Raw genomic sequence first — 65946 nt, forward strand, 5'->3', positions numbered from 1 at the left:
AAAATTTCCAGTACTGTTCATTTTAACGAAAAACTATATTTTTACATTAAAAAGTCAATCCTGATACTATTTACTTTACCCTTTATTTTATCCTTATCGTTAGTTTTTCTTTTTAATTATTTAAGAAAATAACAGTTTAAAAAGTACTTTCCTCCAAACCGAACAAAAATCAACTGATAATATTATTTCTTTTCGTGCATTCCAGTGCGAAGTGAAATGAAAATCGAACGGCCCAGAAATCAATTCGAACTCTTTTATTAACAAAATCAACCGTCCAATTCCGAGAGGTAACAATTTAAAGTAAACAATCGACGGCTGATGGGATATGTCTGGACACGTGGTAACGGGTTCTCTCACAGTCTCACCATCGGGTGAGGTTAATCAATGCACAGGATGATTGGAGTACCAGTGGGTCCTCATACGTGGCATGCGGCTGATCGTTGGCCTAGTAAACAGGGGCGGTCCTCGACGGCAATGGTCGGTTGATCATATTCAATCAAGGTCACATCATAAACGTGATTTTTGTGCCCTGTACATTCCATTTATTAGAAAAACGATACGTACGTAGCTGCACATAAATGTTGAAATAGTCATATCAGTAATTTTCTTTTACAATTATGCAGTTGTTTGATTTTCTGTTATGACAAGGAGTTCCGAAGTTCGATTTAAAAAATAATAATAATTTATGTTTGTGATGGTCACATTAATGTATGTTAAGTTGTTTTCCATTCTTTGATCGGAAAGATATTTGGTTATGGAAGTAGAGAATTTTATTGTTTTAAAGAACAAGTCAATATACAGAAGTAATGTGCCATTTAGCATTACGATCTACTATTCACTTGTAAGTAAGAGGTCTTAAGTTCAATTATCGTCAAAAGCGAATTTGAGCCAAATTATTGTTAGTTCATTATGAGGTTAAACTCATTCCTTTGCTTTTTAGTGTAGATAATATTGTCTTTTACATATATATATGTGTGTGTTCGTGCGCGCTCGCGCAAAAACAATGCAACAAAAGACAACATCCAAGTACATTCTTCAAGATGAAGATCAATAATGAGGTCCGGCGATTCCTTAAAGGACATGAGACGTATTTCGTGAAAAATTCTACATAACAATCTGGAATGAACAGACGTCGTAGAGTCATGAAAACACATTTTTCTACCATACATTGGACCTTAGCCTCTATGAAATAATGTACTAATTAGTGTTAAAACATGATAGGGTTGAGATTCGCATCTATAAAATGAAAGGTCATATGATGATGAATCGGTTGTTAAAATCAGCAGTTGTGACATAAACCTTAGTGGAATGTCATGTGCTTGGAGGTTGAGGAATCAATATTTGCTTCCCTGGCCGACCCACTCTGTATGCTTATCTGTCTTCTTATTCGTTTTGCAAATCCACTTCAAACTGTCCACTAATTAATCAGGACATGTCACGGACATGAGGGATCATGGGTGGACTAATAACTAATAATTTGTGAGGCAAAAAAAGTCTGGCTCTCATCATTTTGCACATTTTTATTTAATTAATACATGTAAAAACGTTATCACTTTTACTTAGTATTACGGTATAGTGATATTTCTTTTCACTTATAAGTGAGAGGTATTAGATTCGGTTCTCGTCAAAAGCGAATTTAAACCACATTATTGCTAGCATATTGTAAGGCTAAACCTATCTCATCTCCCTTATGTAAGATAATATTGTTTGTTCAGAAGAAGAAAAAAAACATCATCACCATTTTATAATTCGTTTTTTTTTCTAGCCATTTTATATTTCGTTAGGGTTTGCGATTTGTGGTAACATGGGATTTATGGTGGACATAGTTTGGTTCGGTACGGTTTTGAGTGAAACCAAAATCGAAACTGAAATTTTTTGCGGTTCGATTCAGTGCGGTTTTGAAGCTAAAACCGAAATGAAATCAAACCGTTTGATTCGGTTCAGTGCAGTTTCAAATGGTTTCTGTTTGGTTTTTAAGAAAAAAATGTACAATTTGCAATTTAACATATTAATAAGCATTTCCCAGTAGCAAATAGCAATAGGAAAAATACATTTGTTATGTAAACAATTAGCATGTTGCATGCAGTTGTGATGTTAAAATATATTTGTACAACAAAAGGGTGCCCCATACAAGGTATAACATAAAACAAGTTGAATAACTTTGAATTCATTAAACGTGAGCGAAACTTTCATACTAGAATATGTGATATCATGCTTCAAATGAGTGGACTTCTGATAGAACCCTAACTTTGCATCTTGACTTTGTTGGAAATGTGCCCTAAAACCAATCATGTGATGATACTTTACGGACATTTCACATGTTAAACTAATCTAGTTTAATATAAAGGGCAAAGATTATTGTTTGAGCCGTCTCATATAAATGTTATATGCTTAAACGATAAAGTCCAAGGAATATGTGATTGGAAGAATGTAATCTAATGAAGTTAGATTCATGAGACCATTCTTTCGTAGACACATCCTAAATGTTCCTGATCATAGGATTGCCAATTGGGCATTGACAGTCCGTCAAGATCGGTACGTGCTATGTCTTCTCTCAGGGAGAGTGACTAGTCTCGAGTCATTGGTGTGTGTGACATCAAGACAAGTACGTAGGTGCTCAGTAGAGAATGAGTTCACTGAACGTGATCAACGAAGAGTTCTCATACTCATGTCACATGAGAACTCATGTTTGGGATAATGCAAATTAGTCCTTTGACCTGAGGCATCACAGTTGTCTTGTGGTTAAGTCCTTGATCTTTGATTATGTCAAAGTCACCCCATCGGGGTGTCCACGGCATCGTTGGGGTTAAGCCACTTAGTCATGGAGGCAAGTGAATGCGCAACAAGGGATCTCTAACCTTCAAATCGTTTGAGGGAGAATACTCTATGATATGATTTAGAATCTCTGGCCAGAGTATGAATGAGATTTAGAAAAGTTGTTCTAAATCACATTCAATGAAATCATATAAGCACACGAATCACATTGGATAGTAGACATGAATAAATAAACTATCAAACCAAACAATGTGGTCAAGAGTATTAGATTAGAGAAAGACCGTATTGCATTTGTAATCCCAAACTGAATAGGTTTTCTCTACCTCTTCTGATTAGCTTGGGTAACCATGATATGCTGCAAGGTGTCACTCATGGTTTGTGGAAGCCCTAAACGTGTGTAATCACTAAAGGGAGAATTGAAAGTAAGTTTCAATTCACAATCGATTTGAAATGGTTTTAATCGCCCACTGCCTCGCTAAAAGGAACCTAATGGATCGCACACCATAAGAGGTGGAGATTGGAGATTAAACGGAGATGAGTAAGAATGATTAAATGGTTTAATCATTTATTTATGGCAAAGATTAATTAATATGTTAATTAATCAAACGAATAAGTTCGTTAAAGACCTCGGGATAGGTTTTGGACCTTAAGGCCCAATGGGCTTCGAACGTCAAGCCCATTGACTTAAGTTGTATGACAACTTAATGAATAATGATTCACTAAGACCCAAAAGCCCAAACAACACCCCATGGCCGGCCATTTAGAGGAAGGGTAGTGAACTTGCTTTAATTACAAGTTTGCCACTCAAATGAATAAAGGTATAAATATGACTTTATAGCCTTTTATTCATTAGGGTTTCTTTTAGAGAAAATTGGTGAGAACTTGTCTCTCCATTTTCTCTCTAGGAGGCCGGCCCCTTGGGGGGTGCATCTTGCAATCCCACTACTCCAAGGTCACTCATTTCTTCTCCAATCTCTCCTTGGTGAAGAGACTTAGAGGTTCCCTACTTTGGGAACTTGGAGAAACCTATTCTTCCATCCAAAAATATAGATTTAAGATGCAAGGAATGAAGGCCCTCTCTTTGGGTGATTAGCCTTTGCTTATGCAAAGAGGAATCAACAAAGGTATAAATCTCAACTCACTTTATTTTGAGTTGATTAATGGTTCACCAATCTACTAGGCTTTGAATTTCTTGGTTAATGTTTTGTTTTTAAGTGCATGCTAGCATGATTCCGCCTTTAATTGTTAATTGCATGCTTATAGATGTTGCTTAAATGAACATGTTTTCACAAAATTTTCCTTTAAGTGGTATCAGAGCCTAGGTCTAGTAGTTGGTGAATCCTTTTGGGTTTTGTAGTTCATAGTTTGTGATTTAAAAGTTGTAATTGTTACAAGCTTTATTCTTGCTTCTTTGAATGTAAATTTTGTTAGAAAATTTGCCATCTCAAATGTTGTAGATGTAGTTCATATGAGCATGAATATTGGAGCTAAAATTTGGTGCCATGACTTTGGGGATTTTCGGCCAAATCCAAAGGGTGGATTTTTGGGTTCTTGTTTGACTTGTTAAAAGTGTTTTAAGGTGACTTTTGGAACCCCTATGTACCCTAGTTTGGTTAGATGTTATTTCCCTAAAGTTTGAATGGTTTTGGAATGTTTTTGGGTGAAAAATGTTCATGGAAATTTTTGGTGTTTTTCATGAATGTTCTTCATTGTTCTTGACATTTTTGCCAAGAACAAAAAGTTTGGTGTTTTGATTCAAAGTTTTGATTAATTTCATAAAGTCTTTGTTTTGTGTTGATTGGTGTGAAATATCTATCATCAAAACATTTATATTTTTGAAAGGTGATAGAAATTGTGATGGGTGTGTAAGACTTACATACACACCTTACACACCTTACACACCTTACAAACCACTTGCATGTATTTATGTCACAAACCACTTGCAAGGCTTTATGAATTTGTTGAAAAAATTTTCAAAATTTTGTGGACTAACACTCCAAAACCGGCCACCCTATTATTAGGGTTCTTTTGGGTCTTTTATGCAATTACATAAAGTTTTGATACTTTTGTGTATTTGCACTTTGGCCCAAAAGTTTACGTTTTCACGTTTAGGTCCAAAAACGCTAAAGGACAAATTGTTTTGCTCCTTTAATGAAGTTTTTGCATTGATTAAATTTTGGGTTCTAGTGTAATTACATGAAGTAGTGGACTTTTGTGTCTTTACAAAGTGACCCCAAAAGTTTTGCAACATAGCCCAAAAGTTGAGGTTAATTGCTTAATGACCCAAATAAGTTGTGGTTATTGCATGATGGCCCAAATTAGGTTGAGAACAAAATTGTTTTGTCTCTTTAAATGAGAATTGGATTTTCATTTTGTTTAGCTCCATTTAAATCAATTTTATGGATACAAAAACCAAATGAAAATGTTGCATTCAATTTAATTAGTTAAAGTGTTAATTAATTAAAGGGTGATTATGAACCTATGCCTTATATAATTGAGCTATGTGATAGGCCGTTTCAAATTTGTTTGAACCATGGGAATGTGTAGATTAATTTTGGTTGTAATTTGATTTGATCAAATGTTGTAAAAGGGCTTAAGCTCTTCTTTACTTTAAAGTAATTTATTTTATGCAAATGTTGTAATGAGCATAAGCTCACCTTTACTTTGAAGTACTTCTTTCTTGCTTTATATGATATGCATGAAAATGAAGTAGTTGGGTCCAACGCCCCTAAGACAACACGCCTTAATATGATTAAACGCGTAACTAAAATCAATCACCATCCCTAGACCGAGATTCAACACAAGGCTCATGTTGAATCTAAACAAAGGTTCATAATCATCCTAAGGCCCTAAGGCAACTATATAGTCCATCAAATGAATGCAAAGGTTATGTTAGTAGTATCATATACTCTTGCTTTAAAAACCGTTTTATAAGCATAGTGGGAGTATTATATACAACTAAAAACAATCATATGGACCAATAGTTGTAATAGGACCAAAATAGTTTTAATAGAGATTAAAATGTATGTTTATATGTGATGAGACCTAAAACCCTCAACCAAACCCTTATTAAGTTGATAAGCGTGAGAGTGCTTTGAACACTCTTTCGTGGCCTTCCACCGTGGTAGGCTCCGATCGTTTGTGACTCGTACACCGGCTTCACCCTATAATGGGGGAGTACAAAGTGCGTGCTTACACTCAGGAGGAGTTCTATATACATACATGATGAAGTGAGGTAGGCAACGAGTTTAGCCAACATGATATAATTCTGAGGCTATGCTTGAACCCCTACACGAACTAGGCATGGTGGGAATGACTTAACTAAGTACAATGACGCCAACATGATATAATTCTGAGGCATCATTTTCTAGAGGCCAAATAAGATGGGTACTTGCAAGAGGTTGTTGCAAATGAGTAAGTGTACTCTCTCATTATTATTAACGCTAGCCAACATGATATAATTCTGAGGTGGGCTTGGTAATAGTGAGCCTCCCATAACCTACTAGGAGTTTCATCCAAAACTCTCGAATTCCAATGAGGGATATGGAATTTGCCAAAAATAGTGGGTGGTGCTATTTTGATTTAAAGGCCCGAATCAAATGGCTTAAAATCAATCAATTTATATTCGTTATGTATTTGTTTACCAATATATTTGCAAACGCTATCCAACACTTGACAAATAAAACCGAATGTTTTAGTTTCCGGACTTGGTACCACAATCCCAAAGAATGTCTTAAAAGGATTGCATATGTATCTAAGTAGTCTCATCCTCACAATCTTCCTAATGATAATGTATCATTGGAAGAACATGTTAGAAAAGTCTATCATGAAGAGGACAACACAAACAACCAATGCTTATTCCTTCGTTATATGAACAAAGGAACTTACGAAGATTAGCATAAAGAAAAGGACACTTTTAGTGTTATTAGTTCTTCACTTACAAATCGTTGTATGAAGAAATGAGAGTTGCTTTGAACAACTCTTGAAAGTTTGTAATTATGTTTAGAACATAATGGTTGGTTGACAAAAATAGTCCATCAACATGGACTTATGATGATTTTGAATCATTGAGTGTTGAAGTATTAAAACACTTCTAGAGACGGGAACTAGGCAAGGACTTCACCTTTGTGTCCCTATCCTAATCGTTCACTAAGTTTATTGTAAACTATGTAGTGTACAATAACCACATGCTCTCCAAAATGTTTGATGTGTATAACACAATTGAAATAAGTTTCAAGAGAGATAGTGGGAGTTTAGGGACCTTGACTATGGTAGTCAAAGGAGAAGTCAAATGAAGAAAACGAAATAACTCCAAGGGAACAAACTTTCTTTATGAAAGGATGGACATTAGAAGGGGTATTTGCAAGAAATGTCTTGCAAGTGTCAAGAACACACCTTTCGAAGGTGTTGTAAAATGTTCTTGAATAGTTCAAAACAGTTGATTCTTCTACTTGAATGTTTGATTCCGTATTAGTAACTATGTTTTACAATCGTTGTAAAAGTGTGGCTAATAAGAAGTAGAAGATTAATGAGAGAAGAGAAAGTACTTCACATTCGGAAAGTGAATAAAATATAGATTTCTGCGAAAGCAGATGGTACTTACTTCCTCATATGAACTACCAAAGAAATTGGAAAAACCAAAGACTGTCTTTACATTCCAATTTTAAGGAATTTAATTCCGTCACTATAGTAGAGATGGATGAATGTTTTGTTTGACAAAACATTGTTCTTTATTAATCAATGATTGGATTATAGTAATCTAATTGATTGTCTCTATAGTAGAGATGATATGGTAGTGTTAACTGTTTAGAATACAACGATGCTTAAAACCCAAAAGGTTGCAAGGTAGTGACTAATCCCAACTAAAGTTGTGATACCTCTAAAACATAAATTACGAGTTGGTCATAGATGGACGCTTTGGATCGTTAGATCCGGATCCAATACCTTCTTGTTAAAATTATATAGAGGCGAAATGTTCGAATCTTTATTCTTTTGGAAAGAAGAAAGAATCACAAAGTTGTTGAGGTTAATTCACTTAGATGTTAGTGGCACTTGTCCACAAACATAATACTACTCATGTTGGATAACATTCACCGAAGATCACTCTCGGTTGGACTATAGTTTATTTTCAATAAACACAAGTCCGAATACTTTGCAAAATGTTTCAAAGAATTCAAGAAATGTAAGTTGATGAGTAAGACATCTAAAGTATTTACCTCCTTAGATTTGATCCAAGGAAAGGTAACACTTTAGATGAGTTTCCTTGAAAGATATCAAGGAAAATAGCATCATAAGATAATGTATTTCTCCATTAGGAGAAGAACGAACTCGAATAAGATTTAGTTCGTTAGATGTTATCTATTACCCATATATAGGATATATACTTCTAAAACAATATGATTGTCAATGAGAAGATCTTCCAATATTTTCATGACTCCATAAGATGTAGTTGGAAAGAAAGACAAATCTTAAAACATGTTAAGATTTGGGGTTGTGTGCTAATAAGCAATATTTGTTTGATAACAATCTTGTAGGATATCCTTAAATTAACTTTTGGATATCGCTTCTATAAACCAACTAACAAATGTTGTTTTGTTGGGTAGTTCATTGTAATCATACAATGTGATTTGCCTAAAAGCAAATAAACGAGAGATAGAACTCAAAGAATGGGTTCTTTGAGAGACAAGAAAGTAATCAACAAATATAAACAACCTAGTTCCTATACCACAAGCTCCAAGGTAGTCGAGAAGGATTTATAAACCGTCTCAGTTGAATGGTTTGAACTTTATGACTATGTCATAGAGTTGCACCTCTTAATTCGAAAGAAATAAGAATGTAAATCCTTATGACTACATTGAGTGCATATACGATATATACTCATGGGAATGGTAAAGTACCATTTGACCCGAAATAATGAAACCTTCATAAGCTAATTGGTAGCTTAAGGTGACTACAATCAAATAAAATGGTTGACTTTGAAGGAACCATTTTTGACGTAGTCTTAGTTTCAATTAATTCGAAGATTGCTAGCTACAACTAAATGGTGATTCAATGTTTGGACATAATATGGGTTTCTGAAACCATTATTAAGATAGTCTTGATAATATATGTCTAAAACTATGAATCACAAGACATATAAGTTGTAGAGATCCATCCATCATGGATCTTAGCAAGCTAGTGGGAGCTGTAAGCGTCTTATAAGAGAAAGGTCAAATTGTTTGATTTCTCATAAAGATGTAAATGAATCTTTTGTTTACTAGTTTTACAAAAGATTAGTGGGAGTTATTCATATTCCTAAATTTGTATATATATATATATATATATATAAATATATATGTGATATATATGAATATATGTATGATATATTAATTTTGGAAATGAAAAGAATATTTCTTCGTTAAAGTTATGACTTTAAACATTATATGAAGATAGAATGTATATGGGAGACATAGTCTATATACATGGGATGGAAATCTATATTGATAGATTTTAGGATATAATTTGATTATATAAATCCCTAATAATAGACAAAAGATGCTAGGAAGTTTCTCATATGATGATAAACTTCAATTAGAAGGATGACTCTAGTGTGACTAGCAAGTTGCCCTTCTCAAAGGGAACGTACCCTTTGACTCCCAAAGAAATAATGCGTAAATAGAATCCTTTATGCATACGCATAAAGGTGATTTATGTATTTCATATTGTATGAAAAACATTGATATGAGTTGTACCTAGAACGGTACAAGACGATATCAGTGCAAGCCCAGGATCAGAACCATGGCAACTGTCAAGTGAGTCCTTAAGTATTTAAGAAATATTAAAGGATAAATTCCTCAAAGATCGAGGAAGAATTAGAGTAACGTAATGGAAGCGTAAATGTATTATATTATGAATCTAATCCATCATTGGAAGTTTCTTCATTATGAATGAAGAGATAAACGGATATCTCTTTATTATGACTAAAGAGATATTTGGATGGAAACATTAAAGTAATGACTTTAGTGTGTTCCATTATGAATGCAAAATATATTGCCATATAGAAGTTTACAACAATGTTGTTTGGATGGGAAAGTTCATTTATGAACTCTCTATTCGGTTCCAACCAGAAAGTGTATGACACTAATGGGGCGATAGCTCAAGCCAGGGAATCAAGGTCTCATCAAGGTCCGAACTCAAATGAGAGACTGAACCACATGATTGAGAATCATGTATAATGGTGACGTCGTTATTCTCAAGGTTGCTTCTATGGATAACATATAGATATCCATTGTCTAGGCCTACTATTCAGCCATTTATGAAATGACTACAGAAGAGGTATCATCACTGATGACCAAGCTGATTGGCTCTAGTGCAAGTGGGAGATTGTTGGAAATGTGCCCTAAAACCAATCATGTGATGATACTTTACGGACATTTCACATGTTAAACTAATCTAGTTTAATATAAAGGGCAAAGATTATTGTTTGAGCCGTCTCATATAAATGTTATATGCTTAAACGATAAAGTCCAAGGAATATGTGATTGGAAGAATGTAATCTAATGAAGTTAGATTCATGAGACCATTCTTTCGTAGACACATCCTAAATGTTCCTGATCATAGGATTGCCAATTGGGCATTGACAGTCCGTCAAGATCGGTACGTGCTATGTCTTCTCTCAGGGAGAGTGACTAGTCTCGAGTCATTGGTGTGTGTGACATCAAGACAAGTACGTAGGTGCTCAGTAGAGAATGAGTTCACTGAACGTGATCAACGAAGAGTTCTCATACTCATGTCACATGAGAACTCATGTTTGGGATAATGCAAATTAGTCCTTTGACCTGAGGCATCACAGTTGTCTTGTGGTTAAGTCCTTGATCTTTGATTATGTCAAAGTCACCCCATCGGGGTGTCCACGGCATCGTTGGGGTTAAGCCACTTAGTCATGGAGGCAAGTGAATGCGCAACAAGGGATCTCTAACCTTCAAATCGTTTGAGGGAGAATACTCTATGATATGATTTAGAATCTCTGGCCAGAGTATGAATGAGATTTAGAAAAGTTGTTCTAAATCACATTCAATGAAATCATATAAGCACACGAATCACATTGGATAGTAGACATGAATAAATAAACTATCAAACCAAACAATGTGGTCAAGAGTATTAGATTAGAGAAAGACCGTATTGCATTTGTAATCCCAAACTGAATAGGTTTTCTCTACCTCTTCTGATTAGCTTGGGTAACCATGATATGCTGCAAGGTGTCACTCATGGTTTGTGGAAGCCCTAAACGTGTGTAATCACTAAAGGGAGAATTGAAAGTAAGTTTCAATTCACAATCGATTTGAAATGGTTTTAATCGCCCACTGCCTCGCTAAAAGGAACCTAATGGATCGCACACCATAAGAGGTGGAGATTGGAGATTAAACGGAGATGAGTAAGAATGATTAAATGGTTTAATCATTTATTTATGGCAAAGATTAATTAATATGTTAATTAATCAAACGAATAAGTTCGTTAAAGACCTCGGGATAGGTTTTGGACCTTAAGGCCCAATGGGCTTCGAACGTCAAGCCCATTGACTTAAGTTGTATGACAACTTAATGAATAATGATTCACTAAGACCCAAAAGCCCAAACAACACCCCATGGCCGGCCATTTAGAGGAAGGGTAGTGAACTTGCTTTAATTACAAGTTTGCCACTCAAATGAATAAAGGTATAAATATGACTTTATAGCCTTTTATTCATTAGGGTTTCTTTTAGAGAAAATTGGTGAGAACTTGTCTCTCCATTTTCTCTCTAGGAGGCCGGCCCCTTGGGGGGTGCATCTTGCAATCCCACTACTCCAAGGTCACTCATTTCTTCTCCAATCTCTCCTTGGTGAAGAGACTTAGAGGTTCCCTACTTTGGGAACTTGGAGAAACCTATTCTTCCATCCAAAAATATAGATTTAAGATGCAAGGAATGAAGGCCCTCTCTTTGGGTGATTAGCCTTTGCTTATGCAAAGAGGAATCAACAAAGGTATAAATCTCAACTCACTTTGTTTTGAGTTGATTAATGGTTCACCAATCTACTAGGCTTTGAATTTCTTGGTTAATGTTTTGTTTTTAAGTGCATGCTAGCATGATTCCGCCTTTAATTGTTAATTGCATGCTTATAGATGTTGCTTAAATGAACATGTTTTCACAAAATTTTCCTTCAGACTTCTGTGTAGCAGTAATGAGTAATTTTCTATTGCAATTAACAACAAATACAACACCAACCCTTTTTCCGTTTACAACCCTTCCTAATATAGTAGCTAGTTAGCTTCCTCCGTAAGCTTACTACTAACAACCTTATCCTTTTAACCACACATATCTGTCCTAGTCAGCACTAATACAATGCTCACTTATCAACCAATTCAGTTATCACATAGGATCCTATTAATACCCCCCTTCAAAACAAGGCTTGTATACAAGACTTGAAAAACAGAAAAATTTGCAAAATACAATGTATTAAAGTTGAGCAACTCCTGGAAAACGTAGCTTCAAGTCTGAGTAAGTCTCCCATGTAGCTTCTTCTAAAGTATGATTTTGCCAATGTACCAACATTTATGTAATTGCAGTTGTACCCTTCTTCACCATTCGTATGTCCAAAATAGCCACAGGAACATCTTGTAAAATACCATCATCAGTTAACACATGTAGTTGAATCGTAGGTTGAATAACAACCCTTAAATGTTTCTTAAGACAAGAAACATGGAACATTGGATGAAGCTTAGAGTTGTCTGGGAGTTTCAACCTATAAGCAACAAAACCCACCCGTGCTAACACTTCAAAATGACCATAAAAACCAAGGCTGCAACTTGTGAAATGGGTGAGAGGCCAATGACATATGCTAATAAGGTACCAGCCTCAGATAGATCAAGTCACCCACCTCATAAACCATTTCAGTTCAATGCTTATTAGCTTGTACTGTCATTCGATTTTGTGTTGCTGCTAAATTGGCCTTCAAGAGAGATAAAACGCGATTTCTTTCCAACAAACATCGATCCACCATTTCCAATTTAGTAGTACCAGCTTCATAAACGGGAATCTCAGATGGTGGCTGACCATACACCACTTTATAAGGGCAGAGTTTAGTAGCAGAGTGATAGGCTGTATTAAAGCTCCACTTTGCCCACGGTAACCAAAGGGTCCATTTTTTGGGTTGAAGACTACAAAAACACTGCAAGTAAGTTTCCAAACACCGGTTTACCACCATCGTTTGGCCATCAGTTTGTGGGTGATAACCGGAACTGAAACATAGTGAGGATTTGTGCAATGAAAAAAATTCTTTCCAGAACTTGCTCATAAAAACCAGGTCTCTATCACAGATAATAGATGCAGGCATGTCATGAAGTTTAAAAATATGCTCCACAAATAAAGTTGCCACTGAAGTTGCAGTATAAGGAATGAGATAGGGGTAAAAAATGGGCATATTTGGATAAGCGATCCACAACTACCCGAATGAAAGTTTTTCCTCGACATGGAGGTAAACCAATAATGAAATCCATGGATATGTCAATCCAGACCCGTGAAGGAATAGGCAAGGGCTGCAGCAATCATGCAGGAGCTAAGGTCTCGTACTTGTGTTGTTGGCATATCTGATAGTTGGCAACCTTGTCCTTAATGTCGTTTTTCATGCCAATCCAATAAAAAGACCGAGAAAGCCTCTTATATGTCTTCAAAAATCCAGCATGACCAGCAACATGACTGCTGTGATGTTCTTCGAAGACTTTCTATCGCCATGAACTCATAGGACTCAAAACAATTCTCCCTTTGTATCTTAGAAACCCATTCTCAACATTAAACTTCAAGGAATTCAATGATGTAGAGTCAGAAGGATGTAGGACTTCCTGAATCTTGTCTAGTATGCAAGCATCTTGTTCAGTGTGACGTCTCAAATCATCTAACCAACTAAGATATGGGTATGAAATTGCAGCCAATTCCATACTAGAATGTTGAGAAATGTCGTTAATAGGAATTCTAGAAAGTGCATCTGCCATCTGATTATCACAACTTTTCTTATATTGAATCTCGTAATCAAAACCAAGCAATTTAGACACCCATTTTTGCTGAAATAGAGTATTGGCCCTATTTTTCATAAAGTATTTCAGAATATGATGATCTGTTTTGATGATGAAGTGTCTCCCTACCAAGTATGACTGCCATTTTTAATGGTGTGTATGATAGCCATCATCTCCCTTTCATAAGAAGACAAGTTTTGGTTCCTTACAGTAAGTGCCTTACCAGTAAAGGCAATAGGTTTGCCACCTTGTTGGAGGACAGCTCCAATTCCAAAGCCTGATGCATCACTTTCGATAACGAAAAGTTGGGAAAAATCTGGTAGGGCTAGGACTTGTGGAGACAACATAGCCTGTTTCAATTCCTTGAATGCTGCAGTTGCTGAATTAGACCACTTGAAATTGTCTTTCTTGGTGAGTACTGTGAGAGGACTAACAATCTTGCCAAAACCAGGAATAAATTTCCTGTAGTAGCCCGTCAATCTAAGAAATCCTCGCAATGCTTTAATGGAAGTGGGAATAGGCCACTTAGCAATAGCTTCCAATTTAGAAGGATTAGCTGCAACCCCTTCTATAGACACTATATAGCCCAGATACTCCACTTGGGTTTGACTAAATGCACACTTTGTTTTCTTGACAAACAAGGTATGGCCTTGCAAAAGTTAAAAGACCACTCTCAAATGCTCCAAATGAGACTCCCAAGACTTGCTATACATTAATATGTCATCAAAAAATACTAGGATAAATTTCCGCAGATAAGGTCTGAAAATTTCGTTCATAAGACATTGCAATGTGGCCGGAGCATTGGTTAAACCCAAAGGGCATAACCAAAAACTCATAATGCCCATCATGAGTTCGGAATGCAGTCTTCTCAATATCACTTGGATGCATTCGAATTTGATGGTAGCCAGATCGTAGGTTTAGCTTAAAGAAAAACTGGGCTCTATACAACTCATCTAGCAACTCATCAATTAGCGGAATGGGAAATTTGTCCTTAATAGTGATGAGACTAAGGCCTCTATAATCCATACACATTCTCCAAGTGTCATCCTTTTTCCTTACTAAAATAACTGGAGTAGAATAAGGACTATTACTAACCCTGATAAAACCAGCATCTAATAATTCTCGGACACACTTTTCAATTTCTGTTTTCTGTAAAGGACCATATCTGTAAGGTCTCATACTAGGTGGTTTACTACCTTCTATCAAGGAAATTTTGTGGTCATGTGATCTGTGAGGAGGCAAACAAGTGGGAGCAAGAAAAACTACCTCATTATCTTGTAGAAGTTGTTCCAACTGATGAGATTGAATTACGGACAGTACAGTCTTATGTTCCACCATGTCTTCTTGTTGAATTTGAAAGAGAAAAGCACCCACATAAGATTCTTGGTGAAGCAACTTTTCCATGTGAAAGATAGAAACATCCTGAATATGTTCACTCAGTGCTTCTGGACTTGAAAGACAGAAAGTGGTATTGCCCTTTCTAAACTTCATGTACAGTTTATCAAAATCTTAAAGGACTGGACCCAATGTCTTTAGCCATTGAACCTTTAACACCACATCACAACCTCCCAAGGCCATAATATACAAATCAGTAGTACACTGATAGTCTTGAATCTTGAGTGAGACAGCCCCTAAAGAACCTGTAATATTAACTTTTCTCCCATCCGCAATCTTGACACTAAAAGAATAAGTTGTATTCAATTGTTCATTGATTTTCTTGACCAAAATAGAATCCACGAAGTTGTGGGAACTACCAGAATCGATAAGTATTACCACTGGACAATTCCTAATACTGCTAAGAACCTTCATGGTTTTAATTGACTTAGGAGTTGGGGTTCTAAAAAGGGCACATGTTGTAATCTCAGGTTCTAAATTCTCAGTGTCAGAGGCTTCATTATCTCTACCATACTGAACATCAATCAATAAAAGTTGTTTCTTCTCACAAGTGTGGCCGCGAACAAATTTTTCCTTACAATGGAAGCAAAGACCATGTTTTCGACAATATTCGACCTCGTCTGGTGTCAATCTCCTCACATTCTCATGTTTTAATTTGTTATTTCCCACAACAATATCAACAACATTCTATAATAGAGGATGAAATGAATAATTAACAGATGAACGAGGAAAAGATTTGACCTTTAATTCAGACAACTTGGCATCGATCTGTTGAGCATAAGCAGTGGCCTCAATAATGTCTTTGGGCTTCAGAATTTTGACGTCATGATGCAGCTCCGATTTAAGACCACCAATGAAACAAGATCGCAAAAGAGATAGGGTAACTTCCCTTGTACGATTCGCTAGTCTTCGAAACTTCAAGATGTAATCACGCAGAGATCCCGTTTGGCGAAGTTTAACCAAGCTTTCTGCTGAATCGTCGAACTCTAACGGACCAAATTCTTAACAAAGAGCTTGTGTGAAATCTTCCCACCTAGGGTATGTCTGGATACAATTAGCCCATTGGAACCCTTATAGAGGTTCGCCATCCAGATGGAATGATGCCATTTTCACTTTCTTGAAATCGTCGACACCGAAGAAATCAAAATAGTGTTCTGCTTTGTAGATCCACCTCAAGGGTTCATCGCCATCACCAAATCTGGGAAAATCGATCTTGATAAATGGTTATCGAGGCGGCGGAATCGATTCTTGACGGAAAAACTGAGGGCCACACGGAGGATTCACTCCCGACGACAAATTGTGATCGGATTGTGTTCCCTCCAACGATTCACCCACCAACCCACTACCCCTCGTCGATAATGCCTACAATTGCAGCAAAATCAGCTCATGGGTAGTTCGAAATTCAGTTCTTGATTCTTGAAATTCATGCCTGGAATCTTTGAACTCTTTCTGGAAATCAGCAAACAAGGACTCAAGCTTGGATACTCTTGTTTCCATGGTGCGTCTGGAACCGAGTCGAGTCATACATGAAGAAGGATCAAGCAGGATCGAATGCACTGGCTGTGATACCAATGATAGAACCCTAACTTTGCATCTTGACTTCTGTGTAGCAGTAATGACTAATTTTCTATTGCAATTAACAACAAATACAACAACAACCATTTTCCATTTACAACCCTTCCTAATATAGTAGCTAGTTAGCTTCCTCCATAAGCTTACTACTAACAACCTTATCCTTTTAACCACACATATCTGTCGTAGTCAGCACTAATACAATGCTCACTTATCAACCAATTCAGTTATCACACAGGATCCTATCAACTTCATTAGATCATTGTTCGACTCTTGATAACAAGATTAGTCCACCCTTGTACATATGTGTGTGTGATGGTATAAAATAACAAAGGTCATTCGAGTTAATGAATGAAAGAAAGTGATGAATGATGTATTCTAGTGTGGTTGAGTCCATACTAAATGTATAAATTCTAACAAACAACCAATTAAAACGTGAAATCTAAAATGGACATTTAATTAAATATTTATTAATATTTGTAGTTTGGTTTGGTTTCGGTGCGGTTTTCAAAAGCCAAAACCGAAACCAAACCATTTTCTATGTTGCGGTTCGGTTTCAAAACCGAAACTATTTCAAAACCGTAAAACCAAACCGTTTGGTGCGGTTTAATCTGGTCCGTGTTCAATTTCGATTTTCGTTTCTAAGTGCCCACCCCTACATGGGATTATTTCTTTAACGGTAGGAAACTGACTTCCCTTCCACTTCTCAAATCACACTATAATTTAAATAAATAAATTGTGGGAGAAATTATAAACAAATGTCCAAGAAAAAAGGTGTTTTCTTAATCAATTTGTTTTTTGTATGACAATAACATATTTTTCTTGGAAATTCTCTCCAACGGTAATAGGATGTCGCTTTCTCTTGGAAATTCGGTCGGTACCATATTTATTTTGTTTTTGTATGAAACGGTACAATTAACAATTCTCCTTTCCGGGTTTGCAAAGTTTTCAACATTGTAAACGTCTAGCGGAATCTAAATGATAAAATATATTAAACCAGGGGTTAGACAAGATTTAAGCATTGCAAATCACCTATGTAAAAAATCAGTTTAGTCGAAATTATTGGCTGATTTGGTTGCTAAATGACACAAACGATGGTCTGCCATATCATTAATGTAAAAAATAAGCTGCAAAAACACCTACCCAGAACCACACAATGATTGTGAAGAAGAACGAACCAGAAAATTGAAAAAAGAAGTTGATGTAATCTTTCAATTGATGGATAAGCTAACATAATTATAACTTAAAAATTAAAATGAAAATCAAATCATAACTTAATAAGCCAACAACAAAATTAGCAACCATAATCCAAATGGTTAATAATTCACTAACTCAAAATGTAACTCATATAATTGTCCAAAGCCAATGTAGCAACCAATGCAAAAGCAAATATAAAAAACTCAAAAGTCAAAAGTCTGATTCTGATTATAGGATCCCCTCGTTGCAATCTGCGAGACGTCGTGCAAGAGTCGGAAAAAAAAAAAAACTGCTGAGTGAGTGGGTTTTTATTTTTCAAGCCCTAAAATTGAAGAGTCGTGCATGTAAAAAAAATACTTAAAAAGTATATTGGTTTGGTACGATATATCGAATGATTCCAATATAAAAAACCATACCATTAATAATTAATTTGATAAAATACTAATCGATTATGAAATCATACCAAAACTCGACCATACCAATATAATCCGGTCGATACGATTCAGTAGGTACATCGGTTTATGACAATATTTTCCAGTTTCCACCCCTATCTTAGCTATCTATGTACCTCTATTATCCAGTAAAGCCAAAGCAAGAATGGGTCCCACTGCCTGCGGCTGTTTGATTAACGTTCAAGAACCGCCAAGCCATCTTAAACCACCCGTTTTTGCCTAACTTCGTTGATTCAGCCTGTGGACCGATGCACGGCTCACATCCCTCCACGTGTCCATCCAAAACATGCACTTATTACCGTTTTCTGTTCCCCAATCAGATCGCGTCACGTATGCATTAAAGTTCAAAGCGGTCAGCAAGCAGGCTTTCGTTTACGTCCGTTTCTTTGTGGGTGCAGCGATGGTTTGGAAGCGACATGCTTGAAAAAAAAAACTTATCAAAAAAGTTGTGAGAGTTTTAAGTGTTTGGTAAACTGAAAAAAAAAAACTTATTTTGGAAGCTGCTGTGAAAATAAGTTGAAATCAAAGGAAAAAGTTGAAGCTGCTATTTGCAGCTTTGGAAAACTGGTTTTTTTTCAAAGCACACGGAGTTACAGTGCTCTTTTAATGAAAAGACCCACTATCAGATTACTTTTTTTTCCAAAAGTACTTTTACAAAAAAGTTTACCAAACACTCTGCTGATTTATTTCACAGCCGCTTATTCTCACAGCACAACCACTTATTCTCACAGCAGCTTTTTTTCAAAGCACAACAATACCAAACTAGCCCTGAGTCGTCTGCGCCGAGCAGAGTCACTGACTCACTGAGTCGAAGGGACATCAGCACTCTGCATGATTCTGCTTTTGACTCGTCGCGAGTTACGACTCACCGGGTCATTTTGCACGTGCTGCACATTTCTCTTCTTTTGTTTTTTCTTCATGCATTCCGAATATTCATGCGTTCGACAAATGAAACGTTTAATGTGCAGCCAACCAAAAAAATTCAACCGTCAAAAATATTGGTGTACATAAACGTACATTTTTTTTCTTCGGTAAGAGTAGACGATATACATAAACGTACTAAAGCATCTTCTAATTCAAATAAGCATCACACTGAAATAGATAATATTGACTGGTTTACAACTTTCTTTTCGTCAAAGTTAGACAAGTATTTGGCTATTAAAAGAACAATACATATTATAAATCTAATTCACATGTTTACAGATAAATCGATTTAACAAATAATTTATGATTCACTGTTTGATGCCATAAATATTTTATGTTGCCAACATTTTACCACGAAAAAATTTTCACTACCATGCGTGAAATTCCGATTCTAATTAAAGATAATATTTTAAAATTTTATAACTCAAATAATTACGAACATTATCACTGTACTTACAAGTTACAAGTTTGATTCCTTATCCTCAATTATTGATTTTGCTTGTATCAAAAAATATCATGCCAAGTTTCGTTCTTTAGTGGAGCTCAATATTTCATCATCTTAAAAACGATGTGGGAGTTTTCCCAAAGCAAAACATTTCTTACATTTTACGAACAGCAATCTAGACTGTTGTAGGTAAGTGGTGTTTTTTGGGGGGGGGGGGAGAGAGAGAGTAGAAAGAGAGAGAGTAGAAGGAGAGAGAGTAGAAAGAGAGAGAGTAGAAGCAGGTCAGGGTGACCACCTACATACTAAAAAGCCAGGGCACTCATAGTCGGTGAAAGCGAAAACAACACACAAAATAGTAGGTGAGTTCGGTCCCACATAATTCAAAATTTTCAAGTAAAATTTAATCCTAATCTCACACCATATATACCCCTTTTCTCCTCGCTCCCTCTCCCACACCACCACCTCTTCCTCTCTCTCTTCCCAAAACCCAAGACTCTGTTTTTCTCTGCTTCTCCAGACTGTGTGAACCTTAAGCCTTTTTAATGGCCAAGGACATGGAGGTTGCAGAGAGGGGCTCCTTCTCAGCCAAGGACTACCACGACCCACCGCCTGCGCCGCTCATCGACTCGGCCGAGCTCACCAAATGGTCGTTTTACAGAGCTCTCATAGCTGAGTTCGTAGCCACTCTTCTCTTCCTCTACGTCACTGTGCTCACAGTGATTGGCTACAAGAGCCAGACCGACCCAGCCACCAATGCTGACGCTTGCGGTGGGGTTGGGATTCTGGGCATTGCTTGGGCCTTTGGAGGCATGATCTTTGTGCTTGTTTACTGCACTGCTGGGATTTCAGGTCTGTTTTCTCTTCTGGGTCTCTCTGGTTTTATCTCTACGCATATACATAAGTAAAAAGTTGAAGTCTTTGACGTTGGTTTTGCTTGTAAAACACAGAAGTTAGCCAAAAAGTTTTTTATCTTTTAAGTGGGTTTTCGTTATTTTTCTTGTATGTATAGAATTTAGTTAAAAAGATGAAGTCTTTGATGTGGGTTTGGTGTGATTTTGCTGCTGCATATAGAAACTATTAAAAAGCTGCTTTTCTAATGTGGGTTTTATGGGATTTTCCTTATACATGCATAAATTGTTGAAAAAGCTGTTTTTTTACAATGGGTTTTGTAACTTTTGCTGAACAGGGGGTCACATCAACCCGGCGGTGACATTTGGGCTGTTCCTGGCTCGGAAGGTGTCGCTGGTGAGAGCTGTGCTGTACATGGTGGCTCAGTCGTTGGGGGCCATAGCCGGTGTTGCGCTGGTGAAGGCTTTCCAGAAGAGCTACTACATCAAGTACGGCGGCGGAGCAAACTCACTTAGCGATGGGTACAGCACCGGAGTTGGATTGGCTGCTGAGATTATTGGCACCTTTGTGCTGGTTTACACCGTCTTCTCTGCCACTGACCCCAAGAGGAGTGCTAGAGACTCCCATGTTCCGGTACATACACACCCTTCATCTATAATTTGCAATTACCATTTCCTCCTCTATCTATATTACAGAACGGTAATTGAAAAAATAAATAAAGAAAACAGGGGAGCTGATAAAATTAGAGAAAAAAAAAGCTAGTTTCTTCAGAAAATTTGAAGGATCCACAAGCATGTCTCTTTTGGATTTAATTTTGCTTTCTTTATATTGTAAAATTTAATTTTTGCGTGTGCTAGAAAATGCATTAATTATATTCTTTTTCCTGTTTAACAAACTCTTGACTTCATTTTTTTGGTTATGAACAAGTGCATTATTGGATTGATACCATACAAGGACTTTAAGCTTAACTTAAGAAATGGGACAAAATAGCCTCTATTTTTCTCTAACTTCTTGTGGAAATATATACCCTCATTTAACCATCATTTAGTCTTTGGACAAGTTAAGGTGTCCCACACACAAGTCCACAACCACAGGTTTAGATGTTCTTAAACCATTCATTAATGTAAACTAATCACCCTCAAATACCTAACTGATGTTAACACAATAGGATCCTATACTTGTTTTTGGGTGTTTGTATCGTGCTTAAACCCAAAATGACATATCGGAACCAAGTATTAGGACAAAAGCTTGAGTTCAACCGTTTCACTGTACTCCTGGGGATAGTGCAACAAGCAGAATTTCGTCAAATATTAGATGTTGCCCTTCAAATTATAAGAACCAAAAAACTCTTTTAAGTCTCATGATTATATTGTTTAGAATAAAATTTCCTACAAGTGGTACACTGCCCTAGTGGAGTAGGATCTTCCTCTTCAGCAAACTGCGTTTCGAGTTCAAACCATCTCCCCTCTAGCTATTAGATGTTGCCCTTCAAATTTTTAGAAACAAAAAACCCTTTTAAGTCTCATGATGATATTGTTTAGAATAAAATTTCCTATTGAGTAGGGTGAAAACAATGAGCTCGCTGGGCCAAATGTTTTTTTCTAGTTAGCATTTCAGGGCAATAGGGCATCATGCAGTGCAATAGATGCGGTCACCTAATTTTGTTTTCTTTCAACAAGTTGATTCAACTTTTTCAAATTATTTTCTCTCTCAACTTTTCTCCTTTCCATCATTCCTAACGTGCTCTGCCTTCTTCAAGTATTGTCATGACTCATGACCCATGACTCGCTCGAGGTCTCGACGTCAATCTGTGGGCCCTTCACATTCCTCTTGAGGAAATCCTCTTTTAACCACCTCAACAGCCACTTGTTTAGTTATTGTTTAATACTTACAACAAAAACAATAATAACAAAGTTTTATTCTACTAAGTGGGGTCGACTGTATGATTCTTAAAACGTTATTGCGCTCGGTTTTATACAAAATCTTCCGTTGGCTCCAGGTACTCCATATCTTTTTTTATAATCTCTTGCAAAACCTCCTTAGGGCTTCCTTTACCTCTTTTTCTTGAATTTCCGTCTCGTAGTTGCATCTTCTAACCAGAACATCCCTAAGGATTATTGTTTAATAGTTAAAAGTTGGATTAAGGTGTGATTTGTTTCTTGTGTTAACAGATTTGATATGCTGAGTCAGAAATGAATGAAAGTTGCCTAATTTTGTTTTTATTTAGCCTCACAATCACGGGCATGTCTTTTTTGAGAACTGTTTTAATCCATTTTCAACTCTTCTATCCTGTTTCAAACTGTCCTGTTGTCTGATTTTATAAATGTTTTCCAATTGTATGTATTCCCATCGAGATTCTTAGTTATCTTGGGTTGTATATCTTTTCGTGTCTATCTCTTAAGTCATGTGACAAGAGAGATAGACAGGAGAATATACAATCCGTTACATGGTAGATTCTCTCTATCTCTTATTCTAAGATGCTAAATTGTGGAATGTTGTGGAATTTGAAGGTTTTGGCTCCACTGCCAATTGGGTTTGCTGTGTTCATTGTCCACTTGGCCACCATCCCAATCACTGGCACTGGCATCAACCCTGCTAGAAGTCTTGGAGCTGCTGTTATCTACAACAAAGACAAGGCTTGGGATGACCAAGTATGTACTCCAATATTAATTCTTCTTCATTTTTACGTTATCATTATAACGTAAGATACTCCGGAACACTGTAGAACTTTCACTAATATATATTCTTGTTTACTTTTTTGTTGTTTGCAGTGGATTTTCTGGGTAGGACCCTTCATTGGAGCAGCAATTGCAGCCTTCTACCACCAATTTATCTTGAGAGCAGGAGCTGTCAAGGCCCTTGGATCATTCAGGAGCAACCCCCATGTTTAAATTTGAATATTTTTAGAGAATATGAAGGGATTTGGAGGAACAATAAGTTAATTATTAAGGGGGAAGTAGTATTTATATTAAACTGTTGCTTGAACTTATGCTATGTGTGTGAAGGCTTCTTTTTGCTCCTCTCTCAATTAAATTTCCATTAGAAAAAGGGGCTCAGAGGCCATGAAATTGTAGATATAGTCGGATTGGTTCTTTTCTTTTTACTGTTTCTGCAAGAACTTGCCTTTGAATTTACTTCAATGTCACTGTCATTTTCTCAGGATTCTCCTTGTTTTCTTCTTTCTAGTCATATCATGCTTGAAGATAAATGCTTTTATATTTTTGGGGTCACTTTTGCTTGCTATATGATGGTGGCTCAATGAGCTCCAATTGAAGCTCAGTGGGTTGGGCACTGTGAAAACCAGAAGGTGAATACTATTTTGGATTTAGAAATCAAAAGACGACTTCAAATCAACAAGACTCTTCGTTTTGTGAGGGTCAGGGAGGGATGGGTGGAGTAGTGTCCACGACCCTTGCAATATATTGAGGGAGGAAACATGGGGAGTTTGACATAACTCTCTAAGCGGTTGTAGTCATAACTCTCTAAGCGGTTGTAAGATTTCTTAATTTTTCTTTTTGAAATAACTTATACACATCTTTACGTGTGGCGAAATGTGAAACTTAACAAATGAATAATTTAATTGTGGGATCATCCAAATGCATAGGTGGCTAGGAGTATCTATTATTCATGCGCCTAGAGTATACCTCCCAATTGACTTATTTCCTCCATGAGGAAACATGTAGTGTGAAACACGTGCGAGCGTTGGGTTTAGAAGTGGGCATTTTTGCTATGTTATCTTTAAAGAAGTTGAGGTTATAATCTTGACACAATTGCCATTGAGAGCAAGTCTAGCGGAAGGCCAAGTAGCAGGACAATTGGGTTAAATTGCCCCTTGTCCTCAAGAAGGCGCTCCAGTGGGTTTAAAAAGGGGAGGCAATAGGAGGCATAGGGTAGGAGCTCGTTAGACCATCTCTAACCGAACGAGCCTTCTAACCCTCTAAGATATTAATATTTTAATGAACAGTACAATGTCATATTTGACTCCATCTCCAACCGAGGGCCAAACATAATTTATTATTTAAATTTAATGTTATTTCATATTGTTTAATGTTGTTTAATGTTGCTTAATTTAATTTAATGTTGTATAATGGCTTAGGAAGTTATAGGAAAAAAATAGAATTAAAAAAAATTAAAATATTTTGTGAAAAAAAAAATAAAAATAAAAAGGCCTACCATTCCTGTTGGATATAACTGACAGTAATTTAATAAGTACAATGCTGTCGGATATAATCGACAGGAATAATAAAAATTCTGGCTAGCCCAGGGCTGGCTGGCTAAGTTGGGCTAGCTGGTTGGCCATTTGGCCCTTTTTTTTCCAGTGGGGCCCACAAGCCCTTTGGCCTAGCTCTTGGTTGGAGACGATTTTCGAGCTATTTTTGGTCTTCTAGCCCTCTAGACTCTTCAGTTGGAGATGGTCTTAGCTTACCCTGCCAATTGACGCTAAGCTTGAGTCCACTGGCAACTACGATGGCCATCAACGACGTCACCCACAGACAGCCCCCCTCCCCCAACTGGCAGAACGACTCCAATTTGTAGCAGTCACAACCATTGAGTTTCCAACTGTCCTTTTGAGATGGACCGTTAGATTTCCAACAGTAAAAAAATATTTTATAAAATTCAAAAAATGATCCAGCTCCTTATAATTTTTTTAATTTTTTTTATTTATTTTTTAATTTATCGATACAAGACAATTTTCTAAATCCTCACAACTTTCTAGAGGTGACGATAATCTTTGCACATAATCTTGCAAATTATGGGGAGTCTATCCCTAATAAGTGGAAATATTATATGAAACTGGTTGATAAAGTGGTCTGCTCCATTTTGTCCGTTGGCACAACATACTATCCGCATCGTTGCCTTCACTTTACTTCTACACTCTACCACTATCTACCATCTCACCCTTATCCCAAGATTCCCAACAACAAAATCAATCCCAACATTTTATATACACGTGTGTGTATAAATCTCGCAGCAAATTGTGGCTGTTTGTTATAAGTTTTTAAATTATGAAATGCACTGTGATATTTGAGACTTTTATAGTAGCTTATGAAACCTCAAATCCATGAATGTGAACATCTTATCTTCCAATATCTATATGCTGTAATATTTACGTTGCAGCCTTAGAGCTAATTTGAAAGTGTTTTTAAAAATGATTGAAAATATTTTTGGTAAAAATATTTTTGAAACCAATTTTTAATGAAAGTGCAAGTAAATCTTGGAAAACACTTAAAGTGCTTAGAAGAAGCACATAATTGGCAATGGCAGAGCCAGGATCTTACATCGTGAGGGGCCTTCACAAATATAAAACTTTATCTTTTTAACGTCTAAAATACTATATAGATTGATTGCATTTCTATATATTTACCTCAACTCATAGACGGAGAGAAATTATACATCATAGGTTAATATGCAGATTAAGATAGAGGAAGATTACAATTTTCAAACCGCATCGACCATATAGTCACTTAATCCAACAAATATTTAAGAGCATGGCTTAAGGAAAGAGACAAACGATGGACCAGAAGTTCAAGCCAACAAAAAAAAAATATCAGCTAACATCCTTAGCTTAATAGCAGTTAGTGGTAAATCCTGATCGTTAGATTCAGTTACCTGCTTGAAAACTTCAACACAAAGATGAACTTGGAAGTAATTAACAAGTAGAAGAAGCTACATTGTTGTAACTAGAATAAGAGAATTACAAATCCAAAAACTTCAAGATTACAACTAAACTTACCAAAAGTAAAAGGAGGTTATGTTATAGCTTATACATATAGAAAAGGAAAAAAATTGCAGGATAGGCCCATGACTACCCTTGTCCCTTAGTGACTTTGCCACTGATAACTGGTGCTTCTTGTAGAAAACACTTCAAGTGTTTTTGGAATCTACAATTATTTCTATAATGGTATTTTCAGTCATTTTAAAAACACTTCTAAATGAACCATGATGTGGTACTGAGGCTGCATGGGGAACAAAGGGAGGGAATTAGTATACCATTAACGTGTTCTATATCAAAAATAAAAAGAAGTAATAGTGAAATGCATCCTAAGAAAAGAAGTCTAAAAGCTGGGGACTAATGTTCACGATAAAATTGTTTACTCCGACTGTGAAAATTTCAAATACGACACGTTACTTTGAAACTTAATAAGATTCAATGAGTACTCGATTTCTACGATGAAAACACCATTAACACTTTCATTTTTATGCCTCCAAAAGCCCAAAACACGACTTATATGGACCATGGCTCCTTTCTTTTAAATATTGGATGGGCCTTGTGGCTGCCCTTCCATTCCCCAAAAAGCCTAAATAGAAGTGGGCTGTATTTTGCTTCTTGTGGCGGAGCCTAACAAGTTGAAGATGGGCCTAATAGCTAGCTGACAGTTTACCAGATCAAGTGAGGTTAGCTATGTAGCTAAACAACATCCTATCTTACCTAACCCACATTGAGTTTGAGTTGCCACTGGGTCTCTTGAGACTAGCTAGATTCCAATACCTCTACCTCAAAGGGCCAAAAGAGTGACGTAAACATATACACCCTTATTCTTGCCATTTTTAAACGTATTATAAGCATATTACTTCACACTGTTGGCATGTAGAGAAATTTTCAATGTCATTGTAATATCGTCACGTACTCTTAGATAATAAGTGAATTAGTAATATCACGCGATACTGTTACTGTTATATAAAAAAATTTGAGTAAGACAACTTGACTAGCTGGATGGTCAGACACTCTCACAGAAGAACAAGCCTCATTGCTTTTTCGTACCTGTGACCCGATGTTGGTACAATTTACAATCACACAATCTCACCCTTTGTGACATTGACTTGATCATCAAGCTACCATACTAAATATTGTCCTGGGATTAAAACTTGGGAGTTTTAACGAAAAGCCTACGGTACTGTTCATTTTAACGAAAAACCACATTTTTACACTAAAAAGTCAAACCTGCTACTATTCACTTTACCCTTTATTTTGTCCTTATCATTAAAACTCAAAGTTTTCAAACATTTTTCATTAGTTTTCCTTTAAAACTTTCATGCAACATGTTTCATACCATTTTCTCTCTGTCTTTTAACCACATTAGTCATGTGATGAGATAGATAAAAGAAAGGATATGAAACTGAAACATGGAATATAAGTAAAGAAAATGTGTGCACGCTTCTATGATTGCTTCTGCTAGCACGGCAAACAAGTCCAATACTTCAAAGTTAAGCAACCACCGTCCCTCCTTCTTAAGAGCTCACTCTCACCCTCACCCTCACCCTACACCACCAAAGGAACCTCCCTCTGCAATTCCATATAGCAACCACGGCCACCGCAACTTCTTCTTCAAACTTCAACTGCAAAAGTTACAACAAGTTAATCAAATTTACTTATGGCACCCATCACCAGCCTCATCTGCTTCGTTCTCACTCACTTTGGTTTTCTCTGGACACCCACATTTTTTCAAAATTTCAGGTATGAAAACCCCATTGAGCTTGAGCGAGGTACATTCCGAAGTTACAGGTACGAAAATCCCCTCGGTCTCTCTCCCCTGGGTTTTGGTTTTGCACACCCTGCGCTTGCAACCCTTATGTAATCTCATCATCTGCAGCTACCTGCATTTAATTGTTGTTCAAACTTAATCAAGACCATATATATATATATGTATGTATGTATGTTGAAGGAATCAAAGTTCGACATGACCGGCTACTTTTGATCTCGTTCGATGAAGTGATCATGGAGGGCATTGTTTGGTTCTGGAGCTGCAGATGGTGTTCTGGTCATGCCAAACATTATTGTATAACATATGAATGTATTGTACATATGTTTTGTTATGCATCGTCTATGATCAGGAGAATTAGTCTATTGTATTGGGAAAACTCAAGGTCAAATTTGTTTTCAGTTTAAAAAAAAAAGTGAAAACTAAAACCAAAAACTGAAAAAAAGAAAAAGAAAAAGGTTATTAAACGGCCGAAATGTTTAAATGAAATGTCTAAATGTAACAAGTTTGAATGAATTTAGATGACCTTTATGGTTTAAGGTTGCCTTGAAGAGAAGCAATTAGAGCTAACTAGCAATCGTGCCCGCGCGTTGCCGCGGGTTTTAAAAGTGCATGCATAAAATTTGCAAAAAGTTTTACAAACATGTATGTGTCTTCATCGTATTTACAGGAAGGAATAAACATATAGAAATAACAAATGGTACAGTTTTGTTCTAGTAACTGGAAAAAAAAAAACACAAAATTAGCAACAGGAACAACAAAAACCCAAAATCAAATAAGTCAAATTCAGTTTTTCATCATGATTGTGCAAAAAAGAAAATCATACATCACTAACACGTAAAAGCGATTCAGCAAACTGACTTCGGTCAGGTTCAAAAACTTTGGAAGCAAAAGGAGCATAATGACCTGCAATACACTCCACTCAATTAAGAAAAGCTGGAATAGTTGTATCATTAACCAAACTGATATGATCTTTGCCATGCAAAACATATTTGATACATCTATTTAATAAATAAGAGTTAATAGTTTCTGGTCTGCATTATCTCTGGAATAATACCAAATTATCCAAAAATTAGAACCAAACAGAGTGTTTGTTATTGATCTACCATATACAATATATGTATTGTTCTCCACCCATGTGAGAACGCTATTTGACAACGAAAGCAAAAGAAATACCTCACCATTCAGAAAAATTGCCACCATCAATGTTCTTAATCCCCAATATAAAAAGTGCTAATTTTCACAATGGTAATTGAATCACACACCTTAATTCAGCATTACATCATTGTTTAATTTAACTAAACATATGGTTGAATTCATAATTAAGCTCTAATTAATCACTGAAGCTCTCAAACCTTTGTAAAAGCTTCAAATGATTTTAAACTAAAAGCTTCAAATGATTTTAAACACTCTGCCTTTCAAAGCCTTTTGATTTCTGCATACTAATCTAAAGAAAGCTGTATTTAAGCATTTAAGCTTTTAAATTTTTGTAAAACCCTTAACCAATTTTGAATACTTTCCTTTTCAAAGGTTTTTCCTTGCTCATCATCACTGACTCAAACCAATAACGAAGACAACTCCAAAAAATAAGTGGAAAGCACACTGAGTTTCTCTTCTTAAAAAACGATTAAAATCTGAAGTAACCCCACACACCAATCAGAACAAATCGAGTCTCCCTTCTTAAAAAACGATTAAGATCTGAAGCAACCACACACACCAATCAGAAGCAAAGCGAAAAAACATTACCAACTCAACTTATATCAGACTTTCTTCCAAACATATACAATTCTGGACCAAAAAATTACTCACGTGGAAAACCAATTTATTAGAACCATCGTAAACACAACAGATAAAACCAATTTGGCAAGGCTCCTTTCAAATAAACACAAACTAAGAATCGAAAATTGCACATAGTTGTTTTAAACATACCTAAGCTCAATATAATTTCTTTATCAGTAATCTGAAGAGGTAGCACATGATCAGCCTCCAATTTGACAAAAAAATTTGTCCCAACCTCCAGATCCGCAAAAAAATAAAAAACAGAAACAAAGAGCTTAAATTTCTTACCCTAGAGATCAAAAAATAAAGATCAAACGTTGAAAACAAACTGACCTTAAAATTTTGATCCCAACGATGGCAAGATGAGAACAAAACGCTGACCTGTTATGAACCCAATTTGTGATTGAGGCTTATGCTTTAATTAAAGAGTCAAAATAGTTGTAATTGAGGGTTACTGGTTATTAGGATAATTTGTTAGAAATGCCAGCTGGCAGGAGTCACACTTCGTGTATAAGAGCACCTGCTCTTTGGTTTGAAAACAGATCAGAATTTACACAAACAGAAATATAAACAAAAAAATATTCAAGAGCTCTGCTCTCTCTCTTCCTTCCCTCTCCATCTCTTTTCTATGTGTTACTTGCAGGTTGATTAAGGGCCTAGAGATTTGGATCGTATCAATGGTATCATCCTTCTCGAATCCTGGTTTCCCTTCTGTGGACGCCCACCCGAACCGTCTTCCTGCCATGGATGCACGCCTCTCCGCTGCAATCGACTCCTTTGAAGCTTCGATGCGTGCTGCGCTCCGTGATGCATTCCGCGAAGCTTTGGATTCTGCATTCGCAAATTTCACGACGAATTTCAGCCGTGATTGGGCCTTGCTCCGCCGCGACTCGGCTCTCAGAGCGGAGGGAGTTTCTGATCCAGTCCCGACTACTTCCGATGACACGCAATCAATCGTTCTCGGTCATCCCGGACTTCAAGGAGACGATACTCCGCCGAGACTTCCATCTCCAATCGAAGTCCATTCCGTTCCGTCGTTGTTTTCGTCATCACCATTGTTGTGAGAAATCGCAGCTCCGTCCGTCAAGCCACAGTTGAACTCGAACGATACGTTGGCATCGACAATTCACACCAGTGTGCAAGGTTTTGTGTCTCCTTTGAGGAACACAAGAACCACCAAAATTGCAGTCCCTTTTCTACTAGCAGACCAAAACGTCAGTGACTCCATCAGCCTTGAGGAGTATGGAGATTACTGGAGCTTCAACCCACAGACTATATGTCTTTATATGCTGCCCTTAACGCATACAAACACCACAAAGCGTCGACACGAGGTATTGACATCCTTGCTTTCCAATTTTACAAATCGGAAGGACAAATGGTATTGGGTTTTGCAGCTTATTCTGGCATATTATACTGGTGTTATTGTGATAATGTATGAAGACTTCTTAACTGCTAAATGTGGATGGGGTAATTGGTACCTTGTGGGTAAATTTGTGATGAAGAATTTCTATGCATTGCATCTGTTTGATGAAATGTTTGAGAGGCATAATATGGAGAATATGTCATTCAGTAGCAACCTGGAAGCTTTGGATATTGTTGTACTTGTATATCGGTCTTGGCCTAAAGATCTTGTCGCTAGTTTCACTAAGAAGAATGAGACCTTGGGTCATATCCATGCTATCAAGCAGTTCCTCTGCTTATCATTGTTACACATCTGTGTGTTGACAGTCATGGCCATTTCCCAGCTTCACTATTCTATTTTCACCAGCTTATTATTGAAATTGAATAAGGATTTTTGTAATAGGGTTGATGTACACCTTGATGCTGTTTCTTTTCCTAATTGCGTGGAGCATGACCAGATTTTCCAGCAACCGGGTTGGTGTCACAAGCTCAATGATCCTTGTGACAATATATCTTATCAAAGAGTTTTCTTCAATAAGAGGAATAATAAAAAATGGTTGATGGAGAAGCCCTGCATTCTCTCTTTCACGGTAGTAGAAGAAAAGGGGAAGAGAAAGGCTTTCGGGTTTGTTACATCCATTATCAGGCTCTTGGAAGAATCTGCCAACTTGAAAGGGCTTAAAGGTGGACATGTCGGACAAGAACAGGACATGTTTGCAATTCTCAGCTGTAAACACATAAATGATCTTCTCAAAATCAAGGCAGAGTTATTCCCTTGCAATTTCCATAAATTGCTTCCTATTGTTCTTTGCCTACCCTTGGTTATTGAGCATGATAATGCATGGAAAATTGCCATATTATTCTGTGATGCTGCACTAGATACTATAGTATTACAATTCCTCTTGGAGCTATTGAGTGTAGGAAAGGCTAGTGTGGGTATTGTTATAAGAGAGGGAACTACAAATGAAAATGTGTTTGATATCAGGACTTGGGCCATTTTGTTTGAAGATCATTGTTTCATGGTCGAAGAGATGTTATATTTGGCAGAGATGGATCAACATTTTCCTGATGACACCTACTTATCTGATGCCTTGCCACTTAATCCAAGGAAATCACTGATTGCACAGACCTCTTACTTCAAGAAAGTCATTTTCATGGTTACCAACAATCTCACAAGTTCCCCAAATTTAGAGATTGAGGTCAAGCTTCTTTTTCAGGAGAATGGAACAACAACATCTTCAATCTTACTTTTCTCATTTCATGGAATACATTCCAAGGAGTGTGGGAAATCTGGGGAAAAAAAGGCGCTACAATTTGTGGCTGAAACTGCGCAGCAGTGTGGTACCGTCAATGCAGTGAGGCAGTACTTGTGGTTGTTTGAAGAATTTCCTCCAAAAGTTGTGCATGCTTATGTGGATTCCTTCAATTTCAGAGGTAGGGGCTTTGATGAAGCATGGTTCCACCGCTTTGCAGGAAAATTCAAGGAAAAGTACAAGATTGGTGTCTTCCAAAATGCAACGGCTTGCCTTCACCTTTGTACCACATGTGAGATGCTCAAGAAGGTACTTAGTGCAAATCATGAGGCACCTTTGAATACAGAGTGTTTAATGGAAGAGAAGGTATTTTCACGCATGAAGTTAACTAGTATACTTGGTCTTTTCCATGATAACTCTTTGTACTACGAGATGACTGATGAATCTCTGATGAGTTACAAGGGAAAGAGTAATGAAAATGAGTACCTTATCAATCACATTGATTCATCCAAGCACATTGATTTTTCATCTGGGGGGGTCACATCTACTCTTCGTATCACTGATGGTGCACTTGCGATGGTGGATGGTATTGAGGAGGCTTCAACTTGTAGATCAGCTGATCTGCAATCTTCAATTGCCACAAGTGAGACAATCATGAACAACTTATATGATGACCTTACTGCAGTTATTCTCTTGCTACTAAAAAATGCTGACGCCCGTGAGAATGTTCTTAAGTATCTTGCAAAGGTGATCAACAGATACTCATCATGGGCTCATATTCAGGTGGATCCTCTTCCCTGTGATATTTCGAGGTCTGAATATCAGTGGCATGTCCCAAGTCACCAAAATGCTTGGAAACAGATTACTAAGGAGGGTTCATATAATGGCCAGTTCCAAGGACAGTTTCACTTTGTCTTTATTGTCGCCAGCAGGACAAGCATCTTCAACACCAAGGCTAAAATTGCGTTGAAGGAAAATTTTGCTACTGCCGCCACCCTGCTAGTTGCTGCTCGTTTCAAACTAGTTTCCACAGTTATTTTTTAAGCCTTGAGGACAAGGCTAATTTTCAAGGGGGAAATATTGTTATGAACCCAATTTGTGATTGAGGCTTATGCTTTAATTAAAGAGTCAAAATAGTTGTAATTGAGGGTTACTGGTTATTAGGATAATTTGTTAGAAATGCCAGCTGGCAGGAGTCACACTTCGTGTATAAGAGCACCTGCTCTTTGGTTTGAAAACAGATCAGAATTTACACAAACAGAAATATAAACAAAAAAATATTCAAGAGCTCTGCTCTCTCTCTTCCTTCCCTCTCCATCTCTCTTCTATGTGTTACTTGCAGGTTGATTAAGGGCCTAGAGATTTGGATCGTATCATGACCAACAAAGCGTTCGACACCGGAGAAGACCGGAAACCAAATCCCCAATAAAATTAAAGTCATGATCTCTTTTGAGACTATTTTGCGAAGAAAGAGCAAAGATTTGGCAGCAAAAGAGGGAGCGATGAAGGAGAAAATCGCAGAGCAACGGAGATGAAAAAACGAAGAGAAAAGGTAAAGTAAAAACGATGCGGTCAAAGCAGAGAAAGAAACAATGAAAGACGCAGAAGGGCACAACCGACTTTCCACTGTAGAAAAGTGGAAACAGTAAGCAGAACAAAGAAGAAACCGAGGTCAATTTCGTCAAATCACTGTTAATAAACCGTAACCGAAACTGAGTTTTAGTATATATAATTTCTACAATCTACCTTCCTCTATTTCTACACTTTATCTGATATGACGGACCAAGTCATTCCACATCACTGTCAAGTCTACTTCATCGTCTTATCCCATCTTCATTGTTGCACATTTTCAACCAGGATGACCTGCCTTGTTCCCCTTCAACCTAAGTTCGGTGTGGTGTAGACGGGGTGATGCTTTTGTAATCGTTGTTGCGTCCCTCTTCATGTATTCCCCCCTCCCCTTTTTTCACTGCTTTTATCTGTATGCTTTATTTATGTCTCTTTGTTTGCCCTTCGTAGCTTTCAGCGTTCTCTTGGCTTTTGTCTTGATAATGAAAATTTTCAATTTTTCAAAAATGAAAAGCGTCCAATTGCAAATTACTCAAACCCATAACTTACCAATAACCCAAACTTGGAGTATTTCAATTGCGTAGGGTGTGCAATTGCATTAAATAAGATCCAACGTTGCAATAGAGCACATTTCATATCATACATAAAGTATATAGACACTTACTTTTAATTCTAAGGGAAATTCTCTCGTTTCAATCATAAATTATTGCATCGTACTGGAACGCCATTAAAAGATGTAATTATTTCAATTTTTTTAATGTGTTGATTGGTATTGAAATTATTTCTACCCATATCATAACATGCAGATTAGCTATTACATAATTGTATATAATTTTTTAGTCATAATCAAAATAGATTTCTTTTTATTCATGGGCATAATCTAAACTATTCTTCTTATTTACAAGGAAAGAAATTTGAACTCGAGTACAAAGTTAATCAGGTGATAAATTAACCAAAATCTTGAGAAAACTCAATAACTGTTGTGACATATGTTCTTATCAATATATGATTGCGTAAATCCTAAGTAGAGATCAAATAGGAATCCTTTGGGATCTAGAAGATATTTCCTAATATATTTTGTATTACTTGGATAACAAGTTTCTCTCATTCTTATTACTATAAATAAAGGCACAAGGACTGGGGAATTAATACACAATTCCTCAAGCCTATTCTCCACTCTCTCTCTCTCTTTCTCTCTCTCTCTCTCTCTCTCTCTCTCTCTCTCTCTCTCTCTCTCTCTCTATGCCGCACCCCTTAGTAAATATAGGCCACAACACGTTATCATCATGCTCTTCACACTGTGCTAAAGAGAATTTATTCGTCTTCAATCAGGGGAGTATTACATTTCAATTATTTTTAATTGATTAAAATTTGATTTTATTGAATTCATATACTTCTATTGATTCAATTTATTTATTTTTCTTATGCTTAATGTGATACAAGCTTTGAAGATAGAAAGCCAAAATTGAAGAAATAATTTTTTGCATCAAACTAGTTCATCAATATAATCACGCAATCAGGTTCCTCCAAAACAGCGGTTTTTATCTCGATATTTTTGCAACCCTAATAGAATGAACATTCACCATAATGAATGACCCAACTTTACGTTTTTCGAATTTTAGATTCTACATAAATTGTGTATGCATTATAATCATAATCCTATTGAATTATGTGAATTGATATTGTGATATTACTATGAATTATTATGAGCAATTGAAATTCATAGAATTAAAAAAATTAAAAAATAAAAAAAATGCTAGGGTTTGGTGGAAATCCACCAAGCCGTGGCACCAAGCCGCTGAGTTCCCCTATGCCAAGCCCTGAGCTAAGAGGGCCTGCAACCCTCCATTGAACCCATAACGCGTCACCACTGGACGAAGCGATTGGGCCATATTTTTGTAAAAAGAATTAGGCTTAGGAAAGTTCCCGGGCCCACTATCTGCACAGATGTAGGCCTGGAAACATGTAACCTCCCGTAGGCTTGAAGTTTATTGCCCTGTGTGATGGGCTGATACAAGTGTGGAGCCTTTAGGCTTCAAGCCTGAAATAATATTGGCCTACGTGACATCAGCTCGTTAGGTTGTGGTCCTCCCCTGCACCACACTACACTTGATCAGCACCCCTGCATGGGCTCTTGCTGACTTAGGCCTACAACTCCATTTATTTTTGGTGTGTTAGGGATTGGCATGCTTCTTGCCCCTTCTTGACCCATGACTATTCCAACCCATATTTTTGGGCTTGGATCCCATTACCTTTCAGATTTTTTTATTTTTATTTTTATTTTTTTTATTTTTATTTTTTTAACTTTGGTCCAATGCCTTGGGCCACCAATTATATTGCCTTTTTTTTAGGCCTTATGGGTTTTAGATTTTTTTGTCCAACTTTTAATTTTGGCCTGAAGTTCAAATATTTAAATTATAAATTCTATACATATTTGCATATTTTCTCGTTGCATATTTTTGTATATATTGCGTTTGTTTGCAGGTATTATGAACTTGAAGTTTAGGAAAAGTGCCATAGAAACCTAAAGTTTCTTAATGCTCAACACTCATGTTGAGACGCGAAGTTTTCCATGCTTAAATCCGTTTAAACCAACCCATGTCTTAGAACCTGAATGTTCTAACTTTGAAGTTTATGGAAATTTTATAAAACACCAATCACATTCTTGTTTCCGCCATTCAACATATTGTTGAATTGTAACAAGTTCAATTTCACTGATTTGGAAGTTTCGAACAAGAAACTACTTTATGTGGATACAACAAGTGACACCCCACTTGACTACGGCTAGTTACGAAATCATTGTAACTAGTTATGGTATGGAATAGATGAATAAGCCTCCACCATAATCTTCATTCGAAAACTTATGCCTGAAGCATATCAAATGGAATTATGTTGAGGACTCCATGGCTCTTTGACTCATTATGGACCATGCAATGATGAATTCTTGCCTAAACCAAAACATGATTGAAACCTTTACGTCCATGAATAGGTACAATTCTGAAGTTTATATCCGATCAAATTTTGACAGGAAGAAAATCTTCCTCGTCTTTCTATATCTAAATTGCTCCTGAAGTAGTAGTACAAATAGCAGAAGCCACCAAATTCTCGGATCTGATTACTACCACACTTGTGAGAGAAAGGTACCCCAACAATTCGGCTGGGAGGTACTGAACGGTATAGACCCAGTTTCGACTGGAGTCAACCGAATAGTGGTGTCTTGCTTCGACAGAAATGCACCGAATAGGCATGCTCTGCTTCAGCAAAGGTGCATCGAACGGTAATGCCCTGCTTCGGCAGAGGCCTACCGAACAGACCCCTCCAGCTTTAGCTAGAGCCTATCGAACCCAAGTTTGGGTCAGTCAGTTAGTCTCTTTCTCTCTCTTTCTCTCTCATACGATAAAATTTTGAGTTGTTTTACATTACAACATATGGTAGAATCAAGCTTGCCAAGATGTGGTATCACGCATGAAGCATGATCCTTGGCACATAAAACTTCAAGAATAAATGGTAGTATTCCCGAACCTCTACCTTGCAGAATCTAACTCTGTTTTAATGAAATAGATCATTTGTTATGCACTTGTATATGCCTTTACCAATGTTGTTGAGGAGTACCATTCCCGTAGTCAATCTGTGAGACTAATTTTGCTCCATCTAACACATTTGGAAGAGTGAAATTTGACATGGCAGACCTATTGGCCCAATCCACTTATCTTTTTGGTTTACTTTGTGAATTTATTTATTTTATTCTTGGATTTAAAATTGGTGTTTGGACGTCACTATTGTTCTCGAATAAGAGTTAATTAGTGAAAATTACCACATGTGACTACAATTAACTCATGCTTAGGTATGTTTTGTGGGGAAGTTAGCAGTTTGGTTCTATGCTAACTTCATACCTAACCCTTGACAACCTTTCATGCTTATCCAACCTGATTGTGGGGTATGGCACTGCCCTATATTGTCTAATGGTACTAATTTTACCATAAAGGGAAGCCTTATACTCACTCATTCTGGAAGAACACCCTTTGGAGTTTTAAGGATATTCGAGAGCACTATTACCATATTAAAACCAATGTAGAAAATGGATTAAAATTCTTTAGCATATTACCATATTGCACTTCCTACGAATATAGCCAAATGCATATTCTAGAGAAGATGGAATGCTTAACAAGTGGATTACACCCATTTAGGTCCACTATGTGGTTGTCTAGAAGCCCGCGATTCCAAAGGAATTTTCTCTATGGATGAACATTTGGGATATCTAGAATGATCCGTGATGTGCCATTTTGGGCATCCTTTTACCAAAAGTAAAGACATCAAACCTGGACTCGTATTATACATTAGTACCCTCAATCTTTTCTACAAAGGATTCAAAGGGGACATTTGTGGACCGACTCAACCACCATGCGAACCATTTATATACTTTATGTCACAAGTGTGGCTATTGTCTACAAGCTGTATTCTCCACACTGGTGGCTCAAATTAACAAGCTCAGGGCTCACCACCCTGATTATCTGATCAAATTTATTTGATTTGATAAGTTGGAGAATTTACATCGAAAACTTCGACTTTCGATGGATATTGCATGTCGGTTGGGTTTTGAAGTTGAACATCAAGTACCCTATGTTCATACCCAGAATGACCCAACAGAAGCATTCATTAAACACCTTCAAATGATTGTGCGATCGATTGGTCATATGTACCAAGTTCCACGATCTCTGCTTGGGGCCATATAATATTGCAAGCAACCATGTTGGTCTGCTTGAGGCCCTTCACAACCCAACTTTATGAAGTGCGTGTCAGTTGGTTACTAGATATGGACCCGACCTATCGTATCTGCGCGTCTTTGGTTGTGTAGTCTATGTGCCATTTTGCGCCGCCCTTACATACAAAAGAAAAAAGGGGTCCTGAGAGAAGGATGGAAATCCATGTCGGTTATGATTCTCCTTTTAATATTCATTACTTAGAACCCTTGACATGCGATCTTTTTACTGCTTGTTTTGCAGATTGTCATTTTTATGAAACAGTTTTCCCGTTGTTAGGGGGAGATAAGAACGTCAACGTTCCAAAAGAATGACGCGAATTATCGTGGACGTCCCCACTGTGTCTCATATCAATCCCAATCTAGATTGTCAGAGTATAACCAGACATTTCCTCTGATCTAGGAAAATTGACGAGATCACATATACCAGCTGCAAATGTGCCTGCCAAGATGTGTATTAAATGTACGATGGACCTTTGTCCCGAAAGTAGAAACGCTACTACTGTGGCCTACCCTCATACATTGGCGGCTAGCCAATCAATCTGTCATGTGCCAGAAGCGTGGCAGATCATTCGGTTCGAGGATTTCCTTCCCCAAAATTGGAGGAACATGGCATGAACAAATCCGCCCCTTGATCGTTGTCTCAATCCTTTTCATCTCATGATATTAAATCCGGATTACTCCCGAGACCTGAAGTTCTTGGTCCAGTATACTAGTTTGGATGAGATATGGAATTGGAATAAGATTATCATAGATGATGTTTCATTTATATGGTTACTACCAACATAAATGAAAAACGATGACAACGAACCGTATTCCGTTGATTAGCATCAACGTAAAACTGATTGGTCAACTAAAAGATCAACGTAAAATTGATTGGTCAACTAAAAGAATTAATCTATTATGAATGAGATGAATGAAATAGTGCGATATGATGCCTTGTGGCGCAAGGTTTCTCTCATACGTTATGTGATTGATTGCAGCATTGCAAACATGGTTGTAGTATCTCTGGGATCCTGATACGAACCTATATGGAGTTTCCAAAGAACTTACATGTACTGATTCAAATAGTTCTAGACCACAAGAACACCCTATCAGTTTTCAAGAGGCATTTACTTTACGGATGTAGAACTATTCAGGCGGATGTGGTATACTCGTCTAAGTGAATATTTGAATAGTTAAGGATATATGCCCCTGAGTGTAGAAAATCTGAAATTGCTAGAGTTAAGAAAACTGACTCGCACCTAAATCGGACTTTAAGATGAATGATCTTGGGAAAACCCGACATTACGTTGACCTAAAGTTTCGAGCTAGTTCTGATGGTATTATGGTCCACCACTGGAATTAGACCCAAAAGGTGTTACGTCTGAGTATACCCTGATCGTCTGTATGCTAGATGCAAATGACACCTTTATGGACGATATGGAGCATAAGGTTCCATATTGGAATGTGAGGCAGCCATATCTAAGTGTCATTTACGTTTGTTGTACTTAGCTCAAATGCACTAGATCAGACATCTTATGTGTTGATAATCTTTTGACATAAAGCAGCATTATGCCTAACACGCCCTCATTAAACTTGGTGTTAAAGACATTTTTTCGTTACTACGGAGATGGGCTTTTCTATCCCTATGCATCTCAGAATAGATCATACCCTCTTGATCTTCGGAATGATGCCTACCTTGTGGGATTCGCTGAATCAGACCATTTGTCTGATCGCACATGGTACGTTTCCGAATGGTTAAGTCTTTACCATTAAGGAACACCGCAATATCTTGGAAGTCAACCAGATAGACCTTTTTTTGTTGCTAAACTTTTGAATCGTTCCAAGACTCACTATGTCTCATCACGTGAGAGATATGGTCGAGAACTCTTGTTGAGCATATTCAAAATCCCTGCGATTTTCATCCATCGTTGAGTCCCAACAACGATCCATGAAGACAATGCCGTATGTATTGACCAGATCATGATACATCCAACAAGTCAACACCAAGCATATTATGTCTACATCAGCATGAGCATCAGAATATTGAAGTCAAGCAGTTTGATCCTAGACAACCTTGCCAACCTATACAACGCCACTGCCGAAGTCTACCTTTCCAGAAGCTTATCCAAGGAATTGGTATGCGTAACTTTCTCATTTGCAATGCTTGTAGTTTTATTTTGAAGTTTTGTCAAACTCAGGAAGAGTATCTAAAAGTATACTAACTTGATATTAATGTACTTTTTTTCCCTACAATTAGGAGCATTTTTCTCACTAGGTTTTTGCTACCTAACTAGGTTTTAATGAGACATCTATCCTGGGCTGATCATACCCTTGTGAACTCTTCTACTTGCGTCTAGAAGATGTATAGTTTTGACTTAATGCAACTTCTCACTTTTCTACTTTGAATATGGGCTTTTTGTCTCACCTTGGGTTTTTCCATAACGAGGTTTTGTGAGTTTTACCACCCATGCATTCTTCTGTTCGTTTTGAGACTCGCATTTGCTACTTGTGCCAACTAGATGAGACGACTTCATCAACTGCTTCTATATTTGCTTGAAGATCTGATGCGCCATCTACTTGAGTATTTGCACACTCAAGGGGGAATGTTGTGACATATGTTATTATCAATATGTAATTGTGTAAATCCTAAGTGGAGATAAAATAGGAATCCCTTGAGATCTAGAAGATCTTTCCTAATATACTTTGTATTACTTGGAGAGCAAGTTTCTCTCCTCCTTATTACTATAAATAAAGGCACAAGGATTGGGGAATTAATACACAATTCCTCAAGCCTATTCTCCACTCTCTCTTTCTCTCTATGCCGCACCCCTTGGTAAATATAGGCCACAACAATAACCGCATTTTCACGGAAATTGTAAACTATAGCTGTAAGTTTTTAATCGATTCCGTTAATTTTTTGTAAACTATAGCCCTAAGTTTTTAATTGATTCCGTTATTTTTTTGAAAATTCATATTTTCTTGGCATTTTCCCAGCATCACATGCTTCATAACATTCAAGTTGGACATTCCATAAATGTTCTAGCCGCCGAAATCCATTATGGTTTTGGAAACTCTGTTTTGGGCCTTACTAGTACTGTTCTTGAATTTTCAACTTTTCAACCAAAATTGGGATTTTCGCATAATTTGTGTGCTATAACTCTTACTATTTTAATATTTTTCTTTTTTTTTCTATTTTTTTACATAACAAGTCTATAGTTCGATTTCCTCTGGTATAACAAGAAAATGATTGTCATGGTTGTTCAAATAATTAATAAAAAATTATAGGGTAATTCTATCAACACTCTACAATCTTATGAAGACACTTAAAATTTGTCAGGTGAACTTCCTCTTTTACCCCTATTTGAATTAAGGTGAGAAAAAGAAAATCCAACCATCCAATTATTTGCCGACAGCCAACCACCTCACAGCCATCCACTTACCATGGCACCACATTCTCTAAAGTTCATCTTCTTGTTCGTATGAATTCTCTGTAATTGATATCTGGCATCAATTGTCAAGACAACTCGTGCTTGTTGATTTGATCTAAGCTTTTGCACTTCTAATTTCATTTTGTAGTTGCATGTTTCTACAATTCTTTGCGAGTATAAAGCCTCTAGAATTTGGGTATTTTCACTGCTTAATTGAAGTGAAGGACTATTACATTCTTTTTTATTTTCTTTGGAAACGGGGTTGGTGAGTTTGGGTGTTGGAACTCAAGGTGTAGGGAGAGAACGAGAGAGGTTGGAGATGTGATGCTAATGGGGTTTAGGGATGTGAACTTGGTGGAATGGAGATGTTTAGTGTTTCTTTTTGGTTTTGGGGTGGGGTGGCTTCAGAAATATGAGGGACAAAGTTGGAATTTTTGAGGAATTTTTTGGAGGTGGGGTGGATTCATAACATTGTGGGGTGTGTATAAAATAACCCAAAATTATAACCTAGTAATGTAACTAAGGAAAAAAGAAAACACATAAAACGAAAGGATGTTGTAGACGAGAGATTTTTTAGTGTGGGGACAGAGAGTGGAACACCATATGTGATTATACATTGGAGGAACTTTTTTTTCAAGTGTCTTTCCAATTGTATTAGGACATGTGGTTTTTCGCTTAAAGTTCTGGACACAGTGAAAAGGCTCTCGTTGTATAAATGGGTTAAATACAGTCTTCTGCATCAAGTTCAAATTCTTGTTCTCATAAATTTAATTAGACGTTAAAATCGTCATCCAATACGTCGAACATAAGACATTTTCTTTGGATCAACGAGAGGAGAGTTCAGCTTTTCTCTCTCAAAGATCTCTCTCGTTGAAAGACAAATAGAGGTAAAAAAATTGTACCGGCCGGCCTTAGCCTTTGGCTTGGGTGTCGGTGGCAGCCCCTCTTTTTGATCCTCATTCCCTCTTTCTTTCTTCCTTTTTTCTATTATTTCAATTTTCTACTAAGTTTGGTTTCAGCTTTCTTTGAAATTGGTCTCAATTTTTCTTCTGAATTTGTCTTAGATTTGGGCTTCATGCCCCTTCCTCAGCATCCATCGCCGCTTGTCTGCCGTTTTTCGTCAGTTTTTACTGCCTTTTGTTATTTAGGTTTCCACCGTCCCTCTCATCTGCCTTTTGGTCTGATCATGGAAAACATTATTGTATAACGTATCGTCTAAGTCAACAAAATAGAAAAGAAAAAACTTGACAACGTCATTTAAGGAAGAACTAGTCTTTTGCTAACTTTGGTTTGCGAGCCAATTACTATGCGTCCCTCTTCTTGTTGAAAGGGACAGTTCCCTCCATTTCCTGCGTTGTTGAAGTTCATGTTAACTACATTGCAATGGTTGTGGATTGAAGGGAAAAATAAGGAGAAAGGATGAACAGAAAGATGAACAGAGAGATATGAGAGAGAAGAAAGTTTAGAGAGAGAAATAGGCTTTGTATTAACTCATCAAATGAAGATTACACATACTGTTTATATAGAAATCCTAACTACTTTAACCAGATACTAACTACCTAACTATATTACTAACTGTATTACATTTTTACCCTTAATATTCTCCCTCAATCTCAACTGGGAAACCCAGTTTGAGATTGGAAGAACATCTGCAATCACTGCTATTAAACTATAAAACAGAACACAGAGTTGAACCAACTGCAGTCTTGCAATCACTTGAAACTTCAAAGGCTGTTTTTTTTAATTTTTATGAAATCACATCTCAGGACACCATTTTCGATTGGACAACTAAAGATAAAATGCATCGTAGATGTTGGAAATCTACTGCTTCAAACTTTCTTCTCAACTGAGACATTCTGACAATCAGAAATGCCATCAACCAATTTCACAGTATCATCACAAACAGAAACACCACCCTTATTTCCCATGATCCAATTCTTTAATCCTGGTGATTGAACCTCAATGTAATGGACTTCTGAACATGGCGACGAGAACTTTCTTCTGTTTGCTAGAATCCTGACCTCAATCTTTTTGATCTTTTCCTCCGAATTAGCCCCATTGTCTCACTGTTGTACTGACCACAATCCACAAAAAGATTCTTGCTTGAAGAAACAGTCTCCAATCTATCAGTTCCCCTAATACATTTCGAGCGGGCAAATTAAGAATAGCCTCTTATAAAGTTGTAACACACCCTCATGCCGGTTATAACAATTCCTGGCGGGATTACCCTTTGTGGGATTTACCGTCATCAACTTCATTTAACATTGGCATCGTCCTTTAAAACATAAAATTAACAAACTATAGTGTGGCATCGGCTTTAACTATAGTATCACGGGATCGCCCTTTGTGGATTCTACCAAAAAAAAAAAAACAAGTACTTCGAACAATGGCATCGGCCTTCACAATTTCAACAACTGAAAATCAACATCTATGTAGGATTACCCTTTGTGGGATTTACCTACTCAAAACACGGGATTACCCTTTGTGGTACTTACCGTTAACAACTTCTTCTACCCTTCATGTGATTTATCTATTCACATCACGGAATTACCCTTCGTGGGATTTACCGTTTACAACTTCTTCAAATTTCATCGTATAACCGGACTTACTGTAGATTCATGCTAACAACTGAGTTGGTTAGACTCGACATTATAGGCTGTGATAAGGGACATATTGCACAACTCCTCAGTTAGCACCTGAACACTCACTCTAGTAACCTTTGCTGAATTTAATAAACAGGCATTGCTGCTTGCTTCTCTGCTTTGCCCCGGCACACTGATCTGCCTAAGATTCACTAGAATGGGACTGCTAGTTGCAAGAGAGATCCATTTATTTGATAATATATAACTAGTACTTTCATCCTCTGCATGAGCAACAACATCCTCCACTCACAAAAACTGGAAACAATGCTAACAAACTCATCTTCAAAACCCAAGATACTTGATACATAAAATAAGCTACAAGCAGAACCCATCTTCAAAACCCATCGCACCGAGCCACAAATCACTACAATTCACCTTATTGAATACCCAAAGAAAACTCAAACTGACCACAATGATCAATATTCTTGAATCCAAATATCTCAAATATTACAGTAATATCCCAGAAGAGATTCATAAGAAAGATGAACAAAATAGTGAACATTTTCTTACTGAAACATTTAATCAAACAGATTATGTGCACTGTGAAAACCAGAAATCAAGAACCTGATAAGAACTTTAATCTTGACCCAAAGAACGTTGAGGAAGCAAACCAGAACTATATCGAAGACGCCTCACAAAAAGAATGAACTATATTGCTTGAATTCCGCACCAGAAAGATGAACACATCAAGAAATTAATTCTGACATACGAATACCAAAGCCAACACCATATTAAGGGTGAATATCTCACCATATTTCAATTAGTCTATGTTGATAGGTGTATCTTATAGCAATTTGATCAGCAGCCCAATCTGGTTTGCATTGTGATGGTGGTCAGCAAACACCAAAAGCTAGCAAACCGAATGGCCTATTTCTCGGGGATCTGCGATCCGACTTCGGAAAGAAAGAGGATTCATCAAGATCAGTGGAGAAATCTCTTATCACAGTCCAGAAAAATCAACCCAGAAGTAAAAAAAAAACAATTGCGGAAGCACCCAGAAACTTATCAGAACATCTAATGAAAATTTTAGGAAAGAAACTAAGCTAGAAACGGATGAAAAATAATGGGAAGTAGAACCACCAGAATCCATGGCGTGAGCCTGGTAGCTCTGATACCATGTATTGCAATGGTTGTGGATTGAAGGGAAAAATAAGAAGAAAGGGTGAACAGAAAGATGAATAGAGAGATATGAGAGAGAGAGAGTTTAGAGAGAGAAATAGGTTTTGTATTAACTCATCAAATGAAGATTACACATACTGTTTATATAGAAATCCTAACTACTTTAACCAGATACTAACTACCTAACTATATTACATTTTTACCCTTAATAGTTCAAACAGTGCAGGAAGAGAGAGAGCCATGCATCTATGGTCGTCGGCGACAATCAGAGACTCCTTCAAGCTCGCCTACCTCAGAAAGCTCGAATGGAACCTCCAGAGGATGAAAAGCGAGAAGGAATCACAGAATTCAATCGATCAAAAGCTGCTCGACGGCCAAGAAGCCGGAGCCGCCAGACAGCCGAATAGCCCACAATGCGAAATCAACGGGAAAGCACTACCAATTCTAAGGCTCGTGGAGGTGATGGAGTGGTCGTTGGACTCTGCAACGAGATTCTGATGCTTCTCTCTTGCTGCTTCTGCTGTTATTCATCGTCATTATTTGGTTTTGTATGTGGGGGAAATTTGCTAATTTTTTATCGTCGGTGTTTTAACTTAGGTAGAAAAATTGGGTTAATCGTTGCTTAGGGAGACCCAAAAAAAAAAAAAATCTCATATAGGAATAGGACTCAAAAGATGGACCTCACTGTTAATTTTGAGTGGAAAACAAACTCACTCACGTGTGAGTGCTGTACATTATCTTCTTTTTGTTAAAAGATGGGTACAGCCAAAAGTAAAAGAATTTATGCGGCCATTTTTATTGAAAGATGGGTAAATTTGGCACGTCCACTTGTATACAATTAATGAAAGTTTCTAACATGACACGTTATATTGAAACTTCAATGAATATAAGATGGGATGAGTACTCGAATTTATATGATTAAAACACCATTTACACTTTTATTTTCAGCCTCCAAAAGCCCAAAACACGAAAATATGGATGATGGTTTTTTTTTTCTTTAATGTTGGGTGGGCCTTGTGGGTTTCATTACTCAAAAAGCCTAAAGCAGAAGTGGGCTGTAATTTGCTTTTTGTGGTGGAACCTAACAAGTTGAAGATGGGCCTAATGGCTAGCAGACAGTTTAACAGATCAAGTGAGGTTAGCTACGTAGCCAAGCAAAATTCCATCTTACCTCACCCACATTGAGTTTGAGTTGCCGGTCTCTTGTGACTAGCAAGATTCCAATACCTCTACCTCAGAGGGCCAAAAGAGTGACATAAACATAATGTATATCCTTATTCTTACTATTTCTAAACGTATTATAAGCATTACTTCACACTATCAGCATGTATAGAAAATTTTCAACGTGAACGTAATACTGTCACGTACTGTTATATAATAGGTGATTAGTAACATTACGTGACACTATCACGATCATATTAAAAAAACTTGGGTAAGGTAATTTGACTAGCTAAATGGTCGCACACTCGCATAGAGGAATGAGCATTGCTTTTGGTACCTGTGACCCGATGCAGGTACAATTTACAATCACACAGTCTCATGTTTTGTGAGAGTGACTTGATTATCAAGCTGCAATAGTGAATACTCTCTCCTACGATTAAAACTCTCATGCACCATATTTCATACCCGTTTTTCTGTCTATTTATCTAGATTAGTCCTATGATGTGATGAGAGAGATAAAAAGAAAGGATATGAAACTGAAACATGGAATATATAAGTAAAGAAAATGTGTGCAAGCTTCTATGATTGCTTCTTCTAGCACGGCAAACAAGTGCAATACTTCAAAGTCAAGCAACCACCGTCGCTTCTTCTTAAGAGCTCACCCTCACCCTCAGTCTCCACCACCAAAGGGACCTCCCTCTACTGCCACATCTTCTTCAAACTTCAACTGCAAAAATTACCAACAAATTAATCAAATTTACTTAATTATGGCACCCATCACCAGCCACGTCTGCTTCGTTCTCACTCACTTTGGTTTTCTCTGGACACCCACATTTTTTCAAAATTTCAGGCATGAAATCCCCATTGAGCTCGAGCGAGGTACATTCAGCGGTTACAGGTACGAAAATCCCCTCGGTCTCTCTCCCTTGGGTTTTGGTTTTGCACACCCTGTACTTGTAACCCTTATGTAATCTCATCATTGCAGCTACCTGCATTTAATTGTTGTTCAAACTTAATCAACACCATATATATAGATATATATATGCGATTATATGTATGTATGTTGAAACAATCAAAGTTCGACATGAAGGGCCGTTGTTTGGTTTTGGAGCTGCAGATGGTGTTCTGATCATGGAATTCTGATCATGGAAAACATTGTATAACCTATTGGAGCTGCAGATGAATGTATTGTACATGTGTTTTGTTATGCATCGTGTATGATCAGGAGAAATTAGTCTGTTGTATTGGATACGAAGCATTGACATTCGCCTATCTTGTTAGTAAGTTCTCTTATCATTTTATCTTGTACATATTTTGCGGGTGTCGATTAATTTGGGATTGATTCTCCAGTGAGTCTTTTTGTAACCATTTCATTTTCAGCTTTTAATTTTTAGTTTTTATATTTTGGTTTTTGATTTTCAGTTTTCATTTTTTGAATTTGAAAAATGAAATATGGTTTTGTAACTACATTCAGTTTTCATTTGAAACCAAAAAGTGTTGCTTTCAAAAAAAAAAAAAAAAAAACCAAAAAGTGAAAACTCACGACTAAATTTAGAAAACTCAAGAAAATAATTTTTAGGTATTATTCTTTTTGAAATCTGGAAGCAGTTACCAATTAAGATTTCAGTTTTCAATTTAAAAAATAAAAAAGTGAAGACGAAATGTAAGAAGTTTGAACGAGTTTAGATGACCTTTAAGGTTTAAGCATAAGGGGTTGCCTTGAAGAGAAGCAATTAGAGCTAATTTCTACACTTTACCATCCTTTATTTCTACACTTTGTACTGGTTTGGTACTGATGTGCTTTTATAAAAAGTGGGTATAAAAAAAAGCTGAGCTCAAAAAGGTGTTTGGTAAACACTTAAAAACAACTTATTTTCACAGTTTTGTATGAAAAAAAGTTGAAAACATGAAGTAGCAAAAATGAGCTTATTCTCACATCACAACAGAAGCAGTTTTTTTTTTCAAAACACAGCAATACAAAACTAATCTAATTTGACGGACCAAATCTTCCACATCACTATCAATTCTACTTCATCCTCTTACTCCAAAGTCTCATTCACTCAATGATCCAAAAGTCCAATTCCATTTTAATTGGGTGACCTTGCCACTCAGAGTATTTCAATTGTGTAGGGTTTGCAACAGTGGTGTGCAGAGTCAAAAATCCATGCTAGGAGAGGCCCTTAAGCTAATGAAATAAATTAGAAAAAAAATTAGTAATATCATGGAAAATTTTAATCAAACAAGAGTGATGGAGCTTTAAAATTTGTATGAAAAAATTAGTATTGAGTATAGTCATAGTAAATAGAACTTGTGTTAACATCTTACACAACATTGATAATAATGTTATAACTAGCTCAAACTATTATTATGTGATTTTTCTTTTAATATTATTGAATCTTCTTCTCAAATGTATATATACCTTGTTTTATATGAACTAAAAAAAAAGGTTTTAATAGAAATCATAGGGTTGGCAGAAGGGTGGTTATATATGGTTTTTACTTGTGGGGGGTTTAAAAAACCAAAAGGTAGTTTTCTGTTAGCAAGTGTCAATCCCAGGACGTGATGATACCTCCAAAATGTGGAAGTAGTTACCGATTAAGATTTCAGTTTTCAATTAAAAAAAAAAAGTGAAGAAGAAATGTAAGAAATTTGAATGAGTTTAGATGACCTTTAAGGTTTAAGCATAAGGCACCTTGAAGAGAAGCAATTAGAGCTAATTTCTACACTTTACCATTCTCTATTTCGACACTTTATCTGATCTGACATACCAAATCTTCCACATCACTCTCAATTCTACTTCATCATCTTACTCCAAAGTCTCATTCACTCAATGATCCAAAAGTCCAATCCCATATTAATTGGGTGACCTCGCCACTCAAAGTTTTTCAATTGTGTAAGGTTTGCAACAATGGCGGAATGCTAAGAGGGACCTTTAAGCTAATGAAAAAAATTAGAATTTTCTTTTAGTAATATCATGGAAAATTTTAATCAAACAAGAGTGATGGAGCTTTAACATTTGTATGAAAAAATTATTATTTAGTAGAGTCATAGTAAATAGAACTTGTGTGAACATCTTACACAACATTGATAATAACGTTATAACTAGCTCAAACTATTATTATGTGATTTTTCTTTTAATATTATTGAATCTTCTTCTCAAATGTATATATACCTTGCTTTATATGAACAAAAAAAAAGGTTTAATAGAAATCATAGAATTGGCAGAAGGGTAGTTATATATGGTTTTTACTTGTGGGGGGTTTAAAAAACCAAAAGGTAGTTTTCTGTTAGCAAGTGTCAATCCCAGGACGTGATGATACCTCCAAAATGTGGAAGTAGTTACCAATTAAGATTTCAGTTTTCAATTTAAAAAAAAAAAAAAAAGTGAAGACGAAATGTAAAAAATTTGAATGAGTTTAGATGACCTTTAAGGTTTAAGCATAAGGGGTTACCTTGAAGAGAAGCAAGTAGAGCTAATTTCTACACTTTACCATTCTCTATTTGACACTTTATCTGATCTGACATACCAAATATTCCACAACACTCTCAATTCTACTTCATCATCTTACTCCAAAGTCTCATTCACTCAATGATCCAAAAGTCCAATCCCATATTAATTGGGTGACCTCGCCACTCAAAGTTTTTCAATTGTGTAGGTTTTGCAACAGTGGTGGAATGCTAGGAGGGACCTTTAAGCTAATGAAAAAAATTAGAAATTTTTTTTAGTAATGTCATGGAAAATTTTAATCAAACAAGAGTGATGGAGCTTTAAAATTTGTATGAAAAAATTATTATTGAGTAGAGTCATAGTAAATAGAACATGTGGGGGTTTAAAAAACCAAAAGGTAGTTTTTTGTTAGCAAGTGTCAATCCTAGGACCTGATGATACCTCCAAAATTTGATCTACCAATACACCACATACTCATTATTGCTAAAACCAGTAGACAAATATAAGTTTAAATTCCAGGATGGGCACTGGACTACCCTAGTCTCTATGTGGCTCCACCATTGGTTGCAATTGCATTAAATGAGATACAACGTTGCAATATAGCATATTTCATATCATACTTAAGGTATCTAGACACCTACTTTTAGTTCTAAGGGAAATTCTCTCGTTTTAACAAGAAATTATTGTATGGTACTGGGACGTTGTTAAAAGATAAATTGGTATAAAAATCAACTCTAAAGCATAATTTCGTCGTCTACCTATTTCATAACACACAAATTTGTATATATTTTGTTGTTTTCATTTCAACTTAGTCATAATCAAAATAGATTTTTTTTACTCATAAGTGTTGTGGCCAATTTATCTGACAAGGGAGAGAGGGGCGCAACAAGATAGAGAATGGAGAAAGTGTTGGGATTTCTGTGTGTATGAGATGTGTTATTTCCCTACAGAGTGCCTTTATTTATAATAGTAAAGAAGAGATGAATTACCTGTCCTCCAAGTAAATACAATCCTAGTAGGGAAAGAATAACTAGTAACCAAATCTGTTTAAGATTTACACAAGACCTTTGATATAATATCTATAACACTCCCCCTTGAGTGTGTAAATAGTCAAGTAGATTCATCATCAAGTAAAGTTGAGGAAGTCGACTCGTTGACACTGATTTGGCAACACACTAGTCTCAGACAAAGGAACTTGCATATAGAACTAGGTCTCACAAAAACCCAAGGTGGGTCAAAAACCCGTAGTCTAAGGAAGGTGCGTGAGAAAGTGTAAAGTCAAATTAAACGTCTACGAGACGTATTTCAAGAATATGACCAATCCAAGATGGGTGCCTCGTCAAAACCTCATCAGGTAGCAAAAACCCAAAGGGAAAAATTCTCCCAATCGTAGAAAAAAAGAGTACATTAAAATCAAGCGAGTATACTTTGGGATACTTCCCCTGAATTTGACATAATTCCAAAGAGAACTAACAATATTACAACTCAGAAAGTTTACGTATACCGATTCCCTGAACAAGCTTCTGAAACATCGTCTTCGGTAAAGATTTGATGAAGAGGTCAACTAGGTTGTCCTGGGCCAGAGAATATTTTCAGAGAATATGATGGGATTTGGAAAAACAATAAGTTAAATATTAAGGGGAAGTAGTATTTATATTTAATTGTTGCTTTAGCTTGTGTTTGTGTATGGAGGCTTCTTTTGCACCCCTCTTAACTAAAATTCCATCAGAAAAAAAAAGGGCTGGGAGAGGCCATGAAATCGTGGGTATTGTTAGGTTTAAGTACTAGTTTGGTACTGCTTAACTTTTAAAAAAAAGCATGTATGAAAAAAAGCACCCAATTTTTTTTGTGTTTGGTAAACTTTCAAAATCAGTTTTTTTTTTTCATAGTTTTGGGTGAAAAAAGCTAAAAAGGCAAAGCAGCAAAATCCAGCTTTGGAAAACCAGTTTTTTATCACAATACACGGGTGAATAGTGCCATTAAATGAAATTTTCAAAATGGTAACCTTACCCTATCTTTCTCCTTCATCCCAGTTCTGGACTCCACCCCCTTTCTCCAGTCGCTCTCTGATGTTGTACTACCTAGATTCACCACCCCTTTCTCCACCGCACCTTCCAAAACATGTAATGCCCTGGAAATTGAAATGTAGGAAATAGAAATTGGAGTGAGGACGAAGGTTCCAGGTCGCCGGAATTGAAAGAGAAATGCGAAGGGATGAAGGTGGGTGAGGACTTTGAAATTTCAAGAGGGATCATTGATTAAAAATGGAAGAAAAGCCAGAAACATTTTGGCAGAACGAAATAGAAAGAAAGAAGAATGAAAAAGCTAGAAAGAAAGGGAAACAAAGAAGAAAGGAAAAAGGAAACAATCATGAACTTTTTGGCAGAAAGAAAAAGAAAGGAAGAAAAACCCATACGTTTTTTTTTTCATTTTACACAATCACAGCTGTTTTACATAAATATTTACCAAACACTATAACACTGCTTTTTTTTTTATTAAAAGCACTTTTACAATTATCGTTACCAAACACTTTACTGCTTTATTTTACAGCTAATTATTCTTACAGCACAACAGAAGCAGTTTTTTTTTCAAAGCACAGCAATACCCTTCACTTTTTTTACTATTTCTGCAAGAACTTACCCTTCACTTTTGCTTGCTGAGTGGGTTGGGCACTGTAAAAACCAGAAGGTGAATACTAGTTTGCATCTAGAAAACAAAGGGCAACTTTAAGCAAACAAGGTCCTCTGCTTTGTGAATCGGAATTGAATTTTGTTTGATTACTAAATTGCTCTTGTTCTACATAATTTTTTTTATCATCCTCGTTAGTAAAATTTTAATTTATTTAACATACATTAATCCAATTTGTCGCCATAAAATAGAGGAAGAATGTTTTTTTACATAAAAACAAAAATAAATAAAAAAACTCATAACAACGAACACAAAGGAAGCACTTTTTTCCCCAATTAACCTCACCCTCTCCCTTTCACCAGCCACCATAGCCCTCCCATCAGTGGCGAAGTCAAGAATTATTGAGAAAAATGGTGAAATTTAAAAGGGTAAAAAGTCCTAGAAAGATGTAGACATTTATTCGAGGCCTAAGTCCATGGGACAATACTTCATTCAACTAAGTGACTTTCACTTTATTGAGAACTTTCCTAAATATTCGAATGAGGATTTGTACTAACCGAAATATTCGAATGAGGATTTAGTCTACCCGAAAATATTCAAAAGAGGATTTGGGCTAACCGGAATATTTGAAGGAGGATTTAAGCACCGTTTCTTATATATAGTTCCATTATGCAATTGTATAATGAGCAGGGTTTTAAAAGACATTATGCACTAGTCAGGTGGCGTGATGTGCTCTAATGCCTAGAGCGTAAGCAGAGCTTAGGCAAACTAGGCGGATTTAAGTAATTTATCGTATAAATAATTGCTATTTATTATATAACATAAATTATATAAAATATTAATTATATAACATATAATATATTAAAATTGATAGATTTCCTTAATATTTTTGTCAATTATAATATGAGTTAAAATTTAAGTGATTATGAGCTCGTAAAACTTTACATATGTTGTAGGCCTATTTAACTAAACTATTCTAAGGGAATAGAGAGGGGGGAGACCAACGGCAATAGAGAGAGAAGAGAGAGATTTAATTATGAGGTGTGTGTTGTATCACCCCATTGTGCCTTTATTTATAGTAGTATGATAGGTTAAATCTTTACCCTTTTAGGATTACAACTCTAATAGGATATTAACTACTAAAAGAAATATTCAAATATATCCCTAGTTACACTAGGATTTACACAATCACATTCATAATCTAAATATGACTGCAACACTCCCCTTGAGTGTGTAAATACTCAAACAAAACATTGCATTAGATCTTCAACAGATAAGGTAGAACAGTTGATGAAGTCGGCGGCACAATGGGCGAATGCAAGTCTCAAATTTAAAGAAAGTATGCATTGGTAGTAAAACTCACAAAACCTCCCTATGGTAAAACCTAAGGCAAGTGAAAACCCATAACCTAAAAAGAAAAGTGAGAAATATGCATAATGTCAAAAACAAACATCAAACAGGACGAAAGTAGTGAACTCAATGAGTATGATCATCCCAAGATGGGTGTCTCATCAAAACCTCGTTAGGTAGAAAAAAATCAGTGGGAAAAATGCTCATAATCGTGGGAAAAAGAGTACATTAAGATCAAGTGAGTATGCTTCAGGATACTCCCCCTGAGTTAGACATAATTTCCAAATAAGAGAACTATAAGTAATTCAACTCAGATAATTTACGCATACCGATTCCTTGGATGAGCTTCTGAAAAGTAGACTTGGGCAATGACTTGGTAAAGAGATCGGCCAGGTTGTCTTGGGAACGGATTTTTGACTTCAATGTTCTGATACTGTTGTTGTTGGTGAAAATAAAAAAACTTCAGTGCACTGTGCTTAGTGTTGTCTCCCTTGATGTATCCCTTCTTTAACTGCTCAATACATTTAGCATTGTCTTCAAAGATTGTCGTAAGAAGGTCAATGTTGGTAGTAAAACTATTAGTGCTTCGAATATGTTCCATGACTACTCTCAACCAAAAGCACTCATGCGATGCTTCATGCAAGGTGATAATCTCAGCATGGTTTAAAGAAGTCGCAACTAGCGTTTGCTTGGTAGACCTCTAAGATATAGCGGTGTCTCCAACGTTAAAGATATAGCGCGTTTGAGAATGTGCCCTATGTGGGTCAGACAGATATCCAGCATCTGCGTAACCAACAAGGCATGAATCAACCCGAGAACCAAAAGGGTTGGCGGTTTTCTGTCCTACCCTTGAGGTCGTGAAAAATGTCTTTAACACCATTCCAGTGTCTACATGTGGGCGCATTGCTGTATCTAGCCAAAAGATTAACAACGAATGAGATATCGAGTCTAGTGCATTGAGCCAAGTACAATAAAGCCCCAATTGTAATTAGGTATGGAATTTCAGGCTCTAAAGCTCTTCCTCATCCTCATTTGGACGGAAAGGATCTCGTTTAGCAAGTACAATTTAAACAACCATAGAAGTACTCGAAGGCTTCGCTTTATCCTCATTAAAACATCGCAACACCTTTTGGGTGTAGTTCAATTGATGTATTAGAATTCTATCCGAGGAGTGCTCAATCTCCAGGCCGAGACAATATCAAGTTTTCCCAAGATCTTTCATCTCAAATTTCGATTTCAAGTAAATGGTAATTTCCTTAAGCTCTGCGGAAGTTCCGATGAGGTTCATGTTGTCGATATAAATTGCAACGATCACAAATCTGGAATGTGACTTCTTTATGAACACGCATGGGCATAATTCGTTGTTCACATAACCCTGACTTGTCAAATATTCACTCAGACGGTTATACCACATTCGTCCGGATTATTTCAATTCGTAAAATGATCTCCTCAATCTAATAAAGATAGTGTTCCATGGTCTAGAACTATTTGAACCAGTCAATGGAAGTTCTTCTAGAAATTTCATGTAGATTTCCATATCTAGATCCTCATAGAGATACGTGGTTACAACGTCCATAAGCTGCATATTCAGTTTTTCAGAAACTACCAAACTGATAAGGTAGCGGAACATTATGACTGCCATTACGGGGGAATACATCTCCTTGTAATCAATCCCAGAGCACTGAGAGAAGCCTTGCACTACAAGGCGTGCTTTGTATCACACTATTTCATTCTTCTAATTACGCTTCCTTAAGAAAACCCATTTGTAGCCCACGGGCTTCACATGTGGTGGGGTATGAGCTATAGGTCCAAACACCTTACATTTCGCAAGCGAAGTGAGTTCAACCTGGATTGCTTATTTTCAGTTTGACCAATCGGTTCTACGTCGGCATTCATCAACGGAAAGTGGTTCAATGTCATCACTAAGTATGATGTCAGTAGCTACTGTGTACCCAAATGCATCATCGACGATCATCTCATTCTAACTCCAAACCTCATCCAATACTACTTAGTGGACCGAAATCTCACGATTCTTGGGAGGTTGGGTTGTCTCATCTAAGACATCACCGTAATCTAGAATAACCTCATGCATTGGAGCAGATGAGCGAGAGATGGTCGAAGTCAGACTAGGGTCACTAGTTTATACTGTTTTCCTATCTCGGGGTTGTGAATCCTTTAAACCAAGAGGTCTCATCAAACCCATACTATGTTCATCATTCAGACAATCTTAGTCATATGCTAGTTTCAGAAAAATTAAATGGATCCAACTATCCATCTTGGAGTAATTCCATGATTCATGCTCTCATCGCCAAAAAAAAATTGGTTTTGTTGATGGCTCCATTCAGCCTTCGTCACCAACAGATCAACCAAAAGAATATGCTCTCTGGAATCAATGCAATAGTATGATTTTATCATGGTTCGCTCAATCTGTAGAGGTGATCTTTCCAAAAAAGTTGTTCATGCCAAAAGCGCCCAACAAGTATGGGAAGATTTCAGATATCAGTTCTCACAAAAGAATGCACCAACAATTTATCAAATCCAAAAGTCCATCGCATATCTCACACAGGGCTCCATGACAGTCTCAGCCTATTTTACAAAGCTTAAAAGCCTTTAGGACGAATTAGAGACATATCGTCATCTTCTCATCTGCGACCAAACAAAGGCACATAATGAACAAATAGAAGAAGATAAGATGATGCAATTTCTTATGGGTCTGAACGATGTCTACTGTGGATTTCGCAGTAATATTCTAATGATGACACCACTGCCCAAAGTTCGTCAAGCCTACTCACTTATTATTCAGGATGAAACACAACGACAAATGTTATCGGGGTCGACCGAAAATTTCTCAATTGCTGCTGCTGTTCAAAATCGACCAAACCATTTTTCCAACAATTCTAAAAATCCTCACTGTGAATACTGTGATAAAGACGGTCATACAATTGACAATTGTAGGACTTAAAGGTACCATTGCAAGTTCTGTGATAAGCGAGGCCACACTGAAGATAGATGTAGATTTAAAATGGAACAAGCGAAGGAAATCAAGGCAACAACAAATCAATTCCACATGGGTCCCAAGGCAACAACAATCCACGTGATGCATCTCAAAATTTCCATGGTTTCCATGCTGCCCACGTAGCAACTAGTGGTTTTTATTCTGCTGTAAATGCAATAGCTGCATCCGTTGTCCCATGCAATCTGGCGTACAGACAAGGTGCCCAGCAACCTCCATCGAACCCATTGCAAGGCCTTTCAACGAAACAGCTTCAACAATTAGCCCATGTTGTGTCCCTGATGAATTTAAATCATCCTTCTGGTAATAACAATGTTTATGCGAATGTTGCAGGTCTATCATCTTTTACTGTTGCCTCCGTTAATTCTGTATTTACTCAACCTTGGATTTTGGATAGTGGGGCTATCAATCACATCACATCAGATTCTTTACTTTTTACCAAAACTAAATCTTCACCAATATCCACTGTTAAATTACCCACCGGTTCTTCAGCCACAGTTACTTCCACTGGCACCATACCATTCAATTCAGACATTACATTAGACAATGTTTTATGCGTTTCTTCTTTTCACTTAAATCTCATGTCTGCTAGTCAAGTCACTGACTCCCTAAATTGTTGCGCCATTTTGTTTCCCACTTCCTGTGTCTTGCAGGACTTGGATACTAGGAGGATGATTGGATCAGGTACGCAACGTGGTGGTCTTTATTACATGTCACCATTGCAGCGGACGCCTGTCTCTTGTCAAGTTTCTCATTCCTCCAATTTATGGCATATGCGACTTGGACGTCCTTCTCCAACCCGCCTTAAATTAGTATTTCCCTCATTGTCTACCAATAATATTTGTACCATTTGTCCTATAGCCAAACAAACCAGACTTCCATTTCCTTTAAGCTCTATATAAACTCATGCGCCATTTGATTGATTACATTGTGATATTTGGGGTCCTCACAAAGTTCCCATGCATTTAGGTGCTTGATTTTTTTCTCACTATTGTCGATGATTTTACTAGGTGCACATGGGTTTTCTTGATGCAACATAAATCTGAAACTCAACACCTTTTAAAATCTTTTGTTACTTTTACCCATACACAATTTCATGCACAAATTAAAGCAATCAGGGTTGATAATGGGTCTAAGTTTTTGTCCATGAAAGATTTTTTCCAAACCAATGGCATTGAATACCAACGTACATGTGTCTACACTCCACAACAAAATGGTGTTGTCGAACGTAAACATCGTCACATTCTCACCGTGGCACGTAGTTTACGTTTCCAATCTCAGGTACCCTTTTCATTTTGGGGCGAATATGTCAACCGCTGTCTACCTAATTGATCGGATCATATTTATATATATTTTTACTTCGAATTCACTCGTCTTTTCTTAGTTAGTTCCTTATATTTTTGAGTTATTTACTTTGTTTTTGCATATTATAGGATTTGTCTAGCAAAGAAAATAAAAATAGAACAAGTGAAATTTTAAGTAATAAATTCGTCAAAACTGCCTGTGTAGATCAGCTGACTTTGGGAGCAAGTTGCAAACAGCTCAGAATGAATTAGAGAATGAGCCTTATATGCTTGGAAAGCTACAGATGTCTATTTTCTAGAACATTTCTCGGATTATTAATATCATTTTTCTAGAAGAAGTTATAGGCATTTGAGTAAGGGAAGGTCTAGCTGACGACAACTTGCAGATTGGAATTGAAAAAAAAAAAGAAAAAGATGACAAAGAAGTGGGAGACATGGAATGATGGAGAAGAATAACAAAAGGGAAATATAGGAGAGTGTTGGACGGCAATAAAAAAAAGAAAAGAAGGAATAAAAAAATTAAAAGAAGAATAAGAGGAGGACACGGGCAGACTGGTGGAAGGAGGAAATAGAATAAGAAAATAAAGAAAAAGAGAAGAGTGCGGGATAAGAAGCAGTGGAGGGTGGTTTGAAAAGAAAATAAAAAAATAGAAATAAAGGGGACAAGTGGGAGAAACACTGAAGGAGACAGTGGGGAGAAAGAAGTGTTTTGCAGAGAGAATAAAAGCTGGCTTGCAGCATGAGCCTTGGGGGGGCGGAAGAAAAAGAAATAAAAATATAGAGTAGGTCAGAGAGGTGGAAACGGACGGGCAGAATAAGAAAGGAGGACTGCGCAGAGCAGAAAACGAGCGGAAAGAGAGGAGCGCGGCAGAGAGCAAGACTTCAATCTATTTTCTTGGTTTTATCTTCTCAACCCCACGTTTTACTTTTGGTTTAATTTGATAATAATGTGTAACTAATTTTATTTTGGCTAGAGGTTAATTCAAAGCCATGAATATATTTGTAATATGAATTGATTACCTTCAGTTGTGATTTAATTTGCTTAACTGCTTGATTGATAACTTATTTTTGTATGTCGATTAAGAATGCATACTTAATTTACATGCATGAATTTGATGCTAGAATATAAGTGAATTTCACCTAATCGTTATGAACTTATATTCACAAGTAGTGAAGGTTGTTATCCACAATCGTGTTAAGTGAATTCTAGGCTGGATTAACATGCGTATTCCATAGTTATGAATGCCTAGTCAATGTTTATGATTTCCGTTGAACTTAATGATCTTTGTTGAATGTCTCTATCATGCGTATTCCATAGTTAGGGACTTTGATGAGGAATAATTTGGTTGTAATGCGTATTCCATTCAATCCAATGAATCTAGGGAAATCTAAGAGTTAATTTAAGCGGACCTAATTAACTTGGAACATTGTCATTCACAATTTATTGAAAGAACAACTGAAAATCAATTTAGGTTGCATATGTGTCATGTGTGGAGAAGAACCCTCTAGCTAGTCCGTCACCTATCCTTTCACCTTAATTTCATGCTTTTGTCAATTCTGTAATTTATTTAAGTTTAATTTACTTCTCGTCAAAACCAAACCCCCCATTATTAAATTATATTATTTAGTTAGTTTTCATTGTTGTTAGTCTTTTAATTCAATTTCCGTCCATTTCAGTTCCTAGTGTCTAATTTGATTGTTTTCATTATTTTGAGTCATTCTAAGTGTGTTTCGAGTTATTAGAGTTTTTAGCCTAGTTTTGTGTCCTTGAGTCTTGTTTAATATTTTTAAATTAATTTAGAATAGATTAGCAATCCCTCCTAATCCCCGGCCTAGAACGATACCCTACTTACATCTATACTACAATTGTCAAAAAGAGGGTTTAATTTGTGTGTTAACTTATTTTTCACATCACTAATTAATCATTTACCATCTCTTTTGTTGTCCAACAAATCTCCTTTTGAGTTATTATACCAACGTTCACCATCATTTGATCATTTAAAAGTTCTTGGTTGTTTGTGTTTTGCCACTGTTGTTCACTCTACACACAAATTTGACACTCGTGCTAGACGTTGTGTATTTGTTGGATACCCCACTGATCAAAAAGGCTACACCCTATATGATCTAGAAACAAACAAATTTTTTGTTAGTCGGGATGTTAAATTTAACGAAACAATTTTTCCATTCCATTCACCAACCCACCCTTCTATAACCGACCCTTACAACAACTCCTTACCACCACTCTCATCAATTAGTCGTGATATCCTATCACTCAGTCTTGACATACCATCCATCAGTCGTGACCCCATTTCCCCAACCCAACCCACTAGCCCGCGGTCCCTACCACCTCACCCTAATCCTATTACCATCATATCACCCCATATTAATTTCCCTTCCCCCATTAGACCCCCCACCACATATCATTTCTCATCTTACACCATCCATTGACACGCCAGCCCATTAACCTGATCTCTACCATCAACCCGACCCCACGCCCTCCCCCCCTCATTCCCACGTCAAGTCCAAAGCAACCTCCGATATGGCATAAAGACTACCATGTGACCAACCAAGTTAGTCAATATACCCCGGCGCCTCGTCCTTCCTCAGGTACTCGGTATCCCCTTTCTGATTTTATTTCATATTCACGCCTTTCTTCTGCCCATTGTGTTTTTCTAGCTAACATTACAGGTCCTGCCGAACCCACATCCTATGTTCAAGCTATCCTTGATCCAAAATGGCGAACTGCCATGCATGCAGAATTAACGGCTTTGCAGCACAACAATTCATGGACCATAGTTCCCTTGCCTGTTGGTCACAAACCCATTGGTTGCAAATGGGTCTATAAAATTAAGTACAACTCTGATGGCACAATTGAGCGATACAAGGCTCGTCTCATTGCTATAGGCTACACTCAAATTGAGGGCATCGATTATTAGGAAACTTTTTCTCCTAGTGCTAAACTCACCACTCTTCGTTGCCTTATTGCCGTTGCTAGTGCCCGTCATTGGTTCACTCATCAATTGGATATTCAGAACGTTTTTCTTCATGATGATCTACATGAGGTTGTTTTCATGGAACCTCTTCCTGGTTTTCACCGACAAGGGGAGAACATTGTATGTCAGCTTAACAAATCTCTATATGGACTTAAACAGGCCTCCAGAAACTGGTTTTCCACTTTTTCAATCACCATTCAAAAAGCTGGTTATCAACAGTCAAAAGCTGATTATTCCCTTTTTACAAAGGCCTAAGGTACCTCATTCACTGCAGTCCTTATCTATGTAGACGACTTACTTTTTACAGGAAATGATCTTAAAGAGATGGAACGTCTCAAAACACTTCTTCTCACATGCTTCCACATCAAAGATCTTGGTGATTTAAAATATTTTTTGGGCATTGAATTTTCTCATTCCAAGAAAGGCATTTTCATGTCTCAGCGGAAATTTGCACTAGATGTTTTGCAGGATTCTGGTTTTACAGGGGCATGCCCAGACAAGTTTCCAATGGAACAAAATTTGAAAATCACTCCCACCGATGGAGCATTGTTAGATGATCCCACCAAGTACATAAGACTAGTCGGACGATTGATTTATCTTACTATCACCAGGCTTGACATAGTCTTTTCAGTTCGCACATTGAGTCAATTCATGTACGAGCCTTGCAAACCTCACTGGGATGCAGCTTTACGAATTCTCAAGTACTTCAAAGGTACTTTTGGTCAAGGTTTGTTATTTCCTGTCTCCGACAATATTGAATTAAAGGCTTTTTTGTGATTCCAATTGGGGAGGTTGTCGTGCCACAAGAAGGTCAGTTACTGGGTATTATGTCTTTCTTGGAAATTTCCTCATCTCATGGAAATCCAAGAAACAAGACAATGTTTCTCGATCATCTGCAGAAGTTGAATATCGAGCTATGGCCAACACATGCCTAGAGTTAACATGGTTGCGCTATATATTGCAAGATTTAAAGGTTCCGCAAAAGGGTCCCGCACCATTATTTTGTGACAATCAAGCCGCTCTATATATTGCAGCTAATCCGATTTTTCATGAGCGAACAAAACATATTGAAATTGATTGTCACATCGTTCGAGAAAAATTGCAAGCTGGAATGATTAGTCCTTCACATATACCTACACGTTTCCAGTTAGCAAATTTATTCACAAAGGCTTAAGGGAAAGATCAATTTGTGAAATTGTGAGACAAGTTGGAACTTCATGATATTCACTCTCCAACTTGAAGGGAAGTATTAAGAAAGGATTGTGTAATGTATATGTTTACCCAAAGTAGTTGATGTGAAATCCCATTAAAAGAGGGATGCAATTTCCTAGGCAGTATTGTAGATTAGTTGACTTAATTGTGTATATATATTGTACTCTTACTTGGGCAATGAGATATACGAAAAGAATTCAGCCTATCTATTTCCATAGCCTTGCAATATACTATTTTAATATTCTTTCTTTTTAATAATATGTTCTCAAACTTATTAGTGTGCTTATGGACTTATCCCGATATTCCAAAGTCGTCTCTAATTTGAACGGGCTATGTGGTGCTATGTTTGAACGGGCTTTTTTTGCTTATGAACTTATTAGTGTGCTTAGAGACGACTTTGGAATTCACTCCCGATTCCAAAGTCGTCTCTAATTTGAACGGGCTATGTGGTGCTATGTTTTTGGTGCAGTTGGAAAGCAGTAAGAATGGCATCTTCCTCTGCCTAATTACATGAAGTGGTAAGAGGATAATATGCTTGCTTCTCTAAGTTTGCATGTCATGGAAATGCTGCCTTGTAAGTTGTGTGTTCTGTGAAGATAACATAGTACTATAGGCTGAATTTTGACTACGAGCCAGTGATTAGAGTAACCGATTTGATGCTGATTAAGGATGCTATTTCTATATTTAGGAAATTTGTTCTCATTTACCTAGCTGAGATGGTCTCTTCAGATTGGTGATGTCCATTTTTGTTGCGAGGAGTTGCCAGTCGTTTGTCATACCATACGCTAATGATATTCAGTTTGCCCATGTATGTTTCTTTATCTGACAACAAACACTCCTAAGTTATATGTTCTTGGTTCTCTATATCGAGTAATGACTTGATCTAGAAGATTTGGTCATCTGGTATGAGATTTTTCTTCTTTCAGCTTGCGCAGACGAAAAGGCTGGTCCTGTCTTTTGACGATAAGAATAATGTACAGTCTTTTTTAGGTTTGGTCTAATATGTAGAGTCTTCACTCGGGGTATTTGTCGACGAGAGAAGATGATACAAGGTAAATTTTAATTCTTGTTTCAATTATGGAGCAGGATATCTATAATTCACATTACAATCTGTAATGTTGATGATTGAATTATTAATTAAGTGTTGATTAGCGGACTTATATATTGCTTGAGCTAATACGACGCTACAATGTTGGATGCTAATACGTCAATCTCACATTATAATCTGTAATTCACATTCTATGTATAAAAGTATAGTTTCAAGTTTATGACAAGCAAAATGTACACTAAATTGCTCTATGAAGCTCAGCCATCATACATAAGGTATTATCGCCCACACTGGATTCTAAATGGGCGATAAACACTAGAGTGGTAGTAGGGTTGGTTTGGCATATATATGGTTACACCCCTTACCAATGAAATGGGATCGAATCGAATCATTAAATTTATGCGTGACCAATGTTAGCACAACTCACGTATCACATCAGCATAAATTTTTTGGTTTCACAATTCACACCCGCCAACGTTTGTGATAACATTATAGGTGAGTAGCACAACTCCTTGGTATGATGGTGTCATGTGCAGGTGAAGCTAGCATAACACCTAGATTTCACTCTTACCAATTATGATAGCATCACACGCGACTATCGCCAGTAGGGGTGCGTTGGAAAAACCGAAAAAAAACCGGACCGAAAACCGAATCGAGGCCGAAAAAAAAAACCGAACCGAATCTGTTGAACCGAACCAAACCAAACCAAACCAAACCGAAGTTAATTTATTAATTAATAATCCTAATTCTAAAACGGCACCGTTTTCACCCCGAAATGTAACCTAAACCTAGGTCCCTAACCCTCATCTCTCGGTCTCGCCTGTTTTCCCACTTCCCAGTTCGCGCAGCAGCCCACAAACTCCACTTCTCCCCCAAATTCGCCCACTCCCACTCCAACCTCTTCAGCATCGTCATCTCCGCCCGCCCCTCCTTCATCCGCATCTGCGTCTTCCACTTCCTCGACGGCACCGCCCCCTCCAAATCCTCTTCTTTTCTGGCTCTAAGCGCGACGCCTTCGGCTCCGACTCTTTGAGAAGCTTCTCGAGTCGTACTGGAAGGTGCTCAGGTCGTCCGGCTCTTGGTTCAAGGACGAGTGGGCCCCAGCCCTCGAGATTCCCTGAAATTCAATCGATTGTTGCTTCTGCATTTTTGATCGCAAACCCCAAACCCTAAATCCCTAATCCCTAATCCAAATCAGAAGCAAAAGCAATTGGAGGACTCAACCGACGACAATTCATATTCATCGCCTTCCTCAGCTCCAAGGAATCCGAGTGCTCTTCGAAAAGGCACCATCGCAGAAAAGATGACGATGGTTCGAGAAGAGAAAAGGAACGGAGAGAGAAACAGAGAAGCAAGAGAGAGACGAAGAGAAGGAAATCAAAGAAGAAGAGGGCTTATGGTGTTGATGACGGCGATGAGTCCGGTTCTGGGAGGAGTGTTGATGATTCAGAGCCAGGTCGGAGTCGGCTCGATCTGCAACCCGTTTTACGAGAATTGTTCATCGAATTTCCTAATGTTGGGAATGATTTGAAAAAGGTACATTTACACCACCAAGTAATTTTGTTCAGAATCAGAATTGTTGGATTAGAATTCATGTATCAAATGAAACTCTCAAGATTTGATTAATTAGAGACGAATCCAATCTTTTCCCGCCATGAAACTGATGATAATTTCATTTACTTTTTGTTGTTGTTTAGCTATGGAATTAAGTTTGAATACTAACTAGAAAATTTCCTACC

General features: G+C 37.0%; 1 protein-coding gene and 3 long non-coding RNA genes across 4 annotated transcripts; 2 read left to right on the forward strand and 2 right to left on the reverse strand.

Moving 5' to 3' along the window:
- The first annotated feature begins 20217 nt into the window (after positions 1-20217).
- On the forward strand, positions 20218-23796 carry LOC126628972 (probable aquaporin PIP2-5). Its single transcript, XM_050298862.1, has 4 exons — positions 20218-20634; positions 20972-21267; positions 23145-23285; positions 23406-23796. The coding sequence occupies exons 1-4, from the start codon at positions 20328-20330 to the stop codon at positions 23523-23525; spliced, it is 864 nt and encodes a 287-aa protein (XP_050154819.1). The 5' UTR covers positions 20218-20327; the 3' UTR covers positions 23526-23796.
- Positions 23797-27794: 3998 nt separating this feature from the next.
- LOC126630460 (uncharacterized) lies at positions 27795-48576 on the forward strand. The gene is made up of 2 exons (XR_007626007.1): positions 27795-28138; positions 48110-48576. It is a non-coding gene; the product is annotated as an uncharacterized LOC126630460 (long non-coding RNA).
- LOC126630459 (uncharacterized) lies at positions 28683-34279 on the reverse strand. Its single transcript, XR_007626006.1, has 2 exons — positions 33929-34279; positions 28683-30275 (listed from the first exon to the last, which is right to left on the reverse strand). It is a non-coding gene; the product is annotated as an uncharacterized LOC126630459 (long non-coding RNA).
- Positions 43751-46262, reverse strand: LOC126630461 (uncharacterized). Its single transcript, XR_007626008.1, has 2 exons — positions 46233-46262; positions 43751-43852 (listed from the first exon to the last, which is right to left on the reverse strand). It is a non-coding gene; the product is annotated as an uncharacterized LOC126630461 (long non-coding RNA).
- Positions 48577-65946: the final 17370 nt, after the last annotated feature.

This window comes from Malus sylvestris, chromosome 7, assembly GCF_916048215.2.
Source record: "Malus sylvestris chromosome 7, drMalSylv7.2, whole genome shotgun sequence".
NCBI classification, from domain to species: Eukaryota; Viridiplantae; Streptophyta; class Magnoliopsida; order Rosales; family Rosaceae; genus Malus; species Malus sylvestris.

Excerpts from the sequence above, each read along its gene's own strand:
- LOC126628972 (XM_050298862.1), top strand. The coding sequence starts at position 20,328 with ATGGCCAAGGACATGGAGGTTGCAGAGAGGGGCTCCTTCTCAGCCAAG. Across the intron at positions 20,635-20,971 it reads CTGCACTGCTGGGATTTCAG|GGGGTCACATCAACCCGGCG; the intron begins GTCTGTTTTCTC and ends TTTGCTGAACAG. Across the intron at positions 21,268-23,144 it reads CTAGAGACTCCCATGTTCCG|GTTTTGGCTCCACTGCCAAT; the intron begins GTACATACACAC and ends TGGAATTTGAAG.